Below are 72089 nucleotides of genomic sequence, written 5' to 3'. Positions count from 1 at the left end.
TACATGATGTCAGTTAAAATAAAGGTAAATTCAAGAGATGAACAGTTACTTCATAAAATCTGTAATACAAATGAGCACAAAGATATGAAAATATTTTCAACCTTATTATGAATCAAAGGCAAACATTAGAATCACTATAAGAAAGCATTATTGATCATTACCAGTGGCAGAATTTTAAGAACCAGTAGAACAGAGGATAGAAGGCGCTCTCATAGTTTGTTGATAGGAATGTAGAACTGACATATACTTTCTAAATGTCAATATGGTAAAATAGATCAAAACCCCAAAACTGTGCATACCATTGTACCAGGTTCTCTATTGTTAAAATTCACAGTTAAAAAAAATCATCAGCTTTACAATGTTCTTCATTACGTGTATAGTTTCGAAAAAAATGGAAACATTTTTTTTTCCAATGTACATTCCAAAGTACATTATAGAATACTTCAAGACAGGATTGATTCATTAAATATACTGAAAAAAAAAAGTAATTTTTTTACTGTTCATGTGATGAAATATCTGTTACCCTTTAAAATAATGATGTAAATCTGTCTTTATTGGCATGGAAAGAAATGCATGATTTAGTATTAAATATACAAAGCAGGTTCAAAACTGTGTAATATCCCGTTTTCTTTAAAACATACAGAAAGAGAGAAATAAGACAGAGATAGAAAGGAAAGAGAAAGGGAAAGAGCAAGAAAAAAAACGAGAAAGTAGATAAATGGACACTAAAATTAGATTGATTAGACACATGATTTACGTTTTCGTCATTATAGTTTTCTGCGTTTTAAACACTTTTAACAAATGGGAACTTATATTTAGCTGAAAATAAAACTATTTCCATTAGATTAGGATAAAAAATATTTTGTCAACAGCCTTTCTAGGTAAAATAATCTTCTAGATTGGAACGTAGCAGCTCTGCTCCAGACCAGGGAATTTCAATATGGTAGCTGAAAAGTAACAAAATAGCGTCCATGTGTGTTTCATCTATAAGGCAAGGATCCTTTCAACTACACAATAAAATGGTTCATCTTCCTGCAATATCGTTTTGTCCAAGGATTTTGAGGAAAAATGAATTTTTGTGCTCTTAAAATATTTTTGTAATACAGGAGCATCTTGTCTCAAAAAACATATATGCATCTGGATTTTTCCAATGTGTTCATTAGCATGGCTTAGAAAAAAAAATCAATGGATGGGTACTCTTCCTTGAAAATTCATGTTTTTAGACACATTGATAATGAAAATGGAAGTAATTTTAATTGCTTGCTTTTCCACATGCATGTAGGCTTGCTTAGGTAAATACACATTGCTAGGCCAGAATTTTAAGTATGTTTCAATTATCAATTTTTCTCATGAAGAGATAATTAGAAACAAAACCACAAACATGTTTTTAAAAGACTGACAACATAAATAAAATCATTTTCATGGAAGAGAGACTCAAAAAATTATTACATTTAGTGGATTTTATTTTTAGTGCTAAACTAGTCTTATAAGTAGCAGCTATAAGTTTGAAAGATGGATAAAGAAAGTTGATTCTGGGGCAAATGAATTATTTGAGATGTTTAGTTCATTTACATATTTAGAAGATATACAATTATTAGTCATCTTTATCCAAAGAGAAAGTGTTTTGACAAATATTTCCCTGAAATAAGGAAATAGATGGAGTGACTAGTTGTTCGGAGAGTATTTCCATGTGCCAATCAATTTTCAGCACACAGTTCCTCTGAATAACTCTTGCACTTTAAAATGAATTTTATTAGTTTTTAGCCTCTTTGAAGGCTACTATAAATATATTAGTACATTAAAGATACTGTACTGTTCATGTTGGGATCTAGTATTTTAAGATCCTGCCAGAATCATATCTTTGTCATTAAAATAGGCTGTGTATATCCTCCATGACTCTTGCAAATTGTTCTCACCAAGGTAACATTCATGAGGTATTTGTTGGATGATTTAGTAAGTACAGATTAAATAAATGAACTATTCTTACTCATGCCCCATCCACTGCAAACTCATCCCTTTCCTCAACTTCGCTCCCCCTCACCTTCGGCTTTCAGTAGAAGTTAGAAGACCTGATTTGCCCCAGCTTTCTTACCAGCTCAACATGGAATTTGAGCAAGTTGGTCCCTTTTACTTTGCAGCATGTTACATAACTAATTTGTAATCAGATATAATCTTAAACTGTTTTGTAAACCTGAGGGTTAGTATGAGGTTCTTTCAACAGAGTATTTCCTTTTTGTTCTCTGACGTCTTGTTCCTTTCTATCTCACAATAAGTTTGGCAAGTAAAGTCACTTAAGAAGCGTAAGCCCTAAACCATTCTTGCAAATAGCAGATATTATTCTCTCCCACATCTTTTTCTGCTGTTTCCTACATTTATCACTTCTCTACCACTTGACTTAAACATGAAAGGATCCAACAGTCTGTGAGTTTCAGAAAGTCATTTAATGATGTTAGGTATCTATATCAGTAAGAGAGGATTAAGTATGCCTAGATTACAGAGTTCTTAAAACAAGTAAATTGAATAATGTACTCAAAAATACTTTATAAATTGTCAAGATCACAATAAGTTGACAATATTATAAGTGTTTCCTACCTTTGCAGTTTCTTTTTATTCCATAATGTAAGCATTATTTTTATAGACTTTTACACATTTGTTGGCTAACACCTGTGTACTAAAAGCTACCCGACATTTTATTCATGTATGAGATTGCAGGTAGGATATGACATTTCATTCAGAGGTATTGAATGAAACAATGCCACTGTTGTTTATTTCTGGCTTTTCACTTTAGCAAGTTGCTTATTGAGAAGAACGATTTCACATGAAAAAAGACTGGACTTTTATCAGTTGTGCTTCCACAAAGAATATTTAAAAAGCAGTCCTTTAAAAAATGATGTAGGTTATTTATAACTTCCCGTATTCCTTTGGTCTTAATGGCAACACAATATATGATACTTTATAACCTCTGTAATTTCCATTATCATTCTGCAACTCTGCATTTCTTTCTTTGTTGACTCATATATTTGCAAATTATTTATTCATCCCAAGATATACACATGCAGTTGAAAGAAAAGAATAATGTCAAGGCTGAACATGAGTAAAAGTGACTCAGTCAAAGGCACATAAATCTCTCCTTCTTTTTCTCCTCATGTCTCAAATTAGGGTAGTACCAAAGTTTTAGAATAACTTTTGAAAATACTGAAAGATGATTTCTGTGAATTAAGAGTTTTTTTGCCTTGCTACCTTTACACTTTTTCCACCTTGCTAATGTTAATTTCACTTCATTCCCTATTCCAGGGAGTGTTTAGCTGTGTTGTAAATAAATGTTTCACCATTTTTTGAGATTTCCCATAGAAGATGGGATTCTTCTCATTTATATTTTTATTTGTTTATATAAATTTAGTATTTCACATGCATTTCTATTGAGGATGTCTTTATTTTCAAACATATTGTTTCTCTAAACTTCCCTAGCCTTTATCTTGTTTGTTTCTTCTTAGAACAACTGGTTTCATTTGATTATTTTAACTTACTATCCCTGCTATTGAAGGTCACCATTGTCAAACTTATTTCCTTGAGAACTTCCCAGTTTCACATATTGTGTTTATAAGGCTATAATGGATTTTTTAAAATTATCTAATAATACTATTATAGTAGTCAGTTATAGAGCATTCCAAGAATATTGGATCCAAGGATTGCTTCTGTGCTGAAGGTATTTTTTAGCAGTAGGAATCTGTCTACACACTGACACTTAACGGACTCTGAAACACAAATGAATTAGTCTAACTTCTTGTTTATTGTCTTCATAAAAGAGAGCTATATATTTGCTATCAAAAGCACTAACTGCTTTTGAGATGACCTCCCTGAATGAAGCTAATATAATTTTCCAGTCACATATGCAGTCTAAGTATTAATATATCCATGCCTAAATCAAGTCCCTTTTCTTTCTTTTTTTTGGTGAGGAAGATTGGCCATGAGCTAACATCCATGCTTATCTTCCTCTATTTTGTTATGGGACGCCGCCACAGCATGGCTTGATGAGCAGTGCGTAGGTCCATGCCCGGGACCCGAACCGGCGAACCCTAGGCCATTGAAGCGGAGCGTGCAAACTTAAGCACTACACTGCCAGACTGGCCCCACCATTTTCTAATTTGTAACAAATCACCAATATAATAGGTGAGCAGAGCAAAATAAAAACACACAATTTATGGATACTAGCTAATTTAATAAATATTAAAGGACACAATATACAACATAAACTTTCTGGTATTGGCAATCACAAAAATAAAGGCCTGAAAGATGGTGGGATTTCACGTGGAATATAAAAGTAACAAGTGGTGTAGGACTGCACAAAGAAGAGGAAGACCACCAGATTCAATCTAACTGATGGTTATTGAGCAACTACTATGCACAAAACAGTCAACAAGAAAATAAAGTGAATGTAAAGATAAAGAAGATACTTGCTCTGTTCCTAAGACACTTACGGGAGACACAGAGGTGCATCAGTACATCAGACTGAAGGTTGTACCACAATAAAATCTAATGTAGAGGAACAAAACAAGGGCAACAAAAGCAGGGAGAAGGGAAAAATTAATTATGACCTAGAGAATCAGGAGAGGCTGGAGATGGGTGCATGGATAAGATTCCCACAGGCAGAGATAGAAGAGATATGCTCTTTAGAGACAACAGTGTGAATGCAGGAACAGAACTGACAACGCACAGCATACATTTAAGGATGATGAGAAATCTTGAGTGATTTAGAAAATAGTATGTGAATGACAGGAGGTTCAGATCAAATTACAAGGAAAAATTTGAATAATATTCAATAATACATGAATTTCTATACATAATATGGATTCAAAAGTTTTAGAATAAGAACGTTAATGGTTAGAATTACACTTCAAAAATGCCATTCTGGGGCCCTATAGGACACTGTAGGAAAAAACGTATTTAAAAGACAATTAGGAGGGCCAGCCCCGTGGCTTAGCGGTTAAGTGCGCTCTCTGCTACTGGCGGCCCAGGTTCGGATTCCGGGCGCGCACCGATGCACTGCTTCTCCGGCTATGCTGAGGTCGCATCCCACACACAACAGCTACAAGGATGTGCAACTATGACATACAATTATCTACTGAGGCTTTGGGGAAAACAAAGGAGGAGGATTGGCAATAGACGTTAGCTCAGAACCGGTCTTCCTCAGCAAAAAGAGGAGGATTAGCGTGGATGCTAGCTCAGGGCTGATCTTCCTCACCAAAAAAAAAAAAAAAGACAATTAGAGTAATCTAAATGAGAGATAATAACAACTTAATAAGAAAAGGCAGGTTACATTGCAGTCAACGAAATTGATTTATCAGCTGATTTTAAATTGAAAAAGAAGAGGAGGAAAGGTTTAAAAGTCACTCTAAAATTTCAGGGCTTGGGGACCATAATGAGTAATTAAGGATGTATAGGACATCGCAAGAAAAAACAGCTTTTATTGCAACTGTTAGCTACCATCTTCTCTTTTTCTACCAAATGCTGAAACTATTAATGTCCCTCCATTCTCAATATGGTCATACAACACTATTCCTGGGTCAATCCTTCCTGTGATGTGTTTTCAAATATCCACTGTCTCTCATCTCTACAAATCCCTTAAATGATAGTATTAAGTCACCATTATAGACCCAGGAAATATAGTCTCTGGAATAAAATGGTAGGCTCCCATTCTGCTCCTTGAGTTTCATTTGATGCCATTTACTTTAAGTACATAATGTCCCCTGAAATAATCGCACCCAAATGCTCATTTTAAAAATCATTAGAGTCATCAGTACACTTGCCTGGGCTTCTATTTTATTTCCCCTTATCCTATTCCATCTGGAATTTGTATTTATTGTCAGAATTCGTATGTAATGGTACAGCCTTGAATTCAACCCCAGCACCTCAGTGCCATAACAGTGTCTTGTTCTTACCTCTTATTCTGCTTAGGACTGACTTTTTTCCTGTAGTACTATTTCCTGAGTACTATTGACTTTTTCTCATTCCAGTTCCTATGTTTGCCTATCTTTTTCTAAGTGCCCAATCTGACCTGTGCTTTTATAAATGTTTTTAGAAATTGAAAAAATAAAGAGATAAATTATAAATTTTGAATGCGTGTGGCTCATTTACTTTTCTAGAGACAGTCTGAGTATCTGTATCTGTCCCATTCTTGTGTGTGGCGATTGTCCCAGGTACTACACAGAATCTTCTTCCTCCCAGATACCAGAATATGTCTTGGGATTTTATAGATATTATAGGAAGGATAGTGATTTAATTTGGGAGTAAATATTGGTTCTAAGTAGAAGTAGAACATTCACATAGTGACGCCTAACCGGAAGTTGGATTGATGGCAAGAGAGCAATAATTTGAATACTATAAACAAACATTATTAATGGGATTATGTTTCAAGAGGTTAAATTTGCCACATTCATTTAACTACCTTCTTGGCCACCACTGAAATGATAGTAAAGGAAGTTTTTTGAAAGTCTGAATCAATAAGGTCAACGATTTTGGGAGAGAAGACAGCAGACTATAGGATATTTTGAAAGATCTGTAGCAGATGGAAGACTGCTTTGCAGCCAAAAGGGTGAATGAAGGAGTGATGGCACAATATTTGGACGTTAGTATAAGGAAGAGCAGATTTCTCTCCTGAACCATGCACAGAATTTATGTCACAAAATTTCTAGTGAAAGGCAAGAATATTGGCATTTAATTTCTGACAACACTAAAATAGAAAGGCTTAGAACTTAGGAACATTAGGTCTGTGAGGGAGCAATGCTGAGGAGTGGGCCAATAACAAAAGAGATTAATTCGACGTCCATAAGTGCAGTGTAAGTTAATGGGAATTGCTAGAGAGATTACAGATGCCAAAATAAGATAGAAGACCTAAATGAATAATGCAGGAAGTCTAACAGACAAGTAATTGAGACTTTCAAAAGCGAGACTAGAGTAAATAGAAGGAGGGAAATTATCAAAGACACAATACAGGAAAATTTCCCAGAATTAAAAAACATGTGTCTTCGTAATAAAAGAGCCTGTAGGGTGCTCAAACAAACATGAAATTGTCAAGGTGAGGGCACAGCATTAAAATTTTTCTAGGATAAAAGGAAAAGGGATAAGCAATAAATAAATACTCCAAAATCTTCCAAAGAAATTAAAATAGGGCAGAAATAAAAGAATAAGAAAAAAAATGACATTAAACTTCTCAATAATAATATTGGACTCTAAAGGACAAAGAAGGAACAACTTTACATTTATGACTAAAATATGATCTCCAATCTAGAATTCTATTAGATAGCCAGTCAAACTTTTAAACTATGTGAGGATAGATTTTTCATTTATACAATAACTAAAAATATTTAATCTCTTTGATTAGGAATCTAATTGAGAATATGCTTCTCATATTCTAAAAGAGGAAGCCAGCTGGATTTTGGGCCAATCATTGGCTTCCCTGTATCCATGCCCTTTGATAATATCCTGTGAAGACCACTCTGCACTTGGACACGTGACTTGCTTGGAACAGTGGGATAACAGTCAACTTGATGCAAGCAGGGATTTGAAAGATCACTTGTACATTTTCCCTTCCTTCTCTAATTGCCATGAGAATATGTCAAGAGAACAGAGCTAGTCTGCTGGAGGACTATGAGAGACTCATGTACGTGAGAAATCTGTGAAGGGTAGCTGAGTCAACCAGATGAGACCATACTAGACCAGTACGCCCCAAGCTGGCCTATCAGCTAAACATAAATACCAGCCAAGATCAGCCAAATTCTACCCAGTCAGCAGACCTCCCAGCCAACTTACAGCTTTAAGAGAAAATTTAATAACTGGTTTTTTATACTTTACACCACTAAATTATCACTAAACATATGTCAGAAGGGGTGGACAACTAACAGAAATAAAAGCTAAAATGGGTTAGCTTTTGAGAACTGGAGCTGAGTGGTGCAATGGTTATGCCTTCTTTCATTATAGCCTTTTAGTAATAAATGATTTTTTAAAATCATGAGCATGTTTTAAAATGATGACCGATAGGGCTCTAGATAGATAGTTTTATGCCAAAGGAGTTTTATTGTTTATGTTATTACTGTTTTGATTTGAATGAGAGAGGAAAAGTAAAAGTCTAGAAATACATTTGAGTTGGGGGAGGTAAATATTAATCCTGTCTTTTTTTTTTTTTGTGAGGAGATCAGCCCTGTGCTAACATCCGCCAATCCTCCTCTCTTTTTTTTGCTGAGGAAGACGGCCCTGGGCTAACATCTGTGCCCATCTTCCTCCACTTTATATGGGACGCCGCCACAGCATGGCTTGCCAAGCAGTGCGTCGGTGCGCGCCCGGGATCCGAACCAGCGAACCCCGGGCCGCCACAGCGGAGCACGCACACTTAACCGCTTGCGCCACGGGGCCGGCCCCTAATCCTGTCTTTTAGCCTGAAAATGTGAGAGTCTAGAATAATCAGTAGCTGACAGGAACCTAGTATTCTTAGGAACAGGGAGAAGTTTCTGCTGGAGCAAAGACTGAAATTGATTTAGCCTGTTTTCTAAGGAACAGAGCTTCCTGGGGAGCACAGATCTTCGTGAGTAGGGGAGTTTTAAAGACAGAAGTTGACAGTAAGGGACTGTGTTTTTGCCTTTGACTGAGATACTAGGCATAAAAGGTATGGATCAACTTAACTGGCTTTCCAAATCTGACCACATCTCCTTTAAAGTATTATTTGGTGTAAGAATTGCTTGAAAATCCCAGATTTTTCTGGGCCTGGATTAATGCAGAGATTTTATAAAGATAGAGTTCACCATGTAAAAGTAAATTTTAGCTCGGACTCCAATTTCAGTATCACGTATACTGGAATGTCTGATTCTGAGTTAATAAGCTAGTGCTTGTACATGAATGCATGGATTACAGCTGTTATCTGAGGAAAAAGCTTCTTTTAAGATAGTGAAAATAGAAGCTTTTCCTTTATCTGAAGAGTATATGGGAAGAAAATATATGATTGGAAATTCAAACGTATCATTTACAAAAACAGTTAGGTTTCCAAGTCTCATTTAACTAGAGGATAAAACTTTTAAGTATAGTGTGATATAAATGTGCCCAAGTAAATCACTGTGCTTTGCTGGGGCAAAGATTCCTATGTGAAACAGACATTACAACAAGAGATAAATAAGCTAACAACACAGTCATTAAGCAAGGATAAAAATGTTCAGTGATTCTGTATTCTATTAGACTATATTAACAATAGTTCGAGGGTATCAGTACCCCCGCCCCTCTTAAGCTCCTTCGGTCCCCACAAGCACGTAAAGAAGCCTTCAATGTCAGTAAGCACGGAAACATACAAGTTCAAGACAAATCAACTAGTCTCCATTATCCACATTCCTACCCTAGGTCCTCACATAGACATTGGTGAAGAAAAAGAATGATTTCTCTGCCCACACCCACCCATTTCCAATCACGATGTAAGCCCCCACACCTCTGTATGTATGTACGCTTCTGTGTATTAAAAACTTCTACTAATCTCTTTCTTGTCTCAAAATTACCCATATTTGACAGTACAAATCATTCAAATTGACCTTATGTAAATTCTTATAATAGCCATGCTCTTCAACAAAAAACACTTTAGCAATAGGGTATCATCTCGTTACACAAAGAGAAACCTGAAGCAATGTGTGTGTCTACACTAGTTTGTAACATGTATCTGCTAACCCGTGATCTGCTAACCCAGGATTTCCTATGAAAGCAATGTAAAGAACTATGAATATTTGTTTTCTTAGTAAGATGCGTCATAAGATCCTTACTCCTGCAAGTTATATTTGATGGTTACAGACTGAATTCAACTAAAATGTGTATTATTTAGTATTGAGAGAAGATAAAAGATGATCTCTATTGCTATATGTAATTCTACATACATCAAAAGCAGAATTGAAAATATTCTTCTTTTGTTGTAAGAATGTTGAAAAATGGTATTCATAAGAACTCAGATTGAGAGTCACTAAAAATCAAGTCTGAGTATATGTGAAAATACAGAACCCGTGATTTCTCTTAATCAGATTGGAAGAATTAAAAGGAAACAGGCCCCATTTGGGTTGACAATTATTCATGAACGTGGAATACATACAGAGAGAAGGTAGCCCATTATCCAATTACACGACCTGAGCAAAGTTAAGAAGTAACAGATGACCTAGAATATTTCTCAAACCACCAAAACTCAAATAAGAAATATATACATTTTAAAATATAAAACAGCAAAAAATTGAGATGTTTTATTTTTGCTTCTGAGATCAGAATAATACACAAATTTCAATTTTGCTTAAAATATACCTTAACTTGACATGAATGAGAAGTTTTAATAATGACTATGCAGGAATTTTTGTTCCTGCCTAATTACACATATGGTCAAGAAGCAAAAGTGAGTCATTATTATTATACCATCATGCAAAGCACCTCCTCAAGTTTCTTGTTTCCTTGTATATTTATCATCCTAGATATAATCACGGATGTTGGATATTTCAGGATCTGGATTTCCACATTTTAAAATGCTCAATAGGGGTGGCCCCGTGGCTTAGCGGTTAAGTGCACGCGCTCCGCTACTGGTGGCCCAGGTTCGGATCCCGGGCGCGCACCGATGCACCGCTTCTCCGGCCATGCTGAGGCCGCATCCCACATACAGCAACTAGAAGGATGTGCAACTATGACATACAACTATCTACTGGGGCTTTGGGGGAAAAAGAAAGGAGGAGGATTGGCAATAGATGTTAGCTCAGAGCCGGTCTTCTTCAGCAAAAAGAGGAGGATTAGCACGGATGTTAGCTTAAGGCTGGTCTTCCTCACAAAAAAAAAAAAAAAAAATTTAAAATGCTCAAGAGCTGCTGATATACTGTCGATATACCGTTTAATCACACCCTATTTCTAAATGATCTCATAAAAGAGTTGACCAAGAAGAACCACAATAAGACATGGCTTAACAGTTTTCAGTGAAACTTGGATTTCTTAATCATAATGGCAAAAATGCTCAGATTTTCTTTTTAAGAACTAATCAAAATTATTTTTCAAATTAGTGAAGGTGGATGAGGGAGCCACCATTGTGCTGTGTTGCCTGGCTTTGTGAGTGTGTGTGCACGTGTATGTGGGGGAATGTTGTCAAATGAGAACACAGGGAGCAAAACTGAGCTCTTGTCTTATCTTATACTCTTATCCCGAAAGAGGGGCATTTTTGCACGAAAAGTAAGAATTTCTATATGTAAATATACTAAATATATAGAGAGAGTAATTTCAAAAACTAATACTTGTAACTTAATGAAAAATGGCCCATATTGTTCTTATTTTTCTAATTTCACCACAGACCAAAGAATACTTGGTTTACACAGTGATATTGAGGCAAGTGCAGGTGAATAACCATATTTGCACTCACCTTTTCATCACAGACACAGAGAAATAGCCCTGATAGAAAATGACTATAACCTGAGTAGATACTACAATTCCATCACAGAGTGATACCACCACACTGCACAGATAGAACTTGTCATCAATTAGTCTGTTATGCAAATATATTATATAGATGATCCTATTTTGGAAAAAAGAAAAAGAAAAACCTTGTAGGGTCTGATATGATAACAAGAGTAAAGTAATGAAGACAATTATTATGGGAGAAGTGGCAGAAATATCATATGAAGAATACTCAAAAGCACTGGTTTATACTCTGCAGCAGTAGTTTTTGTCACGCTATTTAAAAATATATCCAAATGGGCCGTTATCTCTGAGAATGGCATCTTATATTTCTATTAGAAATTCCTGACTTTCTCTCCCCTGTTCTTCATATATTTAGATCAAAAGTCTGGGAGCTGTGTGAACTACGAAACATCTATGTTCACATAGAGTTCGATGACAGAAGAGGAATTTTGCCAATTCCTCTAGGCCTGAACAACTTAAGGTCAAAGGAAAAAGCTAAAGGAACTAATTACATGAGATTATTTTATTAAAAAGAAAACAAACTAATATAAGCCATCATTGTTTTTTTTCAGATTTGATGACACCCACTTTCTTTCATTTCCTTACAATAATTTCCGGCCTTCTTTGGTTTTTATCTGTTCTAGCTTTTCCAAAGTTGAAAACTGACAATCCTTAAAATGATTAAATCATGGTTAAAACGTGGGAGTTTTCATGTGTACATGTATGTATACCTCTCCTTTATCTAGATGTACTTGATGTTTTCACTCATGGGTTGTGGATAGATGGAGATTTTAAAATATTGTATCATTTGTTTCTTTGGTACCAAAGGGGATGTATCCACCAACACATTTTGACAAAGGGACAAAATAAGCAAGCCCATATGAGAGAGAGAAGAGTCCGGTAACCCAGGCCATAAAAGAGCATTAAAATCTTTCTCTTGCAGTGTTAGGCTTTATCATTCTCCAAGATTAACGTTTTCTGTACAGAACAGATAAAATTGACAACACAAGAATCTGTCAAAAACTAGTTAAAATTTTTTTATAAACTGTTTTTTTTCTATCCTGCTCTCAAAATATATTTCTCTGGCTTTAGTTTAGTCAGGTTTAGCAAATGAAAACTTAATGGAGAGCACGAAGCATAATATGTCTTCACAATAGCAGTGTTTACAGAACAAATTGCTCCATTTCTGCAGCTGGAAATATGAGTTCAGAGGGATTCTAAATGTCAGGAAACTTACAAAAGGAAGGCACTTTTAAAAAGTCAAGAATTTTTTTTCCTGTATATTAAGTAATCTCATGATTTTTTTCATTTTCCCTACAAATTCCTTTCTGGTCTACATATTTCTAAATATTCCAATAGATCAATTAAAAATATATTGAGATATGCACATTTAGAAAAAAATATGACATAGTATTAAATATTTAAATTACTAGGCGGCTTTCTGTATCCTTTAAATTGCCTTCATAATTAGGATAATATCCAAATAACTTTAAAAATAATTTCACTAGTAAGAGCATTTTATATTAATAACACTGTTTAGAAACCATAAGCCAGTGGAGTCAAAATGATCAATGCTATTATTATAAAATTGTCAATGTAAGCTATTTACCATAAATCAAGTATAGAAAATAGATTTAAGGTAATCTACCAAACTAATGTGGTTGCCTAGAGTTGTAAGTTAAAACAGAATGTGAGGCTCTTTTTTTTTTTTTTTAATGACTAGGTGCTAAGATTAATAAGCAACATCTGCTATGGGAGAGAAGTAATAGCACTTCCGCTTCAGATTAGTCATTCCTGATAGGAAGCTAAGTTTGGAATGATTTATTATATAGAAAGTAAGCTATATATGATGAGTTTCTCTTAAAAAGATTTCTACATTTGCCACGATATTTTTAATGCCTTCTTTCACTGGTGCTTTTCTCTATGCTTTCAAATATTTGTTGGCTCAATTCAAGGGAAAACTTCATTCACCTATATCTATGGCCCTGTCCTGAAACTTTTTATTACCTGGAATTTCTCTGCCTTCAGAAAAATGTAATATATCCATCTTAACCATTCCCTACAGCTCTCAATCAGTTACATCTAATGTAATTTTTCTTTGACCTCACAAAGACTCTGCGTCTTGATTGCCATGTTGTATCCCAGTTATCAGCCCTCTATGAAATTTGTGCTTTTTCCTATATAGTTTAGATGCTATAATCTCTCATTTCAAACACGATTAAGCTACAGTGAATAAGGAGAGTCAGCTTCCTTCCCCATGATTCTCTCTTCCCTCAATTTCAACATTTTGTTCCTTTATATCCATCCTTACATCTTGCTTTTCTGACCTGGAAGAATAAGCATCCATCTTATTCTTTATAGTCTGTTTCCAAACCATGTTTCAGATGCCATCTTCCCTGCCTCTCCATGATCATGTCATATAAATTTTCCCACTCTTCCTTGTCTCCCTCTCTACTAACATATTGCCCTCAGCAAATAAACATTCTTAAGTCAACTCCCTCTTAAAAATCACAACCACCACAGAAATAGACCCCCTGGACTATCAATTTCACTCTAGTTATAAGTCTGTCTCGTTCCCTCCTTTCTCAGGCAAACTTTTCCAAAGTGGAGTTCATATTCTCTGATTCACAAAAGAGGTGGTCCATCATTGTATTGACAATAATGAGCTTGAAATCAGTATGGGCTGGAATCTTGGGCAACTTATTCCTTGCCATGTAACATTGGGCAAGTTATTTAAACTGGCTTTGAAAGTTTCTGTCTCTGTAAAAGGAGATAACACACATGCTCAATATGGATATGTGAGGACTAAATAATTTAAACAATGCAAGGATTTTAGTATACACAAGCAACGGCTTTTGTACTGCCCAGTTGATTCTTTATCTTTTCTCATGTCTTTTGTCCATTCCCAGCAGTGTCTTAAGTCAGGCATTCATCACTTCTCACCTAGATTATTCAACAACTTCCTAATTTGTATTATTGCCTACTACCAACTTGTTACCACACATTTCCTCACCCAACTACCAGAGAGTTTTTTATTTTCAAAAGAAATTTTCTCTTGTTACCTTGTGGTGAATACTTTGAAAGGATTCCCAGTATCAAGCAGTTTTCCAAAAAGTTTTATCTAATTATTTACATCAGAATCAACTAGGATATTTGCTAAAAACAAATATGTCAAATCTCTACCTACTGAACAGGATCTTTAGGCAATTTTTATGTAACACTGCATTACAGATTCGATTCTCATTTATTTTTGCATTAAACATAAGGCTCATTATTACTGGCCACTACTTTCCTTGCACATGATGCTGCACGGTATTGAATTTTCATTGAAGTTTGCCAAACATGAAGCATTCTCTCATATTGTATCGCCTTTGTGTTTGACTCTCCAGCAGCTCACAATATTTCCACCTTTAATTAATTTTTTGAGAAGCCTCTGCTGCAAGAAGTTTCCATTGGCCATCAACTTCCATCTTGCTTTCTCCACTCTTGTATGGGTTTAATGCCCTTAATGCTGCTTATGCTTATGTCTATCATTATACGCACCTCATTTTAATATCTTTCCTGTAAAACTGTAATTTTCTTTAAGAAAGTTAGAATGAACAGTCTTTTATCTCTGCATCCTCAGCACCTAACACATTGTATTGTTTCATAATAAGGAGTGTATGTCGATTTGTCTTTCTATCTTTAACCTACATACTTATCTATTCATCTACTTATATAATTGTCTATGTATTTATTTATTTGTATAGTTGTTAATTTATCTGTTCATGGATTTCTTACAGTAAGTATCAATTAGTTCATATAACTGCATAAAATACATGATAAATTTATCAGCTACGTAAAAGGCAATAAATAAAGTGAGAGAACTTTATTGAAGATAATGTATATCGAAACCTACCATAAAGACTTTAGGACACAGGAGATTTGTCCTTTACACAATGGCCATTGTCCATAAAAAAATCAATATTACCAAGTTGTTCAGTGAGAATTCTCCTGGGGCTCAGAAATACTGAAATTAATAAAGAGCAATCTTTAAAGAAATTAGCCAATTTTAGCTAAAAAAAAAATGGCACAATAGATCCCTCAATGAGTTCTTAGCATTTTTGTTTTTATAATAACTTTTGCCATAAGGTAATGGCAAATGAAATGCATTTTTTTTCTGAAGTACCAATAAAATTACCAGGTACACAGGTTTCTTGTGATCTGCTGCAATCTCAGAATATACTTTAAAAGTCTAGAAGAGTTCATGAACTGACTATATATTTTTAAAGCAATCATCTCTCAGTATTATGTCTCTCATCTTGGCTTTTGATAAATATTCAGTGACTGTGAAGTAGTGTGTGCCCCTTAAGTTTAAATGAAAAAGTGAATTAATTTAATACATCTCAATTTCTTTTTCCCTGTGGCTCTACTTAAGAGAGTAAAGAAAAAAATGATGAAGAAGAGAATAGAATGGAGTTCAAAAACCTTCCACATATGAAGATGAAGCACCTGGTTTAAACTGCTTCAGGAACAGAATTTCGGGAATGGTTTCCATATTCCTTAAAGCTGTAGCATTAATCTTTCTGCTAATTCTGATTCCAGCTGTATCCTTGGTGTAAACTCTAAAATGCCCTGAGGATACAGAGTGATATTAAATACAAATCTAGCTACAATTGGTGAAAATCAGGTTCTCTTCTACTGGTAATCCTAATAGTATTATAGACTATTTTATAGATAAAAATAGATTATATCTATTTTATAGATAAAAATCCTAGAAACAGCAATATTTTTATGTTAGTTTTGTCTGAGGTAATTCTACAAGGTGTCTTGTGTGTTTTGGAGGGCACTGTTAACCTAAAACAAATATAGAGAACAGTTTCCAAATATTCAGTGTAAATGGGTACAAATCAGGAAGGAATCATTGGTAGGTAATCCTTCTAAGGATTAGTGATTGAGTTTAATATGGGTACACACTAAATTCTATATTCTTATTCAAAACATTTTCATCATAACCATCACCTCTTTCACCAAAGTTAATGATGCAATTCTCTCACAGTTCTGATTTTCTCATGAGATGTTAAGTTCTTCCTGCTTACAGTTAATAATCTGGAGTGTGTGAAAGGAAGTTCTCAGTTTTTTCCCCCTATTCTCCTTCTCCTATAGGAGCTAAGGAAGGGTGGAGGAATATGAAAATAAAAACTAATGGGGAAAAGAATGCTAACAAATATTTGCTATGTTTTGAGTAAGAGATTGGGTCAATTTTCAGTTCATTTTATGTAAATCTCTCTGATGGGACTTGATGGGAAAAAAAAACCTACCGCTTTTTTCTTTAAAAAAAAATGCTATAGCTTCAATTGTTTAACTAGGCCATATTTAAGTTGTGAATATACAGTTGTGAAAGTAGTTTCCTTAAACTGTCCCTAGAAAGCAATCTTTTTGCTTCAGTCTTACTGTTCTTGTGTTAAGGGAATAAAAACATAGCTACAAGTCATCCTACCTCTTGTCCATTTTAAGTACCACGTATGGTCATTACCTTACTAGTCTTTCTCTCATTTGCGTGTATCTCGGCCTCCATTTCATTAAGCTGTCAGTGTCAGGCTGAAAGGAACTTCTCCTTATCTGAGCTGATAGATAGCAGTGAAGCTTGTTCCCTTGTGTCTGCATCTTGCAGTGAGAAAGCAAGATTGGGAAACAGATTTATAACAATACGTGGATGCACTGAATTAGAAAAGACAGTTTCAGAGCAATGACATGCTTTTTTTCCCCTCTGATGCACACTCCACCGAGATATGTCAAATACACTGTATTAAAGCTTTACAAGTTTTGAAAGCTTTTCCAACCTCTTTCTTTTGTTGTTTTTGTTGCTGTTGTTCTTTTCACATTCCCTTGTTTTGTTTTGTTTGTTATTTCCTCTGAATGAAGAACACCCTCTAGATTGCTGTGTTTGGAAGAGGGTTATAAATTATAGTTTTCCCTCTTATATTCTACACTTAACTGTTAAAAGAGGATCAGCGACTATTTTTCTTTAAGGAAAACCTTACAGAAAAGTAAATCTGTCACATCAGCAGAGCAGTCCACATCCATCAAGGAAGGATGAAGCTCTCCCAGTTTATCATAAAGAGCCACTGCTAGAATAAAAATGCTTGAAAATCATTCCAAAAGTGAACTTATTCACTTCCTTGGAGGAAATGAAAATAAGTTCAGTATCCTTATTTTAAGTTTTTAATCTGTATAGCCAGCATAATGAAATAATGTGACTCACGACACTTTACAACTACTATTACCTGAGTCTACAAGTTCTAAGTATCAGGGTTATTCAATCCTTAAACATAATGAGACAATAAATGCTATATTTTCAGATTTTATTTACCAGGTATTATATTTTCCTAAGCAAGATCCATCTAGGTAATAAATTTCTATTTGGTGTCTAGGAATTTTCTTGAGTCCAGCACTCCCTCTAATATATAGACCTTTTCAATAATATCCTAGAAAGACGGTGCGTGTAGCCTGCTTTGCATTCCCACTATGGAGCACTGTTGAACTAAAAGGCAGCACAGAGAGCTAAAAGCATTCAAATGGCTGTTGAGTTGGTAGTGGCTTTCCTGCAATATCTATTGAAGACTCAATTCATGTCGAAATACTGAAACAACTGTCATGAAGTTCACCACCCGTATCTCCCTGCTACCCCCCCGTGCTCCAAGCACATTCGTTCTGAAGTAACAAGAAGTCCATTGTGGTCTAGCAATGTGGTAGGTGCTAGGAACACACTGGTGAACAGCACAAAGCTTACCCTACCCTTAGGAATGTTATAGTCTAATTAGGGACACAAAATATATGTAAGTTGTTACAAAATAATGTGATTTGTAATATGATAATGATATACACAGATAGATATGTAAAGATATATGAGAATGATACCTCATTTGTGCCGGGATTTCTGGGAAGCTTTCCCGGAAAGGATGACTTGTAATCAGATTGCTTTCTTGGATATAGCAATCAGATTGCTAAGTGATGTGTAAGAATTAGGAAAGTGAAGAGGTAACTAAAAAAAGAACCCAAAACATGGCTGAAATTCAAATCTAACGTGACTGTTCCATAACTGTGCTAAGCAAATTACAATGTTTCCACATTCATTCATCACAACAGTCTGATACAGTAAGAATTCTTAAATCCTGTTTATAGGTAAGGAAACTAAGGAGCAAAGATATAAGTGGATTGTCCATGGTCACACAACTAATAAGTAGAATATCCATCCAATGAATACATTTCTTCCTCATTAGAATGTAATTTCTAGGAATGATGGAACCACCATACACAGCATACACTCAATTTTTGATTGTTAAATAAATGAATGTGTGAATGATTCCAATGCTATTCACTTATTGTTATATTATGGTTTTATCTTACTAAGCAGAGAAAACAGTTTGTATAAATGCCTAGAGGCTAGGTAAAGCATGATTGATGCTTTTAGAGATCTGAAAGTGCTTTAGCTTGACCAAAACTTTTATTTCTTATTTAAAAATTCCCAAATGTAATACAACATATTTTTTCCCTTTAAATTTTATCTACGTTGCATGGTAAGACAGAAGCCTGTTACATATTATTAGGTGTCTTCCTGCAAATGTGATTTAAAAAGTAAAAAAGTTAGATTTGAGTTTCAGGGGAGACATTTACTAGATGTGTGATCATGGAGAAATAAAAATGTGAAAGTTTCCCTGTGTGTAAAATGCCATAAAATGATATAACTCCACCAACTTACTGTAGGGTTTAAATTGAACTGCCTGTGTATGGTCTCTATCATAGTACTGGCCAATATTGAGCCCTCAATAAATGTTAGTATCCTTTCCCCTGCCCAATTTTTTTTTTTTTTTTAGTGAGGAAGACCAGCCCTGAGCTAACATCTGCCAATCCTCCTCTTTTTTTGCTGAGGAAGACTGGCCCTGGGATAACATCTATGCCCATCTTCCTCCACTTTATATGGGACGCTGCCACAGCGTGGCTTGACAAGTGGTGCGTCGGTGAGTGCCCGGGATCCGAACCAGCGAACCCCAGGCCGTCGCAGTGGAGCGCGTGCATTTAACCGCTTGCGCCACGAGGTCAGCCCCTCCTTTGCCCAATTTTTGAATTGAAGTTATTACTTTTCTTGAGTTGCTACTATTTTGTTATATCACCTGAAAATCAGGTTTTTCCAATCTGTGCAATAATTAATTTAAAGTGTAAATTTTTGGTGGTGGAAAATACATCATGTAGAGTTATTTTTTTCTTGAGGAAGATTTGCCCTGAGCTAACTTCCATTGCCAATCTTCCTCTTTTTTTGCTTGAGAAAGATTAGCTCTGAGCTAACATCTGTGCCAATCTTCTTCTATTTTGTTTGTGGGTCGCTGCCACAGCATGGCTGATGAGTAGTGTAGGTCCATGCCTGGGATCTGACCATAAACCCAAACTGCCAAAGTGGAGCAAGCCAAAATCAACCACAAAGCCACAGGGCTGGCCCCTAGAGTTATTTTTTATAGTATGTAAAATTTAACTTTAATATCAATTTCTAGTCAAGTGATTTATGAGAAAGGAAGCTCCAAACTTTAGCTTACATTTCTTTGGAAAACAAGGGCCACAAATTATAAACTACAAGTTATGTAGTTATATTATAGTTTATAAATTAAAAATTTCAACAAATGCATGCATCATGTCTAATTGGATTAGGGCACTGTACAAGGTACCCCAAGGCATTAAACTATAAGTGGGCTTATAATCTAGTAGGGGTTGTATAATAACTAGGGTAGTACTGGAAAGAAATGATAAGAGAAGGATGGGAAAGATATTTTGGAATTTAGAATCACGTTATATAAATACTAATTCATCATAGTTGGTTTGAGAGAGTAAGGAATTAAATATGACCTGAGGTTTTACACCTGAGAATAGGAAGAATGGTGGGATCGTTTAATGGAGAGAGGGAACTTGAGAAGATGAAAGGTTTTAGGGAGGATGCTGAGCTGAGTTCTTTACACGTTGGAGTATCCATATGGGATAAGTTATGTAAATTATACAAAAAGTCCATCTGGAGTTTGATCTAGAAATGAGAATTTCAGTGCTGCTTAAAAAATGGTTAAGTGGCAAATGAGATTTCCACCAGAAAAAAATAGATGATTGATTGCAAGATAAACAGGTAGATAGATGATAAATAAGTAGATAGATTTTAAAAAGCCAATGATAGAACTTAAACTGGAGGAATATTCGTATTTTGAAGGAGGAAGCCTAAAGAGAAGCCAACAAAGGAAAAAGAGAAGGAGTAATAAAGAAAAGAAAGAATGAAAGAAGAGAAATGAAGGGTTAAAAAGAAAGGATTGCTATTAGAGTTAATTAAAGACTGTAGAGAATTCTAAGTTAAAAACTAAAAAGGGACCATTGGATTTGGCAAATATATTTTTGTTCATTATACAGTACTTAATTTTTACTGCTTACCTCATACTATTTAAATTATTAAATATATCAATATGAGAGAGATTCAGAGATGTTTGCAAATAGCCAAGAGTAAATAATCCTCTTTATTAGAGGGTATTTTTTTCATATCTAAGTAGAAAGGGATCATTAGAGCAGATCCTACTTTTATTGATCTAACTTTCAGGACTTTAGGGAAAACTTTAGGTAAAAGAGTTTGTCACATATATAGAATAAGGTTATTTCGTAGTGTGAAACCACTGATATTTTTATATTAATTTATTGTGGATAGGAGTCCTAGTTTTATTAGATTTTTTAAATTTAATTTCTTAAGATATGGTAGAAAAAAAATAGTAGTAAGACAGCTCAAAGGAGGGGAAACAGTTAATACTACAATGTTAGTCATTGTTAAAACAATATCCACTTGAATCTTTAATACATTGCCTCATAATCAAACCTGGCATCCAATGTAAGCTTTTTTCTGTTATTGTAAAGAATCAAGCTTTAACTAAACTTGGTCAATGATTACAAATTACCTCTTTTTACTCTATCGCTTTGGCAGCTTAGCAAGATATTCTTCCCATGAAACTTATGTTCAGTTTTTCAAATTTTCCAAGAGTCCCCCAAACATACTTTCTTACAGGAAGTTATTGTTTTTAATTTGTTCCCTGTATTATTAATGCTTGAGGAATAATTTAGATAAGCAGTTTAGAGGAATAGATTTTTTTAGCTAAGTGTTTTTCAAAATTATGGTTTAACTACAATCTTTTGATTTATATGGGAACTTTCATTGTTAGGAATTATGATATTTCCAGCTGTATTTATCCCCAAATTATTAAAATTCTTAAAAAACTATTCCAGCAAATGGCAAACTAAGGATGGATGTTTTATCTAAACTAGAATATACACATAGGTGATTGATATCTTTAAAATAAAGAAATGTATCTTCAGTATTAGGGATATTTGCTTATTCTATGCAAACGTCAGAGCAAATATGCAAGTATTCACATATACATAAAAACATCACAGCCTATATAAGTTAAAAAGAGCAATGGCTACAATGGTTTAATGGAGAACTAAATGTAGTATCTTTCACTTCTCCTTTAGTATCACTGAGTAAGTACTGGAGCATGACTAGTTGGAACATTTGAGGTTCCCATAGTTTCTCTGCTCACGACTAGGTTCAAACCAAGTGAACAGATGTCCTAGACACTGGACAAGTTATGTTACCCACCAGGTCCAAAAGGAAGGCCAAATAGACCTGGATCTATCTTTCTAGGACTTGTTTAAACCCAGATCTGTTTATTCTAGGTGTCTATGAATGGCGGGTATGTTTCCCTCGGTAATTCTATTTCACTGAAAGGGAAGGCTGTGGCTTGATGGCCATTAACTGCTCTTTCTTCTTTTCTGAGCTTTAATTTTTTTTTTTTAATTCTTTTTTTTTTTTAAGGAAGATTGGCCCTGAGCTAACATCTGTTGCCAATCTTCCTCTTTTTTTTTTTTTCCTCCCCAAAGCCCCTAGTACATAGTTGTATATCTTAGTTGTAGGTCCTTCTAGTTCTCAGCATGGCCCGATGAGCAGTGAGCAGGTCCCTGTCCAGGATCAGAACCAGAGAAGCCCAGGCCGCTGAAGTGGAACCCGCCAACCTAACGGCTTTGCCACGAGGCCGGCCCTGCTGAACTTTAAATTTTGAGAGTCATTCTTCCTCTTCCACTCCATGTGGCTCTACTGGGATTGTAACACAAAGATATACCTTCTTCCTCTACTAATGAGATAAGTTCATATCCTGGGGTGGGGCAAAAGAATAATTTGAGAAGACTCACAAGCACATTGTGAGAGAGAAAGCTGCTTTTTTCCCCCTGAGATCAGTAACTGTAAGCCCGGGGTGGCTAGTGGTCATATTGACACCAATTATAGAGATACTGTCTGAAAAATGAAGCCAACAGAGAATGAGAAGCAGAGAGAGAGAGAGAAAGCATCCGATAGTGTTTTAACCTCAGCTTCTAGCTTGAGCATAGCCCCTTGGCTTTCTCAGATACAGGAGCCACATTTGCAGTTGAAAACCTCCTACCTTAATTTCAACCATATTAGATTTAGTTTGAGTTTTTCTTAAAAATATTCTTGGATAAGAAGAAAAGGGGACATGATACTGAACCATTATTCTAAAAGTCCTCTGAAAGTCTAGAATGAGTATGATCTGGTATTTATTCATTTATTCGATAATTTTTTATTGAGTGTCTACTTTGTAGGCATTGTTCTAGGAAAGGCAAGTACAGTTAAGCTGTAGATAAAGATTTTAAAACCTCTAGTGTGGAGTGATACACATTAAACACATAAATGAATAATTTCAAGTACTAATAAATGCTACAAAGGAAAAAACAAGGGCTATGGGCTATTAAGGGATGGGTAGTTAGAGAAAGCTTCTTTGAGCAGAACCTTGAATGATGAGGAAGTCTAACACACAATGATATGGGATAACAAAGAAAAGAATGGGCTTGTCTTGTTCAAGAGACTTAAAGAAGGCCAATACACTGAGAAGCAGTGAGTGAGGGGGAGAGCAGCAGGCAATGATGTCGGGGGCTAGGATCCTATTGGCTATTCTAATGAAATTGTATTTATTCTAATTTTAAAGGAAAATGGTTGGAACATTTTCAATAACACAATGTTATGACATTTTCTTTTTAATACCTACCAATTGTTCTATGGAGAATACATCAAGAGAAAAAGAGTAGAGCAAGAAGACTAATAAGAATATTGTATTATAACATGGAAAGAAAGATATTACACGGACTAAGGTAGCAATGGATGTAATAATAAGTGATTATATTAACTATTTATTTTGGAAAATGGTACAATAACACTGACAAATGGTTGAGGGTATTGAGGGAGGGGATAGTCAATAGTAAGAAAAATTTCAAGAACGAAACTGATTTGCTAAGACTGTGGGAGAAGCCTGTATCCCTTGGCTACCCTTCTAGTCTCAGGATTAGAGATTCCTCCAGATTAAAAAAAGGAATAGCCATAGTGGTTTAAAGTTTTGCTTAAATTCAGAAATGTCTGAGTTCAATTCCTAACTCTACCATTTCTTAGATTTGTGACTATTCATTTATTCAACACTTGATAGGCAAACATTGTTATCTGTTGACATGCTAGACATTAGAGAGACAAAAGTGAACAAGACAGCTATAGCCTCTGCTTTTAAATCATGTAGAAGCAGGCAAATGCCAAGTAAACAAATATAGAGATAAAATAATTAGAAATTATAGATAAGGCTATAAAGGAAATTAATAAGGAGTAGAGGAGACTGGCTTTAGATGATATGGTGGGTACAAGAGTCCTCTCAGATGGGGTGATATCCACAATTAGATCACAGTGTTGGAGGAAACGAATCAAGCAGAGATTGTGGGAAGAATGTTCAAAGGGTAGGATACAAAAGCATACAAAAAAGCTTTGTGGCTTGAGTTTCTTCATCTGTGAAAGGAGGAGGATGGTAATCTTTACACTCATTTTTGATAATTAAATAATAGAAAGCATATGCAGGACTAAGTACAGTTCTAAAGGCATGGTAAACATTAAATAAGGTTTATAAAACTCTCCTGATTAGTAGAATTGTGAAAATAGGAAGTTACTATTGCGTTTGTGTTGAGAGCACTGGTTTAATTTTAGACAGTGCTCCTAGTTATGAAGCCCATGTCTTTCATATACAATCTTTCTTTATTATCTCAGCCAAATTGCCTATTAAGATCATAGAATCTCAGATTCCTCTTCTGAAAAATGAGATCAGTCCTGGGAGGTCAGCCTCCCAGGCAGGGAAGACAAGGGCAGAGACAATCTGGGGGAGCAAAAGAAAATAATCAGCACAAAATCATTATCTCAGCTTTACAGATGAGAAGACTATGGTAAGAGATTTTACATTATTGCTAAGTACTAGAGGCAGAGTCTGAATCCAAAGTTCATGATAGATTATATAACTGTGTCTCATCGCCTGTGTTTCTTAACACGTTAAATTCTCCTTGCAGTAGAATTTAAAGCTGAAAACTCTGTAGATGACCCTGTATCCATTTGGGAAACTTAGACAGTTTCTTCATGCTTTAAGACAGAAACTCACAACCTAGAATAGGGACATGGAGGAGTCTCCTAGGGGACATTTGGTAATATGTGAAGCCATATTTAGTTGTCACAAAAAGGGTGAGGAGGAGAAGAGTTGCCATTAGCATCTAGCGGACAGAGGCCAGGGATACTGCTAACCATCACACAATACTCAGGACAGCCACCTACAACAAGGAATTATCCTGCTCAATATGTCACTAGTCCTGACGTTGAGAAATCCAGGGTTAAGACAATAAAGAGGTACATATTCTATTAATGATGGAGGAAGTTGTGTATAAAACAACAAAAACAAAAACAAAAAATTACAAGTATCCTAAAAGGGGTGAGATCAAAAGATTCAGGAATATACAGAAAGTAATTTCCTGAACCACAATAGATAAGAGTTTTATTTCCTACAAGAGCGGCATGAGGGATGATCTCCATAAATAACTGCTTTTTGATGTAACTCATCCTTGGAAATATGATATTGCTTTTCAGAAGTTGTAATATGGAGGAAGGAAATAAGTTTTAAAACCTAGATATTTTGCAGACTCACAGTTTTTACGTATAATTTTTGAAGTATGTGATGAAAAGTAGACGAAAGATCAATGAGCTCTTTTCAGGAATGAGGGATAAAAATTCAGAAGGCCTATATTAAATTTTATTGATATACATGCTCCCAATTAGGAATTTGAAAACTCTAGTAATTCAAAATCTTGTTTCCGTCTGGCAGTGGCTCTGTCAGTTTTCTGGCCATCCGGTAATTGAAAATTCTTCTATGCCTTTACGTTTTGGCAGGACATCTTTTGGTGGGATCCATCTATTTCAAACATTGTGGGCTATTAAGAAAAATGGATGAGTAGCCAGAGTTGATTGATCCACTAAAACTGAGTCATAACAATCTACTCAGGTGTCTGATGGAAAGTAGGAAGAGCCTCAGTTAAAATGGACACCTGCTAAAGTCGAGTTGAGGCGTAACTGAGAGCATGAGCTCTGGAGCCAGAATTTCTGGATTCAAATCCAAATACAGCCTTTTACTATTCACTTGTCCTTGAGCAAGTTGCTTACTAGGGCTCCACCTTATTCTCTTGAACGCTAAAATGGGCATTGATAATAGTACTTGCTTCATAAAGTTTTAGTAAGGAACCAATTTTATAATATGTGTAAAGTTACTAGAGGAAGGTCTAACATATTTTCACAAGTGTTATCTTTACATAGGAGCAAATGTTCAGCTAATGAAAAACCAGTATACTTCAATTCATTCTATTGCAAGACCACATACTCAAAACATGTCGCTTCATATGGATGAATTCAAATTAAAGCTATTAAGAATGTTGTTTTAAGACTAGCTAAATAGAACCTGCTGGGATTTAAAACATATTTATTAACAATGCAAATAGAAAATCTTTCCTAACACATGGAACAAAAAGAATACCATTAAATGATACTTGTTCTGGAATTGATACAAAGGACCAAATGTAATGGGGTCTCAACTGATTTGAAATACAGGGCCCTTAAAAAGAACGATGCAACAGGTAAAAATGAACAACGGCAAACTGTAACATGGGCTCCTCCTTGGTAGTCTTTCCTTGTGTACACCATGAAGAGGTCTTTTCTTCTCTTGAATAGAGGGCAGGATTTGCCTAAGTAACAACAATGTTCCAAGAGATGCTTTTTGGAAGGGGATAGAACCTTCCTTACTTACACGTGAGACAGGTTATGCCTTGGACTGGGGAGAAGAGAGCTGTGGGAGAGTTATCTCCTGGGGCTGAAGCAGAAAAACGCATGGGTTGGAGAGGGTCAGGCTCTCTTGTCTGTTCTTGAGTTGGCCAGCAATCCCATGTTCCTAGTTGAGTTGGGGGAACTGGTTATTTAGTGATTCAAATGCTGGTAGTTAGCTCTCTCTTCTCTCTCCACGTTTAGAGAGGGGCATGGAAAGTGTGAACATCTCATACGGGATCTCGATGCCTAGATCATGCACTTCCTTTTTATGACATAGCTGGAGAAGATGAGAGAATTCATTACCTTCCTTTTGAAAGGAGTAACACACTTTGAACCCCTTTATAGAGCCTTGCCACTTTGGTTTTAGTTTTGCTGCTAGTAATGGGAGAATAACGTCTTATCTAAAACTCAAAGACAAGAAAAAGGGCTAGTAGCAGGAGGAATAGGAGATTAGCAGAAAAGGCAGACAATTGAATTCTGAGAAGGAAGAATGGTTCAGCGAGTACAAGAGGAGTTGTGTGGAGCCAGTCCACAGGAGCAGGAGCATAGACTCAAACAACCTAGACTACTGGATACACTACACATGGCTATGTGCTTTATTTTAGTGACTATCCGGTAGTTAGACTCATATCTAGTACTAGTGTAAAGGATTCTGACAATAGCACACTAATGAAACTAGCACCAGTATAATGGAAGTTATTTTTCTTTTGATTTCCTCTGAAATAGAAGAAAAATAGGAATGAGCAGTCACTCTGTGATGAATATAGAACACCACAAAATCACTTCCCATCTGCTAGCTAAATAGACAACCATAAATCTTTTAAATGATAAAAACAAGAAAATGTAGTACATATATCAGGAAAACTCTTTGACGTCTCCTACCAGAAATTAAGAGGAGGTAGGTGTTTAATTTTTAACGTGCTGGGGGTTTTTTTTGTAGTGAAATTAATGCTAAGTTAACATTTAAAAAATATATATATATTATTGATCAATGGAAATTAAAGTTTTTTCTAATCGTCCTCTCTAGTATTGACAAAAACCGTCTTTAGTTCATGGTTATACTGACAATTATAAAGTATTTTACTAGCTATTTTTAAAATAAAATACATTAAAAGTTTTACATCATCTTTTTTCTTATTTTTAAATCAGATTTATTGAGGTTTAACTTACATAACTTTCTCCCTTTTAAGTGTATAGTTCTATCAATTTAAACAAACATACACAGTTGTGTTTTGTTAACATTTTAATACTGGTTTCCAGAGTCTTTGGGAGAGAAAATTCTCAATAATAATCAATAAAAGATAAGATTCTGAATTCCCAACTTTTAAAAGTTGACTTTGAAGCTTGCTTGAAAATACTTAAGATAATTTCAAAACTGAACCTTTCAAAGCTGAAAATACTTAAGATAATTTCCAAAATGAACCAATATGTATATTCAATTGTCTCATAGAACTACAGTGAAGAAAAGTAAGTATATGCATACTAATATTAAAAAAAATACATTAGTAGCACCATAAGCAGAAAATGATCACTAGTTATTATTACATTTTGACTTTAAAGTTCTACTTATTTTTCAAACCTTTGATATTACAGGTGTATATTATTATATATTTTCATAATATTTGGTGTCTTAATTGAACACATATTGTCCTAAGAAAATATTATCTTGTTTTAACTAAGTATTGGTTACTTTCCCAATATACTTTAAATTGATATGTTAAATATTCAGTACATGTATGTATAACTTAAAATAAAATATAAATGTCTTTCATAGCTTAATGGTTTTAAGAAAAGGACATATATTCCTTATTAAGATCCATAAATGATAAAATTGATAAATTTTTCAAATGTTTTAGGTTGGTTGCACAAGAAAATAATAATGATGACAATATGATGTCAGAATAATGTTCTATATTATGGCAAACTAATAACCTCCAGGGTGCTCAACTTCCATGAAATTCCTTTCATATCTCATCTATTATGGAGGATCTGTGAAAAATGGTTTACTGTTTCCCTTCTGAGATATTTGGCAATGCAGCCCTGGCTCATGAAAGCAAAGAGATTAGATATTGTCATTTTCAAAGGGTAAAATCTGTGAAAGCTGCTTTCTAATTCAAGAAATGTCTGAGTGATAAAAATCCCTTTATGCAAATAACATGGGAGGAACAAAACGCAGTCATTTTTCTCAGCTTTCAAGATAGATACATTCTTTTCGTTTTAAGTGGTACGCTTCTCAGAGGAGCTATTTCTGCCTACACACAATCAGGGATATATGCTCTCATAGATGATGTTTACATCTTGAAAGCATCTACTCTTGGAGATAATGTACCCCTCTTCAGAGAAGGGTTACAATCCTTCTGCACTTAAGAAGTATCCTCAGAATTTTAAGTCCACATTGTACCCAGAGTTCTAGTTAGTGACGATGAGATTCGCATGGAACCAAGAAATTGTTTGCACTTTATCATTTTACCTGCATATTTTTATTTAGTTCCCATTGCCTACAATCAGAACTGATTGATGGCTAAAGCCTTGTGTGAAGCCCTGAAACAGTGTCCAAAATATCACCTGAATGTGCACCTATGCATGAGAAGCACAAGTTTTCCTTGGATCCGCAAAGGAATTTGTAACCAATATAATGCAAATACCTTTCAACAGGGCCTTTAGAAGCTCTTCAGACCTTCCTTATTTCTTTTTTGGCCTGAATTGCCAGTTTCATCCCCCACAAAACTCACCTTCCCTAGAATTTGTTTTCCATCGTGATATTCCTGGCCTTCTGCAGTTCCCTTCTATTGCATCTCCACCTATACCAATTTGACACAATCCTCAGGGTCCAATTTATATATAATCTCATCCATTGGTCTGTGACATTTCTAAGAAGAATTAAACCTCTATGCTCCTGTGGCCTCATTTCCCAGGTATGGCCCAATTCAACACATGTATTTTGTGTTACTTTCTGATGCACATCTCTTCCCCCTTTGCTGTAGTAAACGCCTATGACGCCTTGTTTATTTCATATCTCCAAAAGTCTAGTCATGAGCTTCGCGCAGAGTAAGTCACACGTATTGAGAGAAATCAGTTGAGTTCCCAGTTTATTTCAAGCCATCTACTCTCCGTGTATTCAATGATGAAGTAAGAGGAAGAAAAGGAGCAAAATAAGGACAATTTAGTCTGAGTAATCCTTGTTTACCAAGCTTTCTCCATTTTTTTCTGTCTTCACCCAGGAATTCTTTTATTTTTGTCCTTCTACCACTTTCTCCTTTGGGTGATGGTATTGGAGAGTAAACTTCGTTGAATTCTAATACTTCTTCCTATCTTCTAGTATCTTCTATGGAACAAGACAATAACTAATTTCGTAAAAACAACATTTGGCAATATGTTTTTTCGTTTCTTGAATTCAAAATGTAACCACAAAATTGAACATGCCGTGTTTGGTTTTGTTGATTTTCTTTCAGAATCTCAGCGATGTGAAAATACAAAGAAAATAGTACAGAAGTTTTCACCCTTTAGTTACTTTCCTGTCACTTTCATGGCTCCAAAGGTGACGCAAAAGATCTTCTTTCCAACTATGTATTTCTATGTGTGCTATCTCTATATTTCTGGGCTTTTCTTTTTCTACAGATTTGCAAACTACTCTGCAAAAGCTACAGACCCCTTTAAGTAATTGTCCTTCCCTCCCCACAATGCTTGTCTCCCAGACCAGCATTTCTCCATCTCATCGCTTCATGTTGTGGACGTGCTCCACCTCCACACACTTTTCCTCCTCTTATCTCCTTTCCAACTGCTTAAAATTGTTTTGTCTATCCCCTCTTGATTGCTGTCCCCTCCCATCTCACAGGCAAATAGTCTCAGATATTTCATAGGATGATCTCTGAACTTCCTTAGCATAACTAATACTGGCCTCTCCCTTAAAATTGTTGATTCTTTCACGAATGTCTTGAGTCTAGAACCCTAATTCTCCTGTGTCTCCAGTAAATTTAATTAGGAGGAAATCTTCATATTTTTTTTAGATCCCACTGATACTTCCTCACCACTCTCTCCCTCTTCTGACCAACCTTTCTTCTCTGAGGCTTACTTCATTTGATTATATTGTAAGTTATTATATTATTGTCTCTCTTTATTGTTTCTATCTGCAAATACTCCAATAACTCTTCACCATTCACTGAAATCTTTGGTACACTGGACCTTTGTTTTTTTCCTAACCTTCCGCCTTCCATTACTGTACACAATATTATATCTATATGGAGGTCTTCTCAATACTAACTTCAGAGTTCCTTGAAGATCATTAATATCTACTCCATTTTAATAACCAGTCCTTTTTAACTCTAAGATAGTATGATTCTTGGAACCAGAATGCTCACCATAAAATATCAATAAGATCTTAGCCATTTCACCGAGGCTTTACATTTGTTAAATGGGGATATGCATACTTGCTCTACCCAAGTTTTACTACTCGTGGGAGGATCAAAACACATAACATATATGAAAATGCTTTGTATACCATGAAATCTTCAGAAATATAAATAATATGACTTTGAAAACTATCCTTCAGTCCAGTATTCACCATTGTGGAAGTATATGATAGAATTTTAGGTGGTCCATGGAGGAACTTTGATTTTTATTTCAATGGTTATGTGATTTGTTTGTTGGATTTACAACCTAGATAGACCTTTTATGTCAAAATTAAAGATCTAATCTGAAAATAATGGTGCACCAGTATTGAAATGGCACTGCCTAGGAGAATTTGACAGACTCAAGAATTCTGAAAATCAAAATTCCGAACAACAAAATCACCTTGACAATCTCTCTCACCTGAGAAAGCAAACACAGCCTTTCTCTGGAAAAATATAGCAATATCTCAAAAACCATATCTAACTGTCATTTGGCTCATTGTTAAATCTAAATTCAACATGGTTAGGAGTGAGAAAAATGTACAGTAAGATGAGTAAAGGGGGTGGTTATTCTAAAAAATATGTATATAGGATTTTTCTTCCTTATGTTTTCTTCTTTACTTTTTTTGTGAGGAAGATCAGCCCTGAGCTAACATCCATGCCAATCCTCCTCTTTTTGCTGAGGAAGACTGGCCCTGGGCTAACATCTGTACCAATCTTCCTCCGTGCGCACTTAACCGCTATGCCACGGAGCTGGCCCCCCTTATGCTTTCAAAATATGGTGGAAATACATTTATTTTTTCATTTATTTATTTAACAAAATATAGTCTGCATTTATTGTGGGTTGGTCATAATACTAGTTGCCGCAGACACAATGCTATCATAACCATTCATAATCACAGTCCTCTTGAAACTTAGAGGCTAATGGGAGAGAGATTAGTCAAATAGACACAAAAACAAATGAAAAATCATTAATTTGACAAGGGCTAAACAGGAGAAACTATAATGGGGTGATTTGACTTGATCAGAGAGATCAGAGAAGACTTCTTTGAAAAAACAATGCTCCAACTAACCTGTAAAGAATAAATCATCATTAAGTAGATATGGAGAGTATCCAGGTAGAGGTGATGATAAATGCAAGGCCCTGTGATGAGGAATCACAGAGTGCAAAGGCTTGAATGACAGTTTCATGCAAAAGAGAGAGTGAAGGGAAGCACAATGAGAGAAGAAGCCAGAAGGGTTACTAAGGCATGGACTATCCAAGGTCTTATAAAAATCCATGATGGAGGGATATTGACTTAATCATTATCTTGTTTTTATTTTAAAATAACGGATTGTTTTCATTGCATATACCTTTTTTTTAATATATGGCAAGTGATTTAATTTTCTATTTGTTTTCTTCTACCACTGCTTATAGTAATAATAAATTTTCCTTTTTTAAATTTTTAAGTGAAAATATTAGGTCAGTGTGAAGAAAATATAATTTTGTAACCATATAGGTGTTACAAGAATGACTAACATTTATGAAACATTGTTTTAGTCTAATATATGAATTTTTTGAAGGAAAGGGTTGAGCTTTTCAGAGATTGTTTATCATTAAGTTTGGAGTTTTCATTATAATCAATCCAATTTGTTGAAGGAAAATGATACAAATTATAACAGTAATGCTGATACCATTTTAAAATATTTTGAGATTATTTGTAAATAGAACTTCTGTATTTCTAGAAACATTGTTTATCTTATGACATATGAGATACAGGGCCAGATATTGATTCCTTTGTGTTCTTAGAGACACTTTGTTGCATAACATATATTTCTATGGAAATATTTGAATGGGTTCTAATCTGAGGGTCCTGGTTTATGACAAACATAAAGAGCAAGTTTGATCATTAATTATGCTACTTATAGTCAGGAGGAAAGTGTTCACAGATTTCTAGACTCTTCCTTACAGGATTAATGGTTTGGAATAGAATTTTTCAGGCTCAATAAAGATAATCCAGGTAAAGGGAGAAATAATATTGAAAAGAGTCTCTTCTGAATTTAACTCTCTCCTCCGTGCATTCTTTCTCTCTTTCTATATTCTCTTTTTCTCTCTAATAATTTTTTTAAAAAAGCTTGGATGTAAATTATTCATCTTGGTTTATCTGTGGGATTACTTGCTGAGCGCTGACCAAGTGCCAGGAACTGTGCTAAATTCCATAAATTCATTATCTCAATCAATACTCACAGCAAAAGTATGAGGTTGGCATTTTATTATCCTTATTTTAAGACGAGATAGTTAAAATCAGTATCAGTAATTTGGCCAAGTCTGCATGACTAGTAAGCACCAGAGCCAAAACTGGAGTGGTACCCAGGAACATCTAACTCCTTAGTGTTTGGGCTCTTGAGCACTGTGAGACTCCTGCCTCTCTTTCTCACACACACACACATTTCCACAAACTCCTGTACACACATACATATATAAACATGTATAAACATATCATATAGGCATTTATAAAAATATAAATATCTGGAAATAATATAAACTGATGTCTTATAAACTTATGACCTTTGGTGATTCAATGAAATACATGAAGAAGGAGCTTAATTGATAATGAGTATGCTTAAGTTGTCATTTATCATTTCATTCTCTTCTATTCCAGTTACTCTGGGATCTATTTCCTATCTATTAATTACACAATATCAAATGTTTGTATTTCTACCAACTAAGACACAAATATGAGTACCAATAGCCTGGAAATTACTTGTTAGCATATAAATCAATAAGAGATTATAAATTCCTAGTACTTTCAGATTGTATGTCAGATTCAGGAAGGACAGTTGCCAGAAAGCCACATTGCTTGGAATAATTTCTGAATTACTGGCACTGGATGTTGCCATATCGATTTATTGATTAAAACAACAACAATAATCTACAAGCTTAAGCGGCATCTGAAATAAGTGAGTGATTTCTAGTGCTATTAATTGGGCAAGTAGATTTTTTTAAAATATAAAATAATTATCATACATTTAATCATTTTTGTAGAAATTATTTTTTAGGGTGCTTCTCAGAAAAAGTCTAAGAGTTAAAGTGATGCTTTTTTACTGAATTTTTTTTTTTCCTGAGGGCTCTTTAATCAAACATAGCCACATCATTATCACATGTTAAGGAAATAATTCCTTAATATTATCAAATTTTTCCAATTTTTTTTTAAGTTTAGTTTGTTTCCTTGAAATGTGAACAAAAAGAAGGGCCATATTTTCTGGTTAATTAAAACATCTTTTAATGCAGTGTTTACCACTTCATCTCTTTAATTGTTGTTGAACATATTTATTAGTTATTTTTTCTGCAGAGTTTCCCACATTCTGAGGTTTGCTAATTGCATCCCAGCAGTGTCTTTAGCATGATTTTCTTTCCTTGTATTTCCTGTAATGTGATATTCCAGAGGATTGATCAGATTCCTTTTAGGTGTTTTATCAAGTCTATTTTCTAAGTGGTGGTGTACATTTCCATCAGGAGGCACATAATATCTCTGATTATCCTTTTGTGATATCAGTCATTGATGATCATTGCCTACATGACTTATTCCATTGTAGATTGAAAAATTACAATATTCTAATTTTAACATTCATCTTCTCTTGTCAGAATAGTTCTTAAAAGGAGGAACATTCCCATATCAACTCTGGTTAACCATAAGTAGAGGTTATTTAGAAAAAGCAGAATAAAGCCCAATTCTTCTTGGGCCGGCCCGTGGCTTAGCGGTGAAGTGCGCGCGCTCTGCTACTGGCGACCCGGGTTCAGATCCCGGGCGTGCACCGACGCACTGCTTCTCCGGCCATGCTGAGGCCGCGTCCGACGTACAGCAACTAGAAGGATGTGCAGCTATGACATACAACTATCTACTGGGGCTTTGGGGAAAAAATAAATAAATAAAATTATAAAGAGAAAAAAAAAAAGCCCAATTCTTTCTCTTTACTTACGAGACATTAGGTTCTTTAGCACCTTTCAAAGGTGACCAATAATTTTTTTTTGTTTTTTTATCTTTATGAATTCATGAATTTAAACATTTTCAATATATTCTAATACAGTTCAGTTATTATCCTTAATGATGATCAAATGATTCCATTTTGGCTAGTGGGGGTCTATTCAAGTTTGCTCCTGAGTCCTAAAGACATTATCCTTCTAGGCTTTGCTGACATTTTTGCTTTCTATTATGATGAGATGATCCAGACTCATCTTACACATTTCCTGTCTCAGACCTAGAACCAACCTTTTCTCCAAGGAACCCTAGTTCCTTTCAGTAGAAAGTAGTGTTGAGAGACCACAATTAGGGCAAAGGAATTCATTCCTATTAGATTGGTCATTGATTCTATGTCTCTTCAATGGCAAGAATTAAGAAATATATGTATGAAAGAGTGTGTGTGTTTTTTAACAAATAAAATACATACTTATGTTCACTTGTTTCATGTTATTTATTTTAAAAATTTGCTTGTTTTATAATTATAGAGTATATTTTTGATTGATGAACTTCATGATTCCAAAGTTCAATATATAAGCAGGATATATGCAAAGAAATTCAGCTTATATACTCTCACCTCCATCCTATTCTCTCCTTCCTCCATCAATAAGCTTTTTAAAATTTTGCAGATTATACCTCTGAGATAACCTGAAACATAATCTATATAATTTTATCCATGTCCCAGTGGTCACTCAGTAAAATGGCTACTCATGTCAGCTGCATAGTCTTATACATAGTCTTTTTTTCATAGCTTATTCAAACTTATTCATACACTATTGATAGGTATTTGAGTTATTTCCACTTTAATCCTGTTTTTATTTTTATTTGGGGGGATTATAAATAGTGTTGCAATGAATAGCTTTGTCCAAATAATTTACTTTGTATTACTGCCATTCAATGACTTGATTTTTATAATAATCATTTTAAGGTAAGCAATTACTCCATTTAATAAAGAAAGATGAATATTGGTCAGAAAATGTAGTGCTGAGTAGAATTTTAATTGATTGACCAATTTGATTGATCTAGTCAAACAATTGTAATGCATAGTGGTGAAAGAAATTAGGACAGGAAGAGGGTACCATCTCTTCACATTTAATTTGTCTGAAGGTCAAATCTCAAGTCAATGGCAAAGCCTACGGTAAATCAGACCGCGCTCAGCAAGGTGTCCATCAGAAGTCTTCCCCAGCCAGACTCTTATCTCTAGTTCTCTGATATCATGCCTCTGCTTTCATTGTGTTCATCTGTTTTTTTCTTTTTTAACACTTGCCCCTTGCCCTTTTCAGTCCATTGTTGTCCATAATGTACCATTTAAGAGAAAAATTAATGTTTAATCATCTTAGTACTTGAGCTATAGAGTTATCAATTTCACATTACCCAATTAAATTGGCACATGTTTAAGGTATTAAATAGTCTTCCAGGCACTCCTCCATAGTGATGGGAATAAAGAAATCTCTTTAACTCTTTAAAACTCTACCCTCTGCCATCCCTGTTTACTTGGCCTAGCCTAGATATTGCATCTCCCTTACATGGATGGCCTAATCCAGTTTCCTCAGACAGCCACTGTGCTGAAATACATGTTTGCTAGGGCCTTATGGCTTCCCAATTTGCCTCAGAGCGTCTTCATTTGTCCCTTTTCATAACATTTTAAGTTACTTAAAGTGTAACATTTGTATTGTAGCACATCTATCACCAATTCTCTTTGGGATTGCCTTTGAACTGATAGTTCATTTTTCAGGGAGAGTGAAGGTGACATTTAAGCCAGAATCAAGGACCAGATTTTCATAGTTAGAATGCTTGCATGGAAATATGAGACATCATATGTGAATGTGTTAGTCCTGACTTCTCCTTGGTCAAGAAGCAACTCATTTCAAGAGAATCTCTAAAGGCAGAATTTGTTTCTAATTTAGTCTCTTTTTTAAAGATGGAACAGCAAATAGCTATTGTTTAATGCTGGTGTTTTGTTGTTTTTCTCCTTCCAATATACAATCATTTATACATAATTTGTATTCTTATGTGAATAATAAGAAAATAGAGGATTGTAAGGTAGAAAAAGTTTGACAGAAATGCTCTTACTCACCATATCCTTCTCTCCCTCCATTACACACCAGCTCACTCTCCTTTCCTGCTTTCCCCAATGTGTTCATGCTCCTTACCCTTCTGCTTCCTCATCATGACCCCTGTTCTTTATTTGCCTCTTCCACTGCTATTCTCAAATCTGAAATGAGATATAAATACCACAAATTTTGCTGTCAAATCAGAAATCAGTTTGCTTGTTTCAATATTTTAAGCATAATACAGACAAAATCTTCTTCAGAGTCAAATTGCTTGCTTTTAGAAAATGTCAACTGTAATGATTCTCAAGCTTCACTGAATATTATAATCGCCTGGGATACTTTTCCAACTACCCAGGAAGCAAAACAGACCACTTAAGTCAGAACCTCTAGGGGTGAGATCCAGGCATCAGTAGTTTGTAAAGCTCTACAGGTGATTCCAATGTCCAACCCGGGGAGAATCACTGAAAAAATGCATTTTTTGAGCCAGCTCTGAGGGCCTAGTGGTTAAAGTTTGGCATTCTCTCCACTTCGGCAGCCTGGGTTCACCTCCCGTTCGCAGAACCACATCACCTGTCTGTTGGTTGGTGTGCTGTGGCAGCGGCTCACAAGGAAGAACTAGAAGGACTTACAACTAGGATATACAACCATGCACTTTTGTGGGGGGAGGACAAAAAGGGGGAAGATTGGCAACAAATGTTAGCTCAGGGTGAATCTTTCCCTGCAAAAAAAAAAAAAAAAAAATGCATTTCTCTAAGGCTCATACATTTGCAGTTGAGAATCACTACTTAAAAAGTAAGCAATGGCTAATAAGGAAGGTTGTCATGACCCTGAGCAAAGAAACTTTTGTGAACCAATATCATCAGTTCTATAAAACAATCACTCATCAAAAGCCTCATTAACCAATATATTATTTATAATTTAAAAATAGCTAAGGTAAAATACTATTTTAAAGACAAAAATGTAACCTGCCTCGATATCATGATTTTTAAAAAGAGTTAAGTGCTAATATTTAAACTACCTGTTCACGAGACAGAATAAAAACCCCAGGAATAATATTCAGCTTACTCAAGGAATTTGACTAGTGTAGCATTAATATTAGTTATCCTCCAAATCCATTTAGACGCTGATATTCCATTTTATAGAGTTTTACTTTTATCCACATACAAACTTCTTTAATGGAAATTGCCCATATGCCATACAATGCATGGTTGACTTACTTTACATTTGCTTAACAGCCTTATCCAGTGATTTAAGGGGACTTTTGTAAGGGCAAAACAGTCAAACAACATCTTAATAACATGATGGTTTTAAAAGGGCACTCAAAGGCAAAACGTGAATATGACATTTTAACATTGATTAATAACATGAGTATAATGCAGATATTCCATCTAAAAACTAAATGCAGCACATCAGTTTTGTTAGTGACATACACAGATTTCTCCTAAGTAAATGGTGAGATCTTATTTTTTATAAAGAAAGTGATTTATTTTCACACATGAAGAATAAGGTAATATTTGTATGTATGTTCGAGTTTAAAAATTCAGATTACTTTTAATTCTCATCAAGAAAATACTAAAATTTGTATATTTTTAATTTGTAAGAGGTGATACCAGCTGCTTCATTATGCATTGTATCTGCTCAGGGATTTACCTCATGTGCCTGGGAGCATATGCTTTTTAGAAAACATTCTAGTAAACATTTGGCTGCTGTCATACTTATAACTCTGGAGAGGAAATGCACTCTATTATTTTAATTATATTTTAGCATGTGGCTATAGTCATTATGTTTCCTTTAAGAGTTATATTGATATATGACTATTATATATAAGAAAATAATGAAAGTATACATGTATACACATATATCTATTTGTATACATACACACTCACGTTAGAATCCTTGGACAAAATATAGCAAATATGTTTGCTATAATGGTTATACACAATTCTTATTTCCTTTAGCATAATAATGATTTAACCAACTATTGAACTTGACTTAATTGACATATCCTGGCTTATTGGTATAGGTTTGTTTTATTTTAGTTACAATTAAAAAAAAATTATACCTAAAACATCACTAACATGATTCACAAAGATAAGACACAATTCGTTGCTTTTGAAGATCTAATTGTATTAATAACATATATGCTTGTGTTCCATTATTTTTAACAATATTTCATACTATAAACTTTGGCAATACCTGAAATAGAATTTAAGTAGTTGGCGTATGTTCAGTTTCCATGAAGTTCACATTTTCTGTAATGCATTAATAAGCAGAAATATTGCTAAAATCTCGTTTATGTTATGGACATTGGCGAGCAATAACAAGCAAGTCTTGGTTAACCATGTGATAGCACAAATTCCTGTGGGGAGAGAATCTGTAAACAAAACCTCTTACTGGAGCTGAGCAAATGCTAGGAGACGCATCCAAAGCATTGAAAGAAGATCCAATGTGGTGGGCAGAACATCAGAGCATCTGGCAGCAGACCACAAACCGTCAATCCATGAGTACTTGGCAGCTTAACATGAGATGGTTGGTACTCTCATGGGTAGGTGGTGCAGACAATAAGGATTCCAGGGGAGATTCCCAAAGGAGTATCAGCATTACAGAATTTCACCAGCTGATAAAAGGGCAACAACCAAAAAAGTTTGGAGCAGGATTGAGTCACTTGGATTTGGAATGGCAAGAGAATAAAACTAGCAAAGCCAGGAAACATCTGAAGATCAACCATTAGAACAGGGACAATAGGTGAGGATGACACATCAGGTATAAGGAAGAGGTCTTATTAGAGCCGGGGACCAGGCTTAGGGTCAGACTAGATGGAGCATCTATTATTGGTGAGCACCAACATCCGTGCATCCTTCCTGACTCAGGACAAGATTGGTTTTACATACATTGGGGCAGAGCTCTGGAGGAGCAACGGCTGGAGTTCAAGGGTCTCGGATGGGAAAAAAGACAGATACAAAGATTGTGAACCAGACAGCATTTCATATGGGTATCAGAATCAGGAAACAAATAACAAAAGTTTCATTTCCATGGATGCAACTTTTAAAACAATTTGCAACCATGCTTCTGCAGAGTAAAGAGAAGTCAGGATTTGGGTCTACAGCCTTACTGTGAGAGCCTACGTGGGCACTGTAAGTACCAGAGATGTTTATACTAGACCTCTAGCATACAGAAATAACTTCAAGCATTTTATTCTAAGCTGCCAAGAAATTCTAGGTACCTAAAGTTTGCTAATGGAATGTAATCACTTATACTAAGACAAGATATAAAAAATTCAGACACTCACTTTTATTTTGTCTAAGCAGCCTGGGGGCAATGCATTTTCTGCAGATTCAACTACACATTACCTATCATCCCAACATGGATTATAACATATAACAAGCATTAGAATACCCAAAGTGACGTTTTTTTCTCCGTTCACATGATAGTGAATTTGAATTATATCACATCCCAAACGTTTATTTTATTTTCTCTTGTGTTTTATTTGAGAAAACGTGCATTTTGGAGGACCGTATAGAATAGTAAATAAAATTAGGTAATTTAAATTTATAATAATACTTTTATAATCTTAAAGAAAATGTCTTTATCTCTGATGCCAAATTTTAAAAATGTATGTATTACTGAAATTGTATGTTTTGACCTATGGAATTCAAAGGAAAAGCAGTAGAATCAGGATCAGTAAGATTGTTTCCCATTTCTAAGGAAATATAAAGCTTAATAAATGCAAAATTTTCAATAATGACATCACCAATATAATTTTTTTCTCAATTGCAGTCATTAAAGTTTTACTCATTGCAGAAAGATAGTTTTGTAAACTTTCTCTTTCACAACCTAATTTTTTCATAAAAGTACAAATAAAACTTCATAGCTTTCACTACACAACACAGGTTGCCCAGCTTTTAACAGCCTAATCATTCTTTTGTTGTTGAAGCTTTATTCCATTTGAGCCAGATTGTTTTAAATGCTTCTTTTCCAAAACTAAGTTTTATTTTTAAGAAAAGGTGCAGTTTTTATATCACTGAGTAACAAGGAAGGACGTTTGCTTTTAACTTCTTTGTAGTCTGCATGTCAATAAATGACAGACTTCTGCTGTTTAAGGTAGTAAAAAGTCATATATTATCACCTAATCTGGCCCATTATAAACTTGTTAATAACTGCAGTTTATGAATATTTATCATGAGACACAGCAGTTAAAGAGACAGCACAACTTTAATTTTCAGGTAATATTTCTGATAATTATGCAACTTAACACTGATTAATCAGACTGACTGAGGCTTTAAAAATCTAGGCCTGCCTGAATTTGTCATATCTTCTGTGAATCTTTCCCTCCTTGCATTTCAGACCCCTCTGTTTAATCTCTACTGAAAATTACTCAAAACCCTTTTGGAGACAGAATTTTGGTCTTGACCAAAACTTCTACAGGATCCAAAAGTGGAACTGGAACCAGTAAGGACAGTTGAAATAACTGTTGTTAACTGGTTATAGTTCCTTTAACTGAAAATATTAGAAGATCAAACATAGGCCTTTGAAATGTGATACAGTCTTGAAAGACGTGGCATGCTATTACAAAGTGAAATAAAATTCCTCATTCTAGAACCTCCAGTTCCTTCCAGGTGTTGGTTTGGGTCCTTAGCCATTTTTCTGCTTCTTCACTCTTTATTCCCAGTGCTTTCCTGTGTGTGATCTATTTTCCTGAGAAAACTTTCCACAGAGTTGAAAGCCTGAGAACTCTTAAGTTCAGATGAATGATAATGAGCATTGTCACAGAGGCAGTAAAATTGAGTCCTTGGTTCTGGCTGCTAAGCCGAGAGCCGCAGGAGTTAATTGTGTGAATGGTAATGAGACCAGGGAGGCAGCAGATGCTCGCGTGCCTTTACAATCCAAATCCCACCAACAAATTCCTCCCACAGAAACTGTGAAGGACATCTTGGCACCCTGGAGATGCAGACAGACCCAGCCATAGCCACATGCCACCTGCTAGACCTATTGTTAAGAAAAAAAAAGCCCATTACAATAACAAAGTTGTTTGCTGTCTTTTGCAATGACTTTATGGCACCGGTCTTACCAGACTAGAGGAATGGAAGGAAAAGGAACATCTGATTCTTTATAGAGAAACATTTGTACTCAAAACAGTTGGCAACTTACATGGAAAGACTGACGTTCAGTATACGATGCGTATTCTTCTGAGAAACCATGCCTGCCTTTCCCTCTTGTAACTTCTCCCAGGCTGTTTACTCTACCCCAGATTTACAAGGCCAGATGATTTTGACGACGTTAAGAAAAGGGGCCATTTTTGTCCCTACCAAAAACTCAAAAGAGAAAAAGGTTATGATGTAGAATTGTTATAAATATTCATTTCTAAATAAAAATAAAAACTCTTGACCTTTTGAAGCATCTTAGCCAAAATGTTCTGTGAATGATCTATTTTTACGGAGTTAAGAGATGTCACTCACTGATCAGGTAGTAAATTTAATTCTTGAAATATCTGAGACTAGGAAGGCCACAATGCCCCGTCTTAGCAAAATGAATGATCACAATGAAGGCAAGCAAAATTTGAAGTGACCTTCAATACTGAGCGTTTAGGTTTATGTGACAGTATTTTCCATATGGCAGTTCAGGGCTCTCTATGAGGCTAGCAGAACGGCATGAAATCATAAGAAATTCTATTGTATATTACTTACTTGCACATTTGAGGACGTGTATACCTGCTTTTCAGAAATCTTGTTATTATACCCCTTGTAGGAAAAAGTGGACCTATTTCTAGTATTAGAAAATAGGATTTGTTTCATGTTGACTGCAGATATGGTAGATCTGTCACGTTTATATTGCCCTAGAAGAGAGGCTCCATGTCTCCATCCAGATTAAACAAAAATTGCTTAAATTTTCATTTTTTGTTCAGCTGGTTGACCCTCATTATTATAAAAACAACTAGGCTGGAATTTCTGAGTTCATTGTGGACAATGTTTGATGATCTTGCATTAATAATACAGATTTGAGATTGAAATATTTACATGCTTTGTAAATTTATATCAATTATTATCAGTTCAGGTTTTGGCTGGATAAGCTCTATGGTGCTAGATTATTCTGTTTGCGAAGACCCAAGATTCCGTAGTAAATAAAAAACTGTGTTCTTTTCATAATAATAAAATATGTGCTTCTGACTTACTGAGAAGTCAGATACAGATGCATGTGGGAGCAATATGTAAATGCCAAGCAAGCTGTTTATACTGGGATATGCTCCTGCATAATAATCATAATCCAATTCTAGCAGAAACCTTTTGAATTTAAAATAATGTAGAGTTACAGCAAAACAGAAAGAAGCACATCAGATGTTGTAGTGGCTGATTGTAAAAAATCTCAAATATGTTTATGTGTTTTTGCAAATTAGGAATTTTTATAGGTTTAACACTATTCAGCAACATTATTTTAAAACAATTGTATTGTGCTTTGGTGAACTGCTGTGGATAAAAATGGGAGTGGGATGTTGCGATTTGCTTTTTCATATTCCTATTACTGGAGGAACACATTAAAACAGAAATGCACAGCCATTTTGTCTAAGAAAATTGTATTGGGAGTTGTGGAGAAAGTGAATATTATTTTATTATTTCATTAAATTAATGTTAGAAATTCAGAAATTCTGTGCAGACTTGATGTGCAGACTATATATACTTCTCAAAATTTAGAGAAAGATTTTTTCATTGTTGTTATTTATTTAGATGGTTAGATTCAATACTTTTGACTGAAGAAGATAAAGCATATTTGCTTGCCTTAAATTACGTTACTTTCTTTGCCAGGAATGTTAGTGTCTTTCATTTAGCCTCACAACAGAAAGAGAGTTTCTAAAAATGTTTGTCAAAATAAATAATATATTCTGGAGTACTTAATGTAAGCAGGATATCCAGATGGACTTTTTATGTGTTCCTTCCAAATTTAGGATTCAATTCTTTATACAACAAAATGTTTATGGAGAGTGACTTATCACTGAGAAGACTGGTGATGGTATGAACAATGATGCAACATCAAAGGGTTGTTGAGTGGGAAGTGGATTTCTTTGATCTGAGGTCAGTATCTCTTGCATTGCATTATGCTACTCGGTTGTGTCAGTCCTCTGGTTGGCTTTTGCTCAAACACTGGAATGTTTCTGAGTATAACATAAGTAAGAATCTGAATGTCTACTCTGCTTTTTTCAGTTTCCCAAACTTTCCATTTGCACCTTTTAATCTAAAGGTGATTGAATTATTTCCTTCTAGATGAGCCTGATCTCAGAGAAACATTATATGGTATGTGAAGATGTCCTAAGGGACCTGGGGTATTTAGGGTCAAAAAATATCACCCCCCCCCACCCCCCGGGGTCGGCCCGGTGGCGCAAGCGGTTAAGAGCGCGCGCTCTGCTGCGGCGGCCCGGGGTTCGCTGGTTCGCATCCTGGGCGCGCACCGACGCACTGCTTGGCAAGCCATGCTGTGGCGGCATCCCATATAAAGTGGAGGAAGGTGGGCACAGATGTTAGCCCAGGGCCGTCTTCCTCAGCAAAAAAAGAGGAGCATTGGCAGATGTTAGCACAGGGCTGATCTCCTCACAAAAAAAAAAAAAAAAAAAAAATCACCCCTACCTTTACCTCCTCTGTTTTCCCTAGTTCTGCTTAGGAATCACTTTAATCCCGTAGCACTGATAATTTTCAAGGATACCATCCAAAGGACAAAGTAGTGATTTTTTTTTTTGTTACGTGGGTTGCAATACTTTTCCACAAGACAATTAACGTTGATGTGTATTGATATCTTTCCCCATAGCTTCATTGTTTTGAAAAAAGAAAGATTTCAAAAATGGGACAGGCTTTCTCTTTAATATCTAAAAAACAAGTAGTTATTGCTATGTAGGAAGTAGATTTTGGAGGCTGATACAGATATACAAAATCAATGTCCACTGTGTATATAGCTGTGTGAAAATTTACTTAAACCTTGAGTCTTAGTTTCTTTATCATAACGTGGTTCTAGCATTAATGTGGCAGACAAGACTTGCTCTCCACTCAATATCCACTCTCTATTCCAGTTTGTTAACGAAATCCCAATATTTTAACATTTTGTATGAAGTGACGGAGCTATTCCTGTAACCCAGGGATAAAATTTTCTTCGTCTAGGCCAATCATGACAATTCCACTCTCCTGGCTAGAGATTAAAGAATAATCATGTGACACAAATCTGACCAATAAACTTTAAGAGCATATCAGAAGGCTCCTAGAACATAATTTTTCCTTGATGAAAGAAGGTCTATAAAGGAAATACTGCCTTTTTATAACTCTATATTCAGCTGAGTGGGGAGACATTTCCTAGAATTCTAGCAGCCATCTTGGGAAGGTGAAGAAACCCATACAAAAAGTGTAAAACATATTAAAGATGAAAGAGTAAAAGGATGAGAGAAACCTGGTTCATGATGGTATTACTGAGCTGCTTAGCTACTCAGTGTCAGAAATGTCCCCTCTCTGCGAATCTTGTGTTCTGAGATGATAAACTCCTTCTTGTTGACACTTTGCCTGGGTTCTATTACTTGTATCCCACATGTTTCTAGCAATCACAAATATTTTATTGTTAAGATTATAATAAGAATTAAACGAGGAAATATATATAAAGCACTTGGCACATAATGGTGTTTAAAACTATTACCTTTATTTACAGTGTATTCCAAGACCTTAGCATTTAATTGCTATGTGAGATGTCACTATTTTAGAAGGCATTTTTATGAGTAACTCAATTTAAATGGTAACTCTTAAATTTGCCCTCTTAATTACATTCTGGAGTAGAGCTTTTCTAAAATGTTTTACTGCTTTTGGGGTAGGCATTTTCTAAAATGCTTTACTGTTTACATGGGAATCGTCTTTGGAAATTAAATTCCTATGCATAGAGAATATTTGCTGTAACTGATTAGTCTATAATAACTAAATTAACTTGCCCAAATTCAAAATAAATACTAGATGATAATAAAGAGGAACCATGTTGTCACAAGTAGTAGCCTGCTTATAGGAAATAGGCATTATTTTCAATGAAGACCTAGCACCTTTCCTCAGTTTTATTCCAACTGAAACATTTTCTATGTAATTGATACACATTCAGACATTTATTATGGAAAAAGTGTGTGCAAACTGTTAATTATTTTGTACGTTGGTAAAGGAATGAGAAGTACACACATTTCCAGGGACTATATCTGCTACATGTTCTAAATGTATTAATCACTTTTTCCTTTATTTTATGAAATTTTAATTATTCTTGATAAAAACTGCCATTTGACAGAATACCTTGAACCTTTTCCTTTCTTTGGAAAATTAAGCATCCCTCAATTTGATAGCATTGCTCTTATCACACTATAAATCCTAGATTTCTCCTCATTGAAAGTGGTTCAACTATTGGATGGAAACGGTGGAATGAATAATTTTCCACATATTCTAAGTAAATAAGCAATTAAACACTGAAGTTACAATTAATCTAGCTGTATTTACTGAGTGAATTTTTTGTACATATTTGAGGCTATTATTCCATAGACATTTAAGCTTAACATACTATATTAAAACTTCATTTCAACAAGTTTTAATGTAATCTAATATGTACTAAAATAGCATTTATTTGATTTTCATTGTTTAAGTGGCTGCCCATACTTCTAAATCATATTAGTTCTCCATAATACTTTTAGAAATTTTAAGAGTAGACACCAGTCTACATATAGTGGGACACTCCTAGTTGGAAAAGAAAAAAATGGTTCGATAAGTTAGGTATGTCTTAGGAGCATCCAGAAGTATTGTATATGAAATAGATTTTAACATGAACACAAAAGATTCAAGCATTGGCAATAAACTTTTTGTCACACTTCAATTGCTTTGCTTAATTCTGAGATAGAGATAGTTAAGGATAAATGAACAGTGTACTCAAGATTTGCCTTCTCACACCACTGAATGATGAAGGAATATTGCTATGACATAAAGCAACTTTTCATTTACCTACACTTGACAGATGCAAAACACTCAACCAGAGATTTCTAAGCATATACATATGTACAAATATACGTATATGTAATGACATTGGAAATGTTTTTGCCTTCAGAAATAGCTCTTCAAAATGAATTCTGTTTCGGGTCGGCCTGGTGGCGCAAGCAGTTAAGTGCCCGCGCTCTGCTGTGGCGGCCCGGGGTTCGACGGTTCGGATCCCGGGCTCGCACCCACGCATAGCTTGTTAAGCCATACTGTGGCGGTGTCCCACATAAAGTAGAGGAAGATTGACACGGATGTTAGCCCAGGGCTAGTCTTCCTCAGAAAAAAAGAGGATTAGCATTGGATGTTAGCTCAGGGCTGGTCTTCCTCACAAAAAAAAAAAAAAGAATTCTGTTTCTTTTTCTGAAAAGTATTTCCCTTCCTGATGAAAACTGTACTGCCTAAATGGATGAGGACAGGATGATAACTGGTATAAGACATTGGATCTAGAGGGACGCTTAATTTCCCTTGTCTTTCTATGAATTTAAGTAAATAGAGAAGTTTTCTTATATTACCTCTACTTATATTATTGAATAATGACACCTAAGTCTTGGCCCCTTCTATGGTAATCTTCACCATATGCCAATTGTCTAAACTCCCCGGAGGAGCAAAATCTCACAGGACATAGGATGTGAGGGCCATCTTGTTAGGATTTCTACCACTTTAGACAATAGATTACTCTTCATAGCATTATGTCTCAAACTTTAATGTGCACAGGAATCAGCCTAGGATCTTATTAAAATGCAGTATCTGTTTGAGTTGGTCTTGGGTGTTGTCTGAGATTCTGCATTTCCAACAAGCTCCCAGATAGTGCCCAGGCTGCTGCTCTGTGGACCATACATTGTGTAGTAGTGCTCTAAACTAAGAACTGAGACTCAACACACTTAAGGGCTTACTCCTCTTCCCCCAAGTCCCTCAAATCTTTTTGGACACAAAAAGCAGCAACTTTTGGGACACAATTTGTAGGCTTAATTTTCAGCCCCAGGATACTGCCCTGATGAGAAGGAATTTAAGAGAGTCTATTATAGTTCAGATGATTAATTCTAAAATCAACCTTGCTGCCATCTAGCTTCACTTTATGATCTGGTCTCATATTTTTACTAGGCTCCCAGTACATGCCCATTTTCAGAATACTGGATCTTAGATGTCTGTTTTGTTCTCTCCATGTTAATATCAAATTTCATAACCGGTCTGGCTCAGAAGGTCTGAAGTCCTAAAACGGACAGCAGTTCACCTACGTGCCTTGCTCTGGACTCAGTTGATTACCTGTTGCCAGATCCTAAGTCACCTGCTGGAACTTGGCATGATACCTTTGGCAGGACATCTCAAATACTGATTACCCACTCAGACAAAATTGACCTAGCACCTGTCACTGTATTTCACGGACTCCAGCTCTTCCTGGCCCCTCACTAATCCTGCCTCCTGGTACTCGCACAGCTGTGTCTCCAGGTGTGTGGCCCTCCTACAGGCATTTATCCCATTCAGTTTTGATCAGAATTCTACTAAAGTCTATTGCTATTCTACAAGTCTAATGATAGTTTAGGATCCGTTCTCCTTTCACAACCCTTGATCTTATGCTGATAACTTTTTTCCAATAAAGAGTTCATATTGTTCAGTGATTTTTCATTATTATATTCTTGAATAGATTAGTAAATGGAATACAGGGAGAACAACATAAAGAGATGTAATATGATTGATAAAAGGTCCAATAGTGCTTTTTAAATGAAAATCTTCTTTGACAAGTTTTATCTTTCCTTGTCATTGTCAAGATATCATATCAAATTATATCCTTTTGTCTTCCCAGTATAGCATGACATGTTGTTAAAAAAACCTGTTTATCTCAAATGATTTGAGAATAGGTAAATACTAGATATGTATCCTACCAAATATAAAATTTAATTAAGCCCCTGGTAGACTTCTTTTGACTGTATTAGTAGATATGTTTCTACGGTTTAGGGTCTGGAGGTATACTTTGATATATTTGATAGATTTTGAGGAATTTTCTTCAGTGAACCAGCAAATTTTCAAGATCATCATAGATCAGTATTGTTAGTTTTGTCAATTACATTTCAAAGGTGAGCTTCATAAATCAAAAATGGACAGAGCTTTATCTTCCCAGCATAAAATTATATAAGCATCTAAACAAAATGTTTGAAAATCAACAACAACTATGGCTATATCTACATTTTTTTTTCCTAGTGAATGTTAGGAAGAAAACAGACACACGGAGGCTAAGAAAAGGAAACTAGCCTTTGTTGTATGTTTACTCCAGGCTAACCTCTGTGAAAATCCCCAACTATTTAATTCTTACAAGAATTCTTTATAGTAAATTATTATTATTCCCAGAGGATTAGACAGATTTAGAGAAGTTTAATAATTTGTTCGGGATTACACAGCTACCAACTGGCGATATTCATACACGTGTTGGGCTCATATAAAAAGTCAAGCTTTTTATCTTAAACAGTTCCAGAGTATTGGGATTCCTTAACTTTACAAACCTTTGTCTGGTAAACTTTTGTTCTTATCTAATGTTCCAGGATACACAGTAGAGTATTATTTAGGCTTGTTACAGACATATGGTGTCAAGCAGGACCATGAGTCCCTCCAAGAAGGCATTTCACAACAAATGCTATGAGGAAATGTCAATCTACAGGAAGATTGTGAGATCCCATAGTATTCTTTTGATGATGGAAAAGACATGATATGGTCAGATGGAAATGATTATTTATCCTTCTGTCTATTTTTTTATATTTCATATGCTCCAATAAAATATAAATTAATAACTAAGAATTTTTAAACAAAATCCACATTTGCTTGTAAGAAATTTTAGTGACTTTAATTTTGTATTCCAGTACCAAAAAAGACACTATTCTTCATGTAATGAAGAGATATTTGAGCTTTACAATTGAGAGTTACATTTCCCTTCCTCTTCAGTGGGAAGGAAAACGTTAAAGATTTAGAATTATAAAGCTTCGTTTTCTTTAAAACAAAAGTAATCAAAGTAAACGGTATAATAAAAGTGTTATTAGAGGTGACAGGATGTATTGCAAATGCCAGCAGGTATCTTTTCTCTAGGTTTAGCGATTGTCAGCCAACTTAGGCGGAAGCGGTAAAAGGGGCTTCGTGGATAAAATATGCACAACAGGACGGAAGGAGCCAAGGTTCTCCTCCAGGAGCTTAGGAGCACTTTGTTCTCGTGCCTAACATCACTCAGAATGTCACAGTCTTCAAGAGGTGGAGCCATCTCCTTTCTGTGTCAACAAAGGCTGCCATATTAAAGGTGGATGGACGTTAAGGAACATTCAATCAATTCTTCACTGGATATCTGAGTAGTTGTTTTAGAGGGTCTAACACTTCTTCGTGACTTTGTAAAATTCCAGAAGAAGGAGAAAATTCAATCAAATCACCATTACTTGACAACTAACAGAAGTTTATCAGTTTTCTCTCCTCATGTAAACCCTTTCTCAAATAGCAAATGATACAGGAGAATTTTTTCAGTATTTTCTCTTCAATGTTGCCAAATAAGAAGATTTTGAATTGCTGGAACTAATCAAAAGTGCAAGGAAAGATTTATTCTCTATTCTGTACTTTTTGAAAACATGTTTGAAAAACAGAGTAGTGTATACTAAGGAGAAGTCAAAAGCACAATACTATGGAGTAGGTATATATAATTTCTCAGTGAGAGCTTGGCAAACTGAAAATGAGATGATGATATTTGATGACAATGATATCACAAGTGAAAAAAGCCATTCTCCGGGCTGGCCCCATGGCTTAGCGGTTAAATGCACGCGCTCCACTGCTGGCGGCCCGGGTTCGGATCCTGGGTGTGCACTGACGCACTGCTTCTCTGGCCATGTTGAGGCCGCGTCCCACATACAGCAACTAGAAGGATGTGCAGCTATGGCATACAACTATCTACTGGGGCTTTGGGGGAAAAAATAAATAAATAAATGTTAAAAAAAAAAAAAAGCCATTCTCCATGAAAGGATTCCAAGTCTTTGAAGACTTACTCATAGACACATATTCTTTATGAGTATTTATTAATTTACAACCTATTTTAAATATTTCAGTAAGTTAATCTGAAACACTTCTCACAATAATTAATTCTGTTCAAGCTCACTGTCAGAAATAAAAGAAAGATTTCCAAATTATGTTTACTTTTTAAGCATTAGGAAAAAATGTCTTCTACATTACAGTAATCAAGTCCATTGCTCTTAGAGTTTTTGGGGGGTAGACTTATCATCCACAAAGAAAACTCTCCTAGAACTAATGGAATTAGATTACCTTTGAATTTTTACCCCAACTTTGAATTGTCACTAATTCCTTTCTTTGCTCTTTTGGTGTTTGCAAAGGGGTTCACTACAGCCTGAATTGATATAATTATTGGCTCAGATTGTTAGAGATCTAGGCCAGATGGCTATGGGTTTTTAAAGTCCCAGTTGCTTGTGGTAGTTTTTCTGGTTTGCCTATAGGGTTTGGTGATCAACAATCTGAAAGGGCTACAAACTTGTAAAACAGTATTATTCATGGGGGCAGAATGTTCATCAGCGTGACCCAGTACTAAATACATTCATTATAGGCATTTCTATTCTGCACAATTTGCCACACAGCACTGGTTTCTGGAGGGGGGAAAAAAGACAATGGCTTATAAAATGCTTTTGAATGCCTAAAAAGGAGGAGAGTTCATGCTGAGACTCCTCTGCTTTCTTTTTTGGAAAGGACCTTCTTAGTGACTTTAGCCGAGCTCTGCTGAGAGTAAGCAAAGTGGTAAAACCAGAAAATTACTTTTTTTATATGTTTCTGGAGGGCAAAACAGAGAGTGGGAGAAAATAAATGGAGAAAAGTGATAGTGAGATTATGTGAAACGGCAAATATGCAAGTGTATGAGGACAGCTGAGGAATAATGCAAGAGGTGCGAAAAAAAAAGCAGCAAGAATAGAGCCATGATGATAAACTTAAAAGGAATTGCAGAGCAGAAAGAACATCATAAATAATCATATTTTCAAATAAGAATATCATATCAGTTTCTGTGACCTGGATAGAGCATAAGCCTCCCATGATATTTTCTCACATTTTGATGCACACAAAATGCAATTTTCAACTCAGGCATTTTATTCTTCAATGTAAACAAGCTTTGGGTTTTTTAAATACATATGTGAAAAGAGTTTTCATAAATAATACATGTATTATAAAAATTTGACTTGTACACTATTGAGTCCATGCCCCCCAGGATTCATGGTGAAGATTCACTATGTATAGATAGTACCTTCTGGTGGAAACTGGCATGCTAAAGCATGAAATGTCTTTTACCCAAGATAAATAAGATTTTTTGAAGTACACGACAAAGAAATATCATAGCCAATTTTGCCCAAACTCAAGGAAAGAAGGGATGTAAGGCAGAACTATATCATCAATTAGTTTCAAATCCTAAGGTGTTCCTTTAAATCTTGCTAATTAAGAGAAATCAAGAGTGGAAAATAACCCTTTTCTTATCGTCAGAGAATAAAGATAAATGAAAAACAAAAAATGGAACCTCTTTACTTATTCTGTTCTTTAAAACAGAGCCCCAAGAAAATCTGCTTGGGCTCACAGAAGGAGAAAGACCGGAGTATTTACAGAGGGGGAGGGGAAGGAGGCGGTCTGAGAAGCATAATTAGAAGCAAGTTTCCAAATTTTATTAAATTCCTCCACTAACAAAATACACTCAGAGGTATTTTAAGTTAAACCAGTACTTAAAGACTATGAAAAGCAAGATGATTACATGTTTGTGGAAGAAGAAAGGGCAATTAAGAAAACCAGAACAATTTAAAATGCCGTATAAATAAAGGCGACCAGAAGTTGATTTAAAGTTTTTCTTCTGTAATTTGTCTCCCCTTTGTCGTGGCACGCTCAGAGAAAGTGAATGCAGTAGATGGGAAGGAGGAGGGGGGAGGAGGAAGGGAGGAGCAGTCAAGGAGCTGCTCCCATCCTCCTCCCCCAGCGCCCACCAGCCCTTCTCCCTCCTCTCTCTCTCTCGCGCCCCAGCCCCCGCCTTCCTCCTCTCAGTCTCTCTCCCTCTCCCACCCTCCACTCTCGTCCGCCCTGGCTTTGGGGACTCCATCAGCTTTTGATTTGGAAGTAATGCTGATTGGCTGGAAGCGATTCAACACACGCTGGGCCAGAGAGCTTTGTCTGAGTTGAAGTGAAGTTGTACAGATTTTAGACTGGAGTCAGCAATCACGGGTGTTTAGTCTGCAGCCGAGCAGAGAAAGGGAGAAAGAATCGCTCCGGAAAGAGCCACTGCAGACTCGGCCGGCACCCTACAATAGATGGATTCCGACTACACAACGGGGAAGACGCGGAGCTGACACGTCTGCCTGCAAAGAGGATAAACAGCCAAACAAATGCAAGGATTGGACTCCATGTCGGTAATATCTGGAAGTCGTGACACGGTGTGTATAAAACAAAAGTTCGCGAGCTGTTAATTGCTGTGCTGTGTTATTAAGAGACGCTTTCAAGTTTCAAGTACCAAATGTCGCTTAGCTTTAAGTTGCCAAAGGAAGTTGAGGGAATTGCTTTGCTGTTTTAACTTGCTTTGTGAGAGGAGTCTCATAAACTGACCGATGTACCAAATGAAGGGTAAAATGCACTTTAGATTCGTTTTTGCAATCCTGATGGTGTCTTTCAACGCCGAGGTACTGAGCAAGAATTTGAAATACAGGATTTACGAGGAGCAGAGGGTTGGATCAGTAGTTGCAAGACTGTCGGAGGATGTGGCTGATGTCTTAGTTAAGCTACCTAATCCTTCCACTGTTCGTTTTCGAGCCATGCAAAGGGGAAATTCTCCTCTACTTGTAGTAAATGAGGATAATGGAGAAATCAGCATAGGGGCTAAAATTGACCGGGAACAGCTGTGCCAGAAAAACTTGAACTGTTCTATAGAGTTTGATGTGATCACTCTGCCCACTGAGCATTTGCAGCTTTTCCATATTGAAGTTGAAGTGCTGGACATTAATGACAATTCTCCCCAGTTTTCAAGATCTCTCATACCCATTGAGATATCTGAGAGTGCAGCTGTTGGCACTCGCATCCCCCTGGACAGTGCGTTTGATCCAGATGTTGGGGAAAATTCCCTCCATACATATTCACTCTCTGCCAATGATTTTTTTAATATTGAGGTTCGGACCAGGACTGATGGAGCCAAGTATGCAGAACTCATAGTGGTCAGAGAGCTGGATCGGGAGCTGAAGTCAAGCTATGAGCTTCAGCTCACTGCCTCAGACATGGGGGTGCCTCAGCGGTCTGGCTCATCCATTCTGAAAATAAGCATTTCAGACTCCAATGACAACAGCCCTGCTTTTGAGCAGCAGTCTTATATAATACAACTCTTAGAAAACTCCCCCGTTGGCACTTTGCTCCTAGATCTGAATGCCACTGATCCAGATGAGGGCGCTAATGGGAAAATTGTCTATTCCTTCAGCAGTCATGTGTCTCCCAAAATTATAGAGACTTTCAAAATTGATTCAGAAAGAGGACATTTGACTCTTTTCAAGCAAGTGGATTATGAAATCACCAAATCCTATGAGATTGATGTTCAAGCTCAAGATTTGGGTCCGAATTCAATCCCAGCTCATTGCAAAATTATAATTAAAGTTGTGGATGTTAATGACAATAAACCGGAAATTAACATAAACCTCATGTCCCCTGGAAAAGAAGAAATATCTTATATTTTTGAAGGGGATCCTATTGACACATTTGTTGCTTTGGTCAGGGTTCAGGACAAAGATTCTGGGCTAAATGGAGAAATAGTTTGTAAGCTTCATGGACATGGTCACTTTAAACTTCAAAAGACTTATGAAAACAATTATTTAATCTTGACAAATGCCACACTGGATAGAGAAAAGAGATCTGAATACAGTTTGACTGTGATCGCTGAGGACAAGGGGACACCCAGTCTCTCTACAGTAAAACATTTTACTGTTCAAATCAATGATATAAATGACAATCCACCTCACTTCCAGAGAAGTCGATATGAATTTGCCATCTCAGAGAATAACTCGCCTGGGGCATATATCACCACCGTTACAGCCACAGACCCCGATCTTGGAGAAAATGGGCAAGTTACATATACCATTTTGGAGAGTTTTATCCTGGGAAGTTCCATAACTACATATGTAACCATTGACCCATCTAATGGAGCCATCTATGCCCTCAGAATCTTTGATCATGAAGAAGTGAGTCAGATCATTTTCGTGGTGGAAGCAAGAGATGGAGGAAGTCCGAAGCAACTTGTAAGCAATACCACAGTTGTGCTCACCATCATTGATGAAAATGACAACGTTCCTGTGGTTATAGGGCCTGCACTGCGCAATAATACTGCAGAAATCTCCATCCCCAAAGGGGCTGACAGCGGCTTTCATGTCACAAGAATAAGGGCTATTGACAGAGACTCGGGTGCGAATGCTGAACTCAGCTGCTCCATACTAGCAGGTAACGAGGAGAACATCTTTGTAATTGATCCACGATCATGTGACATCCATACCAACGTGAGTGTGGAATCTGTTCCTTACACAGAATGGGAGCTCTCAGTTATCATCCAGGACAAAGGCCATCCTCAGCTGCATACCAAAGTCCTTGTGAAGTGCGTGATCCTTGAATATGCAGAGTCAGTGACAAGTACAGCAATGACCTCAGTAAGCCAGGCATCTCTGGATGTCTCTATGATTATAATTATTTCCTTAGGAGCAATTTGTGCAGTGTTGTTGGTTATTATGGTGCTGTTTGCAACGAGGTGTAACCGAGAAAAGAAAGACACTAGATCCTACAACTGCAGGGTAGCAGAATCAACTTACCAGCACCACCCAAAAAGACCATCCAGGCAGATTCACAAAGGGGACATTACATTGGTGCCTACCATAAATGGCACTCTGCCCATCAGATCTCATCACAGATCGTCTCCATCTTCGTCTCCTACCCTAGAAAGAGGGCAAATGGGCAGCCGGCAGAGTCACAACAGTCACCAGTCTCTCAACAGTTTGGTGACAATCTCATCGAACCACGTGCCAGAGAATTTCTCCTTAGAACTCACCCATGCCACTCCTGCTGTTGAGGTAAGATCAGACTCTGCACCAATTCACTGACAAAGTCAGCTGTTAGTGTTCAGAAGTTGTGTCTGTGTTCTTAAAGGTTTCCACTAAGAAGTAGCAATACTAATAACATGCAAATTAATAGGATACAAGTTATATCATGTATATGTAGCAAGTATACACATCTTAGCCTACTGTTTTAAGTTTTTCTTAAAAAATTTATTTGTATGTACTATGTATAATATTGCAAAATAAATGGGAAGCTGGCCGAGGACTATCTGATTAGAATCCCTTTGCTTTCCAGATTAAGACAATGGAAGCCAGAAATAAAGGGGCTTGCTTTATTCTCATAGTTGTGGTCTGTAGTGAAAAATCAAAAACTAAAGCCTCCAGACTCCTATCTCAATGCATATTATATATGTTCAACTTTTGAAAATTTCCTGACATTATTTTTAACCTCGTATGTTAGAATGTTGTATTTTACAGCATTTGCCATGTATTTTTTTAACTGATCACTTTAATCTGAACTATAAAAAAGGGAATCAGTCTGTTATTTATAAAGGAGCCCTCTTGCAAAAAAAAAAAATATATCAGTTGTATTAGATCACTCAAATCTCTCTGGGATATATTCAGTTATATTTGGTGGCTGGCTGTCTGGTCTGCCACAGTCTGGCATATGTAAACTTTAAAACAGAGATAATATGTTCAATATATCAGGATGAAGTAGTGAGTAACTGTCGTTCCTTGCTTAAAGCTTGTGAGTATTTGGGGGTTTGTTTCCAGGAATCAGTTCTGTCTATTTGGTTTCCAGCAGGTCTCACAGCTTCTCTCAATGCTTCACCAGGGACAATACCAGCCAAGGCCAAGTTTTCGTGGAAACAAATATTCCAGGAGCTATAGGTATGAATTATCCTCATGTTACCTCTTAAGTCTCAATAACATGAATGCTGAAGAGTAAAAACTGTACCTTTCCTGATTTATCTTTCTAGATATGCCCTTCAAGACATGGACAAATTTAGCTTGAAAGACAGTGGCCGTGGTGACAGTGAAGCAGGAGACAGTGATTATGATTTGGGACGAGATTCTCCAATAGACAGGCTACTGGGTGAAGGATTCAGCGACCTGTTTCTTACAGATGGAAGAATTCCAGCAGGTAAGAGGGTGGTGATAGATAAATCCTTATTTTCAGATCTACGAAACCAGTAAAGTGAACAATTTCTCCCACACTTATATTCTTCTCGTCCTTTGCACTCAAATGTCTGTAATCTGCATACTACTAGCAATGAACTTAAACTGAAACAATTTAAAATTATTTTCTTAAAATTTGTATTAAGCAGTTGATAGAGAAAGAGTAAGCTTAACAGGACAAGAAGGAAGGAGTGGGGACAGGAGGATAGAAAACCACACCACTTCCCTCCTCTTTCTACCCCATCCAGGACTGCCATAGAACACTCTTGAGCCACTCTATATAAAATTACCGGGTAGTTGTTTTTATTCAGATAGCCTGTTTTGGTGCATAGTGGTGAACTGGACTATAATTTAGAGGACACGTTTCCTGTGATGGGAACCAACTGACAGAATCAGAGGTTAAAATACACTAGGAAATGGTACAATTTAATCACTAAAAATAGGAGAAAGAATGCATCTTTGGTGGTAAGCATAGAATTTTTTTGCCACCTTTCATTTTATGTCTGCACTGCAGTGGAAGAGGAACAGGAGTCCAAGAGGGGACTTTATAAGGACACAGCTAGATGGAGGAGAGGCTAGTAAGTTATGAGCCACATTTTCCTTAGAGTCTTTTCTCTCTAATTGTGCAGTACAAACTCTGTGAACCAACTGGGTAAATACTGACTGCATCACTGTAGCAACCCTATTACTAAAGACTGTAATATTAAATCAACTCTTAGGAACACAGAAATGTTCCTTCTGCTGCTTATGTTTCTAAATTCCACTGAATGTCGATCAAATGACTGTGATTTGACAAATGAAAGAAAAGCAGAACAAAACTATATTACCTATCTGAGTTCCATCGAACATCTATTTTCTAAATACAGATGAGTAAGAGAGTTTAGAAAATAGACATGAGGGAGCTTCAGAAGTCCACAGAAATTCAGGAGAAATCAGTAAATAGGAACTCTATTGTATTGCACTCTACTCTGTTGTGTCTCTTGTAAGTTGCAGTCATAGTGGTGGCACTAGCTGCAGCAGTGGGAGTATTGGCTGTAGCCGTCCCAGGAGTGGTTACCGACCACGTCCAGCGTTTACTCGGGCCCCTGAGGAGTTCTGTACCTGCATTGCCTCTCCCCACACTTTACCACTGGAGTTAGTAACATTGCTGATAGTAACAGTAGTCTTCATATTGTTTTAGATTTGAAAACTGAAGCTTATAAAAGTTAAAAAATGTGTCCAAAATCAGGCAATTTGTACATGACAGAGGTGAGATTTGAACCAATTCTCGTACTCTTAAATACTAATCTACTAAGAGTAATATGAAGTAACAGGTTTTTGGGTTTTTTAAAAATATGTTGAGTGACATATTTGTTCTCACGTTCTAAAGTCTTACTACCCTCCATTAACCTATTAAATGCTGCTTGTTTAATTACATTATTACAGTATGCATTTCTGGCAGGATGGATGTCTGGAAAGGACTTCTAGTGGCCTTAAGGGCTACAATAAATGTACATGAGAGTCAATGTTTACACAGTCATCCAAAGTGTCTTTGTTTTCTGTTTTGTCAATTCATAGACTCCTTAGACCGATTTAAAGAGAAATCTCTGAAAATCTAACAGAATATATATGGCCTTAGACAACTTGCTCAAAGAGAATCAGTTTTATTATTCTTACCCGTAAGATGAGAGAGCTGGCTGAATTTCTATGATTCTGTTTTACTTATGGAATTCCAATTTTGAATATTGATCCCTAATTTTTAATAATGTGATTTCCCATATTATATTATTTCATAAAACAGAAAAGTAACATAATGGCATAATATCAATATTTTATTAGGTTATTTTAAAAGTTGTATGAAGTCTATTCATTGAAATTTTAATTTGTCAGCATAGTTAAGAGGAGAATAACTGCCCCTACTTAGATAACTTTGCCATTTGTGGGTCTAAATGATGCCTAAAATCCTTTTTAATTCAGAAATTTTACAATTCTAATAGCTAATCATGGTCTACATTTTATAAAAAGGGCAGGACTACTCTTTTACTTTTTTCTGTATTTCCAAAGTTACCACCACCAGATATATTCATGGCAGGAGAGTTATCTAAGGCTTGAATTTAAAAAATAAAATAAAAATAAATGTTAAAGAATAAAGACATTGGGGAAACAATAGGTAGATATTGATAAATTCTAGATAATAGTGAGTCTTGTTTAGTGAGTGACTTTAGACTCCTTCCGAGTTACATTTCTTTTCAAAGTTAGAGGCTCACCTTTATATTATCATTAATAACACCATTTAATATATAGACGATCTTTTAAAAAACAATTCCATATTTATGCAACCATACTGAACCCGGGTGTGTGGTGGGAGCACTGTTTCACTGGTGCATGGCATTGTATCATAACAGATCGTATTACAGTAGATACGTTTCTGCCTTACTAGCTACCTGCCTCCATGTGGGGGGTGGTGGAAACCATTCTGGAGGCATAGAGCACCAGGAAATCACCGATGATCCGTAAAATATTTTATGCCTTTTTCATGTTTGGCTAGTATAGATAGAAATGTGCCTGTTGAGTATCTATACAGAGATAACTATCTCATCATTCTTTCGATGCTTCAGCCACATTCTGGTTTATTATTCACGCTGGCAGCTTCTCCTGGCACATTAGGGTGTAAAACTTGTGCTTGGTAAACTTAGATTCCCAGGAAATATCCCAAGTAGAAAAAAATGTGAGTCCACATCTGAATGCCATTAACAGAAATCAGCGCAGTTTTCTAAAGCATGAATATTTTTAGGACTTGAGTGTCTTATTCTAACTGCTTTTCTGCATTAGACTGTGATCAAATATAGATTATGTGATGTCGCATTGCCTGCCAAGAGGGTCATTTCTGGTCATTCATTCTATTTATTCCCACAGAAATATCCTGTATTCTGAGCAGTAAAATCAGCACACATTTTTGTCTGTTGGCTCATGTTTGTCAACATACTTTTTTCCTTACTCATTCAACTTTAAAACTACAGTACTACAAATATTCCTGCAAAATCTCCATTTTCCCAATGCATTAGCTGCACTGGGATGTTTTTGTGATATTCCTTCTTGATTGAGCTCATTCCACTTTTCATCAATCTGTCATCCATGATTACTTAACTCACACATTCCTCTGTAATTCCATGTTCTCTCCATTCTCACGACTGGTCTCCGACTTCTGACCTTTCTTCCATGGCTGGTTTACTGCACCAGCAGACAAGCTAATATTCACTCTCTGATCGTTCCTCCCTTTGTCAAATCTCTGTTTCATACGGCTTGAACAATTTTTTCAGAACATTTTAATTTACATTTTTTGGTTCAAAATCCATAATTGACTTTTGTTGCCCAGCAACACCTAATTCAACTATTTATCTTGGCATTCCAAGGACAATGAAATAATCCACTGCTAGTTTATTAACTTTCAGTTTTGGCTTTTTCGTATCTTTCCCAATAGGCAGAGCCGTCTCTTCATTTAACACGCCGATCCTTTACCTATGCCATCTTTCTACCTGAAAAACTCTCTTCTCTTTACTTTATCTAAATCCTATTCATCTCTCAGAGTTTGTTTCAAGTTGCTCTTTCTTTAACTACTTCAGCCTCCTCCTCCATTCTTTCTTCTTTTCTTGACATGCCTTCAGCATCATATAGTTTGACACTTTGGGCATGTGGGGTCTCATTTGCTATACTTGACTCAGAACTAGACCTGAAACCATCTGAAGGCAGGGAGCTATCATAGCACCTCACATATGGCAAGCTCTTAATAGTTAACTGATTGATCACCCAATAACTAAGGGCTTGATGGAAGTTAGACATAACATTTTTCTTCTTATATTCGCTGCTTGCTTGCTGCCCTCCCTATAAGGCATAGTACAGCAATAAAATCGATAGTCATGTAGTGGGAAAGAAGAGTTCTCTGCTTCCCCCACGTCTTCCCCTCCACAGAGGAAATTTACCACCTGGCAGAGCTTTCAAAGAGTGACAGAAGGATTAGCCACTTGCACCATTTGCCAACAAGTCCAGATTCCTTGAGTATGGTGTGGAACATCTGTGACGCTGAATTACTTACACTCTGAGAATGTTTTCAAACAGTTGAGTCTCCAGGGAAAAGTTTGAACATATCAATGAAACTGAGAAATGCCCTCTTCTGCACCGTTGCTCTTTCATCTCTGTTATTTTTGCCACCCTTCTCTCCATTAGTCTTTCATCAACTTTTCATATTTTCAGAATTTTTAAATTTTATGTTAGTTTATTATTTTATAATTAAAGCCACATTTATTTGTTGTGAAGTTGTAAAATAGCATTCCCTGTGTAAAAAATTCCTATGACTAAAATTATTTTTGAACATGAACTGTCATTTTAATCACCCAGATTGTATTGTTGATTATTTTCAGTGTATTCAGTTCTCTAGAAAACTGATCATACTCAGGATTCTTAGAAGCCTATGTAATTTTTCCTTTTTTCCCCCTTGTCATTAAACACTAAAACAAGACAAAACCAATCAAATAATCAAGTCCTTCCCACAGAATTAAAGGCCAGAAAACAAATGAAGAGGTGGCATCAGGTCTGTTCCCCTTCCTTCTAACAGGATGTGGATAAGACAATACAGCCAGCTCTCCTTTCCATTTTCAGAGACCCAGGGAATTAGGAAAAAAAATTCATTACCACTTTGATAGTTATTTCACTGCTGAGAAAACTTCATTGCCACTAAGATATTCCAGTTACTTTCAACTCCTTTTGGTTTTGTCCACATTAAATGATGAACAATAATTGGTAAATATTTCCAAGTAGTAGTAATGCATGAAGTCAGCATCTCTAACCATGCTTTTATTCTTTAATCATCCTTCCTTATTTAAATTTAACCTTTCTTCATAGCAAAGTTACACAATAATTCCTTGTATTCATCCTCTTTCTTTTACCCCACAGTGATTCCCGCAGAAGCATTATTTACACTATCTCTGCATTTTTCCCTACTTTGTATTTTTAGCTTTCCTAGCAATCAGACTTTTTTTCTCACTTGTGATTCTTGCTCCGTCTTTGTTCCTCAGCTTATCCCTTCTGTATTAAGAACTGAAGTACAGAATTGATGAGGTATAAGAACTGAATTATCTCAAAGGTTCAAGTGATGAAGAGCAGTGATTTCCACACCTTTTAACCAAGTCTTTTACTTCTCCTTTTTTGAAAGGCAACATTTACTCTTAACTTTTCTTTCTTTTTTTTTTTTGTACATCAATCTTTTTTAAGACTTTATTTTTATTGTATAAGAACACTTAACGTGAGATCTACCCTCTTAACAAATTTTTAACTGTACAATACTGTGTTGTTAACTATAGGTACAATGTTGTACAGGAGATCTCTAGAACTTATTCATCTTCTTAACTGAAACTTTATGCCTGTGATTAGCAATTGCCCATTACCCTATCCAACCAGCCCCTGGTAACCACCATTCAACTTTTGGATTCTATGAATTTGGCCATTTTAGATACCTCATATATGTGGAATCATGCAGTATTTGTCCTTCTGTGACTAGCTTATTTTACTAAGCATAATGTCCTCAAGGTTCGTCCATGTTGTCACATATTTCAGAGTTTCCTTATTTTTTAAGGCTGAGTAATAGTCCATTGTATGCATATACCACATTTTCTTTATCCATTTATCTGTCAGTAGACATTTAGGTTGTTTTCACATTTTGGCTATGGTGAATAGTGCTTCTGTGAACAGGGGAGTGCAAATATCTTTTTGAGATCCTGATTTCAATTCTTTTGGATAAATATACAGAAGTGGAATTGCTGGATAATACCGTAGTTCTATTTTTAACCTTTTGAGGAACGTCCATATTGTTTTCCATAGTGGCTACACCATTTTGCATTCCCATATGTATAAGGGTTCCAATTTCTCCATATCCTCAGCAGCACTTATTTTTGGTTTTGTAACAGTCATCCTGACAAGTTTGAGGTGATATTTCATTGTGGTTTTGACTTACATTTCCCTGATGAGTAGAAAATGTGTAGTGAATGCCTATTCTACGCAGTCACTTTACCTGGTGCTGGGGATACAGCAATCAACACAATAGATACTTGCTTCCCCTGACAAGGGATTTGGCACTGCTCAAGAGTCATCCTTTTTAGCAATAATTTGAGGAAGAGAAATCTTTCTTAAGTAGTCAGATCTACAGAATTAGCTCTGAATATATAGGTCTCGCTGATATCAATCCAGTTTTTTTCAAATCTAAGATAATTGGTTTGCATTTTCTGCATTCTGTCATTTTCTCTAAAATGAAATCATAATATTGAAGAGACCTAATTGTCACTGAAAGAGATGGATGATTTATGGAGTATCTTTTATGTCTTTGCATTTCCTAGTTTTTAGGTAGTTTCGTTATTCTATTTGCCAAACTTAGAGATTTTTTCCCCCTCTTTATTTTTTCTGCTTTTCTCTTATCGTCTGTTATTTTCTCTGCGTGTGTCCACTCACATTCCAATAAGGCATCATGATATCTGGAAGAACTAACCAATGGATTTTTCATATTCTTCATCTTTTGATGACTTTTCCATCTATTTGGATTTCAAGCCTTTAAAAGAAGACTTCTTAACTGGTTAACTACTGATGCCTGGTAGTTGAGAATACTTTATGCTGCTATTTTAAGTAAGTCAATAAATAATCCAAAATATCTTTAAGAGAGATTAAAAAGTATAATGACCTTCTAGCTTATTGTATTCTCAATGCCTCTATTAAAAGAAGAGTAGCTCAGGTAGACCTCAATATCTAGGAAGTTGCTCAAAGGTATTACTCAAGGATTATCTGGTGGCATTCTAAAGTTATGTATTTCACCTTACAGCTGTGTGGTTTTTTTTTTTTTTTTTAGAATTTATGTTTAGCAAATATTTTATCACCCACACGTTAGCTCTTTTCTGTCATTCTCGTGTATAAGTTATCAATCCATTTTCTCTTTACTTGAGTAGCAGAAATGATATTCCTGAGAAGTACATGGGTCATAACCCTTTTTTCCTTATTTGATAAACAAGAAAGAAAAATACACCAACAGACATGACTTACAGAGGTCCATAAAACTGGCATTCAAATTAAAATCTTAATTGTAGTCCATGTAATGTGTAAAATAGCTAGTTAGCATCATGATAGTAGTTTATAATTGTCTATTTCTATTTTAAAAATATATAAAATTACAATTTTCCTATCATTTTGGGTCATGCTAAGTATAATAAAGTATTCCCATCGTTTTCCTTGAGTGCAGCTATGAGGCTCTGCACGGAGGAGTGCAGAGTCCTGGGACACTCTGACCAGTGCTGGATGCCGCCGCTGCCCTCGCCATCCTCTGACTATAGGAGTAACATGTTCATTCCGGGAGAAGAATTCCCAGCACAACCCCAGCAGCAGCATCCGCATCAGAGTCTTGAGGATGACACCCAGCCTGCAGACTCTGCTGAGAAGAAGAAGAGTTTTTCCACTTTTGGGAAGGACTCCCCAAACGATGAGGACTCTGGGGATACCAGTACATCCTCTCTACTCTCGGAAATGAGCAGTGTGTTCCAACGCCTCTTACCCCCTTCCCTGGACACCTATTCTGAGTGCAGTGAGGTGGATCGGTCCAACTCTCTGGAACGCCGGAAGGGACCTTTGCCAGCCAAGACTGTGGGTTACCCACAAGGGGTGGCAGCCTGGGCAGCCAGTACACATTTTCAAAATCCCACCAACAACTCTGGGCCCCCACTGGGAACTCATTCCAGTGTGCAACCTTCTTCAAAGTGGCTGCCGGCCATGGAGGAGATCCCTGAAAATTACGAAGAAGATGATTTTGACAATGTGCTCAACCATCTCAATGACGGGAAACATGAACTCATGGATGCCAGTGAGCTAGTGGCTGAGATTAATAAACTGCTCCAAGATGTCCGCCAGAGCTAGGAGATTTTAGTGAAGCATTTTTGTTTCCATATATTTGGAAATAGGGGGCAGAGAGAACCCTTAAAGAACTGGCATTGCCAAATAGTTGCATTTATCATAAATGTGTTTGTGTATATTGAATATTAAATACTGTATTTTCGTATGTACACAATGCAAGTGTGATTATTTTAATCTGTATTTTAAAAATACATTTGTACCTTATATTTATGTGTAATTTAACAGACAAATTTTATTTTTTTACTCCCATGACAACCATGTCTTTCCTAATCATGTAGAAACTAGCCACTGTTCAAATCTGATATACTATTCAACCACAAAGTATAAAGGCACTGCTTAGATTAGTTATGTTGGGAAAGAAATTGTTATGCTGTAGAAACAACCCCACTAAAGCATTATATAATTCTTAGTTCCATTAAGTGATCCAACTTCTTTTTTCAATACTTTTTAAAAATTAAGCGTCAATAAAAATTTTAAACTACTTTATTATTATTATTGTTATTATTTTTACTGTTTTCTGCTAGTTCCGATAGTCCAACTCTTACAGTGAAATAGAAACATGAGGTGAAATTTTATTTCAGGACTGGGAGGTATCTTGCACAGACAATAATGAAAATAATGACTAGGGTCAATGTTTCCTAACACCCAGGCCCCTACTAATCCAAGGCCTCACACTGGCCTATTCTTGAGAATATTTCTCCTAAAGTATTATTGTCTATTTATAATCAAGGTAAATAATAAATTTCATTCCAACATTGTAACAAGAGACATGCTCCAAGGAAATGGAATCTGTCCTTTAAATGGATAGCAGCGTAAAGTATTAATGGACAAAGACAGTTATGTCAGTGTCCCCCTTAGGTAGTAAATCTAATGGATTCATTTTGAAACCGTTCTGTTTGAATTTTCCCCTGTCCTCTCACAATACTTGAACATTTTTATCTTTTGCAATGTTTTTGCTATAACTATTCACTTTTAGCTTTTGTTTCCAGTGCATGATTTTATATTTTTGCTTTTATTTTTAGTATAAGAACATTTATAAAATTACATTTTTGTTATTGCAATTCCGCTTTATTTGTTGTGTGATAAACAACAAATTCTTTATTTATTGTGCTGTTATTTCTCTGTGTGGAATGCCTTGGTAAGGGAGATCGTTATTATGACTGTTCTCGTTTATGACCAAGCTTCAATTAATGTTATTTCTATGAATACACTATCTTGATTGTACTCTCCAGAAAACTTTACTGTCAATGAAAATAAAAGTAAAATTAAAGCAAAGCTAAAGAACTGTCCATAAATCAGAGTCCTTTTCCTACATATACATTCAAGAGCTTTGCATGAAGCATACCCTTCATGAGAGGGTAATTCAGCATTGGGTTTGGAATGATAAAGAAGGGACATTCAGCTGGCTTGGCAAACAAGAAAAACACAATGGTAAAGGAATGAATTTGAGATCTGTAGTGGGAATGAAAGTAGTCTATCATATTCCCAGTAGATTAAAGAATTAAATGCATTTGAGGTGTAAAGAAAAAGGAATAATCAAATAGGAACTGCTTGAACATTTTTCAAATTAAAAAAAAAAAAAACAACTTCATAACATTTTGTATTAAGTCATGTCAAAAAAAAATGTACCCTTACAATGTTTCCAAGAGGTGAACATATTATTCTCCTTGATTTACTAGTGGGGAATTGAAATACTAGGAAAGTTAAATAACCTAAAAGTGGCTAAACTCAGATATTTTAATTCTCAAATGAGTACCACATCAAATAGATGTGGTATGTCTTTCAAAAGGCACATTTTCTTTTATAGGAGGGATTGCAATTACAGTGAAATTTCAGTTTACTTTTCAGTAGATTACACACACAAATGCTAACCACATTTAAAAGCATTTTGCTTTTCAAATCCACTTCCTTTCAATACATATTATCATTAAGAAAAAGACTTTCATAACTCCACTGTTCTTAATTTAAAGCACCAACAGTAATTTAGGAAGCAAAGCAGGAAATCAATGTTTGGATAATGTGAAGTAAATAAAATGCAATATTATATTAAACACAAAACATTTGTATATTGTTCGTATTGTATATTATAAGCATTCCATGTTTCTAACTCCTTGCTTCTCCAGCCTTCTCCACTTGTTATTGTTTTTCCATGCCCCCAGGTTAAGGGGATATTAGGGCAATTACCTTTTTTTTCATGGGTCATATTATCTTCGTGAAAGAATGTCTGGTGCTATCATAGTGACCTAACCTCTCATCAAGTTTATATTCTCTCTTCTTTGATACCATGCCCCTCCTCACATTGAAATGACCAAAAAGCATTTAAACCAAGGAGATTCCTTTCTCCATTCGTTATTTCCTAATCCCTTTGGCCCCATTTGATTCCTTTAAATGTACTTCAATGATAAACATGTTAAGGGAATCATCTTCCAAAAATGTAACTCCACACTGAATCTGTTGCTTAACAAACCTTTCTTTTAAATGCTTGTTTATAGGATGATTAGAATTGGCTTTCTTCAAATTCTTACAAGTTATTAACATTCTTATTCATTTATAATTTATTTCTTTTTTGAAATTTAGCAGATGGGGCCTATAACTTTGTTAATCATTTAAATTCTTGCTTCTCTGGTCACACATATATCAAATCTGCCAGTTACCAATAGATATCTATTAAGAGAAAAGATGGGTGAGTTACTGTCTTCTTGGAGTCACTGAAGAGGTCTCATTTGTGAAAATCAGCTTAGCTTCTTTGTTTCATTTTTCTTTTTTTTTTTTTGCTGAGATTTGCCCTGGGCTTATATCTGTTGCCAATCTTCCTCTTTTTGCTTGAAGAAGATTCGCCCTGAGCTAACATCCATGTCAATCTTCCTCTATTTCATATGTGGGTCACCGCCACAGCATGGCTGACAAGTGGTGTAGGTCCATGCTCGGGAACCAAACCCGCAAACCCAGGCTGCTGAAGCAGAGCGCACCAAACTTAACTACTATACCACAGGGCCGTCCCCTTTGTTTCCTTCTTTTGATACCAACTAGTGTCAGAAAATATTCAAAACAGAGTTTGAATTATTGTTACATTAAAATTCAAAATATTGTGAATCTATTTAAAAATTAGTTGTATGGGTGAAAAATGTATTGCCTGACATAGCGACTTTCAATCCCACATGAATTCATAGAACTTATCTAAGGCCATCCAGGCAATTTGCCAAATTATTGAGACGGTTTTGATGTTTTCATTTCAATTCAATATATCTTGATAACATATGATCACAGTATCAAAGATTAGGGATACACTGAACTCTGAATAGGCAATAAATATTGCTATATAAAAATAAATTCAAGCCATATGAAAGTCTTAAAAATTTATGTTGAATTTTAAAAAAGAATAAAAACAGCACGGACATTTAAATTAAAAGAGCCAGCATATTGACTTTCTTAATCACAGGTTAAATTCATAAAACAAAGCTATCTTATATTTATAAGCTGTCTTATAAATTGTGAACATATAAGATGCCATACTGATTGTAGTCATTTTTAATATATTAGGATGTCTCTAACTGTGAATGATAGAAATAATTCTATGTGGTTACATAAAGTTTTAATTTAATAAATTAGGCTATTTGGGCCCCTGAAGATTTATCTCATTCAGTTTAGTTCCTAGAACAAATAGTAAGTCACTTTTTTGAAATAACTGAATGATATCCAAAGGACAACATTGCAATTGAAAAAACCTTTATTGCTCAAATCGTGGTTTCATTCTTCATCTGTGAAACTGGAGTCATAGTCAAGTATACACACTCTATATACCAGAAACAATAAGACCTTTAATATAATCTAAGCCAAAACATTATTAAATAGGTAGGCACTGTATAATAGATCTGAAAATGATAGTATATACATCTCATTTGTTATATTTTTATTATAGTCTAGCTTACACAACTTGTTGAGCTGTTAAAAGAATTTTATGAGGAGCTGGCATTGCAAAAATTGCTACCAAAATTTACATACTTCCTGACTTTTAAAACTGCAATAACACATCCTACCCTGGCACTTTAAAATAATAGTTTTCTATTTCCTTTTATGACTTCTGCAAGTTGCTGCTAATTCTTGTTTGCTTTTTCAGATTTTACCTCTTCAATTTATTTATTTTATGGCACTCCTTGTTGATAATTTATCCTACTGTCCACATTTTATAGCAATCTTCTCCAAATGTTCACATGTATATAGTTCTTTATATAACCCCTTAGATTTTATCAACAATTTCCATATCTTTTCTTTGTTATTAACATAATAAGGATCATATTTTTGAGATATGAAACTAATACCTTTTCATTCTCAATAAACCTTGCTCCTCTGATTCACCAGTTTATTGAAAGTGTAAATTTATATAATTAAGAACAAAGGAGTCATTTATTTTGGTCTATGTTTTAAATTAAATGTTTTTGAGTGCCTAGGGAGACCCTCGTATAGAACACTTGACTTATTGAGGGAGACAATTTTGTTTTTCTAAATATAAAACACTCCTCTTTATGTATTAAGGGTTGAGCTGGGAAATGTGAGGTTGGAATTTTACTATAAACCAAAGTTAAGTGTAAGGAAATGAATATTAAGTAAGACAGGTCTATTGCCAAGAGAAGAAAGATAACTTGGGTGATTGTTGAAAGTATAAAGCCCTAGAGGTGAATAAATTGAGAAGGGTAAAATATAAGATGTAAGTGTCTTCTTTATTCTCACCTTCAATGATCATTAGAAGAAGCTGCAGAACAAACCAATTCCTTTGAGGAAGGTGTTTCATCTTTCCCTGACCTTCCCTGCACAGCTCTGCAGACAAGGAAGGATGTGGTGCCAAGGTATGTGTGCCTCCGGGAGAGCATCTCTCCTCCTCACTGTCATTGGACTGCCTGTAGGAGACAGACTTTCTTCCTCGCCCAAATGGAGGAGAGGTTGATGTTATAAACTATATTCCATTTCCAAGTGCTTTTGTCTAAATGAAGCAAAGCTTTCTAAAAGCCCCAGGTACATTCTTGTTTTATTAAAAGGTATATTCTAAAGCTTAAAATAACTAACCACAAAATATTCTGGACAGAAGCAGTGTAGACTTTTCCTTTGGAAGTAGACCTTCATGTTAGACAGAGTTTTAGGTTCCAAATCATCTACACAATTTCCAGTAAATCTTCTTACATGAGATGTAACATCCAAAAAAGGCAATTAAGAATGTTTCATGAATTCTAACCAGAAAAATATTTTGCCAGTCCCTGCCTTGTGATTTGGATCTCTTCTGCAAACTCATGCCTAGAGGCTGTCAATGTGGATTTCGTGAACTTCCTCTAGAGATTTTCGGTAATTGCTGAGAGTGTGGGTTGGCATACGTGATAAGGCCACCTGGTAATGAGCAAAGTATCACTGTAGGAAAAGGCTACAAAGGACAAACCACTTTGACTGACTTAGTCCTCCACGGCTTTTTCTCTCTTCCCTTTCTCCTCACTTTCTCTTTGGGTGGCATTTGAGTAGAGGAGCAGCACATAAATCATTCCTTAATTCAACAAATACTTATTGCGCACTTGCTGTCAGATACCGTATCAGCCACTGATCTAGGTGTATGAGATACATTGATGAACAAAACAGACAAAAAAGAGATGACAAAAAAGAGATGAAAACCACTATGCACCTACTAGAATGGCCAAAATCTGGAACACGAACACCACCAAATGCTGACAAGGATATGGAGCAACGAGAACGCTCATTCATTGCTGATGAGAATGCAAAATGGTACAGCCACTTTGGAAGACAGTTTGGCAGTTTCTTACAAAACTAAACATACTCTTAGCATTCGATCCAGCAATTGAGCTCCTTGGTATTCCCAAAGGAGTTGAAAACTTATATCCTCACAAAAACCTGCATGCAGATGTTCATAGTACGTTTATTCAGTTGCCAAGACTTGGAAGCAACTAAGATGCCTTTCAGTATGTGAATGAAAAATAAGCTGTGGTACATCCAAACAATGGCATGTTATTTAGTGCTTAAAAGAAATGAGCTATTGAGCCATGGGAAGACATGGAGGAAATTGAAATGTATATTACTAAGTGAAAGAAGCCAATGTGAAAAAGCTACATACTGTATGACTACAATAGTATAACCTACTGGAAAAGGCAATACCATGGAGACAATAAAACGATTGGTTGCAGCCAAGGGTTGGGGAGGGTGATGAATAGGTGGAGTGCAGAGAATTTTTAGGACAGTGAAAATACTCTGTATAATACCCTAATGATGGATATATGTCATTATACATTTGTCCAAACCCCTAGAAAGTACAACACCAAGAGTGAACCCTAATGTAAAGTATGGACTTTGGGTGATTATGATGTATCAATGTAGGTTCATTAATTGTAACAGATGTACCATTCTGGTGAGGGATGTTGTTAATGGGGGAGGTTTTGCATGTGTGGGTTCAGGGAGTACATGGGCAAATTCTGTATCTTCCTCTCAATTTTGCTGTCAACCTAAAACTGTTCTAAAATAATTAAGTCTTAAAAAAAAAAAGAGAGAGAGATGAAGAGTAAAGCCAGCAGGGAGAAAGTACCAGACCATAACGGTCATGACAGAACAGGCCACACACAATACCAGTGCAGGCAGACACTTCATATCAGATGTTTGTTCTGATAACATATTACCCAAATTTGCTGAAGTTTTAAGCCTCAAGGAACTAAGATAGCATTAAATAAAACAAAATTTGATGTTTTCTACCAGCAGCAGGAATTAGAAAACAAGAAAAATTGAGACCAGATATGAGTGTAT

General features: G+C 35.7%; 1 protein-coding gene across 2 annotated transcripts; it reads left to right on the top strand.

Moving 5' to 3' along the window:
* Nucleotides 1-53193: 53193 nt before the first annotated feature.
* PCDH18 (protocadherin 18) lies at nt 53194-66584 on the top strand. Of its 2 annotated transcripts, none has more exons than XM_058550069.1 (4): nt 53194-56216; nt 57007-57092; nt 57182-57345; nt 64636-66584. In XM_058550069.1, exons 1-4 carry the CDS (start codon nt 53730-53732, stop codon nt 65301-65303), a joined length of 3405 nt encoding a protein of 1134 aa, XP_058406052.1. In that variant the 5' UTR covers nt 53194-53729; the 3' UTR covers nt 65304-66584. The 2 variants fall into 2 exon arrangements, with proteins under 2 accessions (XP_058406052.1, XP_058406051.1); XM_058550068.1 differs by having other exon boundaries at nt 57004-57092.
* The last annotated feature ends 5505 nt before the right edge of the window (nt 66585-72089 follow it).

The sequence above is a fragment of the Diceros bicornis genome, chromosome 11 (assembly GCF_020826845.1).
Source record: "Diceros bicornis minor isolate mBicDic1 chromosome 11, mDicBic1.mat.cur, whole genome shotgun sequence".
Taxonomy (NCBI): Eukaryota; Metazoa; Chordata; class Mammalia; order Perissodactyla; family Rhinocerotidae; genus Diceros; species Diceros bicornis.
The sequence above is the reverse complement of the archived record's forward strand: the minus strand, read 5'-3'. Positions and strand labels throughout refer to the sequence as shown.

Bases quoted from the DNA above. Each gene is read 5' to 3' on its own strand.
- PCDH18 (XM_058550068.1), top strand. From the start codon at position 53,730: ATGTACCAAATGAAGGGTAAAATGCACTTTAGATTCGTTTTTGCAATC. The intron at 56,217-57,003 runs GTAAGATCAGAC...TTTGGTTTCCAG, and splicing joins ATGCCACTCCTGCTGTTGAG to CAGGTCTCACAGCTTCTCTC. The intron at 57,093-57,181 runs GTATGAATTATC...TTATCTTTCTAG, and splicing joins AAATATTCCAGGAGCTATAG to ATATGCCCTTCAAGACATGG.